Genomic DNA, 71,347 nt, shown 5'->3' on the forward strand with positions numbered 1-71,347 from the left:
GCCAGCTGCTCTCAGTCAGCTGGAGCCATCCGTTTCTGTCACTTGTGACCTCAGAGTGTCTGAAAGGTTTGGGGGGGGGGCACTGGGGAAGTGGGAATGAGGTTGGCAGTCAAGAGACCATGAGTAGATCCTGTGGCAGGGGCACCTGCACCCATCCAGGGATGCGGAGGATGAAGGCTGGAGGCAGAGGCACGGCACGCAGGTGCTCAGAGGGCAGCTGTGGGATGCTCGGCGCGAGGGGAGGGGACATGTGGGAGACAGAGGGTGCTATGCTTTGGGGGAACAGGGCCTCAGACAGGCTTCCCACTGGCCCATCTGGGAGCAGAATAAAACGACCATGTCCTCTCCCCACCATGCCCCTGCCTGGTCCCACACATCCTAATGCTGACACTGGTGGTGAGGCAGCAGGGGAGTGTGCGTCCTGCCCCACAGACAGGCCTGAGTGGGAGCCCCCCACGCCCACATACCACACTCCTCTTGGCTGTGTCCTCCAACGACTGGATCACTTTCAGCCTCTGTTTAAACCGCATCTGTTCAGTGTCGCTGGCCCGCAGGCTGCTGAATTTCTGCAGGCAGGTGGGGATGATTAGGTGAGACAATGCACAGCCACAGGGTGCAGGGCTGTCACCCCCCACACCTCCCCACGGAGTGCTGACCTCATAGGAGGCTTTGAGGAGGTCAAAGATGTCTGTCTGTGTGGGAGGCTCGTCTCCACTGGTCAGCAAGGCATGGAGGTGTGGCACTGGTGGGGAAGTCTCTGCTCATTGACCACATTGTCCAGACATCTGTGGGGGGAAGGGGTCAGACATTGAGACCACTCATAGTTATGGCAGACCCTCCAGGAGGATAGAGTGTGCCCCAGCAGGTACCCTGGCAAGTCAGGGAGCTCCCCTCAGGCCTCAGGCCCTCCCTCGCATTAGGCTCTGCACATGGAAGGTGCCGGGCTATCTTTTGGGGCTCCATGGGCAAGGAGCTTGTTTAAGGCTACATGTTGGGACCTAGTCTGGCCAGGACCCCCTGACCCCTGCTGTGACTCCTGAGCAAGGTCACACTGTCTTGGGTAGGAAATGCATGGCAGGCAAGCTGTCCGGAGCTCAGGGTGGACACACAGCTACCCAGCCCAGCTCTCTGGAGGCACCGTGGCTGTCCCTGCTGTGTGGGAGCATCCCAGGACAGGGGCATGCATGTGGGGAAGCTGTCAGGACTGGGCAGAACTCAGGACAGGTCAGAAAGAGCCAGGAGGGGGCTGAGCATGGCTGACAGGCTTGACGGCCAGGAAGGCAGATGTCCACTGCTCCTCTGAATGAAAGATAAACAAGTGGCATGGGTGTACAGGCTCAGCCCTGGTCAGGGTCCTGCAGGATGCTCTCAGGAGACTGGAGCAGAGGAAACCATGTCCATAAAGTTTATTGGAACATGACTGTGCTCATTTGCTTCCTTGTTCCTGGCACTTAAGGAGCAGTGAGCCTGTAGGGTCTGCCAGGTCAGCCTGGGATGCTCTCTGCATCTTCAGGGGCAGCTTTCTGAGGATCCCTGCAGGTTAGGGGTGTCTGGAGCTGTTGGCACTGGGTACTTGCTGGGTAAACGCCAAGGTGCTGCTGGGTCTTGGGTCAGCCCCACCCATGGGCCTGTTTACATTCTCTCATGTCTCCTGTTACGGTTTTGGGCAGAGGCTGAGCCCCGGCTGATCGAGACTTTGTCTCAGATGCTGTCTGTGGGCTTCTCTGACAAAGGTGGTTGGTTCCTCAGGCTCCCGCAGACCAAGAACTACGACATCGGGGCTACCCTGGACACCATCCAGTATTCGAAGCACCCGCCACCACTGTGACAATGTCTGCTGCCCGGCTCGCTTCAAATCTCCTTCTCTGTCACATAATCACATTGAGCTAGTCAGAATAGCAGGGGCTCCGTAAGGGCTAGATTTTCTGCATTCTTCTCCAGAATCTGGGGGGCGGGCACGCATGAGGCCTCTTAGGGCAGCAGCACAGTGTCACCGGTGAGTTCCATGTGTATATGCTTGATGCCAAACAGCCATCTACTCTGAGAGCTGTTGTGGCCCAGGAAGGACTTGCTGTTGCCCAGCAGGGTGCAGGTGATACACAGCGCACTGGGCTCCCCTGCCAGCCTCATGCCAGCAGTCCAGAATACACTCTGCCTAATGGCCTCTGCTTTCTCATTTCTAAACAGCTAGTTGATTTACTGCTAGAAACCTGCTAGATTGAGGGAGGGCTGTCCTACAGCAAGCCAGAAGGTCTCACACTTGGAGGGAGAGTGGCTCCCAAGGGCAAGTGCGAGGTGCAAGTGTCCTCTGGCGGCTGCCTCCAGCTCATCACTACGATGCCTCTCATGTGTAGCGCCCCTGCTGTTATATTTGTAAGCAATCTGTGATTAAATGCAATGAGCACTTTAGTCATCACTGTGCTCTGGTGTGTTTGTCAGTTTCCAGGGTTTTCATACATTAACACCAGGGGGAGCTGCAGAGGCACTCCTGCACCACACACATCTGCATCAGTGACAAGCTGGCCTCTGCTCACAGGTCATCACTGAAGTCCTCTCCTGTTGCAAAGAGGTCAGAGAGCCGCAGGGCTGCAGGCTTCTATGTCCCTGGCACCTGGGGAGGCCCCGTGCCCCTCTGCTGCTCAGGGATCCTCCTGCAGGTTCCCTCAGAACCAGGCCTGGGAGGCTGTGTGATCTGAGGAAGCTGGACAGTGGCTGCTTCCCAGCTCTCCCTCGGGGTGGGGGCCCATGGGGTCCCTTGCTCAGCCTGTGCTGGACCTGCTGGTTTGGGTCCCCTCTGCTCTGTGTCCACCTGGGAGCTGTTCACGGGAGATGGGAGAAATCTTACCCATTTAGAAGATGTGGCCTCAGCCTTACAGGCTGGACTCGGCAGTTCCCCATGAGCAACACGGAGCCCCTGGGGTCATGGGTCCTCATGGTTCCAGAGGCAGTGATTGCCATCTTCCTTCACCTTCATGTTCAGGCCAGGAGAGTCCTGAAACCAATCAGAGGAGACAGCTGTGTCCTGTTGCCTGCTGGGGCTCGTTTCCCAGATGAGACTTTTCCACAGTGCTGCTTGCCAGTCCACAGGCTGGGCAGTGAAGTCGACAAAGCACAGTGAGTAAATGCCATTTCATCCCAGTCCTCTGTTTCCATGACCAGGCTCCAGGTGGCCCAGCTCCTGAGGGTCAGCTCAGGGTGTCTGCACAGAGGTGGGAGTAGACAGGCCCTAGAGACCACTGGGGAATGGACTGAGGCCGACTCCCCTCACCTGCTCCCTCCCTGGCAAACAGCACCTCAGACCTGGACTTTGCAAGTGGCTGTGCCAGGCTCCCCGTGCTGCTGGGGACCGGCTTCTGCTTAGCAACCAAAGATGTCCTGACAGTTAGGCTTACCACTTCACAGGACCTCAGAGTGGGTCGCTGCAACTCTGCACCCCAGACAATGGGAAAGAGGGCAAGACAAAACAGACTTGACAAGAGCATCACACACAGGAACTGCAAGGCTCTGCTGTCACTGGGAGATTCAGAGCTACGAGTTGACTTAGGTCTCAAAGCTACTCCTGACAACACCAGAATCTGAACTTGACCTCCTGGCTTCCAGCTGGAGGCCTGCATGAGGTGAAGTTGGCCGTGGCAGACCTATGCTAAGGTGACCCCTGTTAGTAGGCCTCTGGCAGGGCTCTTTACACGCTGATGACAGCATAAAGCACGATCTGAGTTTTGTAGCACTAAATGTGCAGTGGGGCCTGTTGGGTTCCTGGGAGCAGGAACACACCCCAAGTGACTGAATGCCTTCAGCAAGGGAGCATGAGCCTGGAGAGGGCAAGGGTGGCAGGGTGTGCAGAGAGGCCAGGCCAACCTCAATGGACCCCAGGGTGTCACGATGCCCTTTTGGCTGAGAGTTAATTTCATGAGATGAGCAGGGAGCGAAGGGAGCAGGCAGAGGAAGGTGTTGGCTCCACACAGGCAAGAACAGGAAGCTGAGCTTTGGGGGGTAAAAAGCTCATACTTCAACAGTTCTGTGTGTGCTTGGTGATCACTGGGACCAAAGTGGAAGCAATATTCCCTATCACCAACCTTCTGGGGTGGCCAGGTGCCCCTGGGAGTGCCCAAGTCTGGGATGTCACGTTTGTGCAACAGCTGGGCCGACTCGGGCTCCATTTCCTGGTGGGAGGAAAGTGCTGTCAATAGTCCAGTCCTGCCAGCACAGTGCCCCGCAGCCTCCCTGGCAACCTGGCTGGCCACAGGAGGTAGGGAGCCTCCATGCAGCCACTCAGCTGCAGCCCAATGGCAGATGGGCTGTCCTGTGCTTGCCAGACAGCTCTGCCCCACGGCTGGTCCACCTACCTCCCATGGCACCTCAGGCACTGTCTGCAGAGCTGAGCTCCTGTGCAGTCTGCAGTATCTGCTTCACCAGTGTAAACCTCCTGCCCCGGTCAACACCCCTAAGCCCCTACCCCTTGAGGTCACCGTGTGAGCTGCTCACAGAGTTCAGCAAGCATCCCTGTGTCAGCAAGCAGTGCCTGTCTCATCAGTCCCCACCTGAGCCTCCTGCAGGGCACTGGGTACAGCCTGGCACCTTTTTCTGGGCAGCTCCTGACTGAAGGGAGGGTCTGACTCCTCCATGTCAGATGAGGACTGTCCATGGAAACACATTCCTCCTCCCAGCTCCAGTTCCGGGGAGTCCTTGTGCAGACACTTCAGCCAGCGGCTCTCAGAGGGCTGTGTTGGGAAGAACAGGAAAGCAAGCCCTTTGACTGCAGCTCTCACACCCAGGGCTCAGGGATGGTGCCTGCTGGCGAGGCCTTGGAGAGGCAGCAGAACCCCCGAACGTCCATGCTCCCTGACCCAGTGACCCCACACAGACAACAAAGGCACAGAGATACTCGTGGCGCTGTAGACGCCATTGTTTAGAAAGTGTGCAGACAGCCTCAGGCCCTCAAAAAAGGGAACAGTGCCAGCAGCCCGCTTTCCACCATATTCTGTTTTAAAAAATGAAAATACCTGGAAACTGCAATAATACAGAAGCCTTTTGTTAGTGAAAACTTAAGCAAACAAGTCTTTTCTTGACACAAAAATGATGTAACATTAAGCATTCGAGTGGCTGACCCGGACGCTCAGGTGCTGAGAGCTGCTCGTTTTATTTGCGGGTGTGTGTGCGTGGGGGTGGGGGGGATTGATTCAAGGTCACAGTTTGGAAGACCCTGGCCCAGGGCAGTAGGGGTAAGAGAGGGACTAAGACTTGGTTGGGGGTTGAGGGAGGAGGCCCCACTGAGGTGGAGTACACCAGCTCACAGGCAGGATTGGCATGGGGGAGGTTGTTAAAGCCGTTGTTGAAACAGCCATGCTATCCATAGTGCCAGGAAGCCCGCTGAAGCCAGAATCTTCGGAATTTAAAAGGAAACGAGTGACAACCAGAGTAGAGCATGGAAGCTCTCCCCAGGCTGGCTTGGCTCCCTGGGACTGCTGTGTGTGCCATGAGGAGCTCTCCATGCCTTCGCGCCTTGACACTCAGGTCCCAGATCCTGGCCTCGTTGAAGGCAGAGGCCCCAGGAATTCTGGGCCAGCAGGTGAGCAGGGCTGCCTGGGTCTGCGATGCACCACTCAGCTGGTCCCCACACTTTGCTTCCTCCACAGGCTGAGCTGTCTAGAACCCGAGACTCACCCAGGTGGTGGCTGGTGGCGTCTGCCTCCTGGATGAGCAGGTGCCTGGCTCCCGCAGGGATCTCAAACATCTTGATGTAGCCTTGGTGCAAGTGCAGGAGGACAAGGCCCAGTGAGAAGATGGCAAGCCCCACCCACCCACTGTGGGCTCTGACCACCCACCAGGAGACGGGCCAAAGGAAGAGTGGCTCCGGCCCCTCTTCTTGTCTTCAGACCCAGATACCCCACTGGCCTCTTCCACTGGAAACACAGTGGGGAGTCCAGGCTGCATTCCTCCAGGCAGGGATTCAGAGCTGCCACGTTTAGGAGGGAGGCTCTGGGTACTCCACTTGACCTGTGTAATTCTCAGCCACTTGCTCTGCACGTGTCATCAGACATCCCACCTCTGGTAGGGCTGTACTAAGGCCAGCCCACAGCCCCTGTCTTTAGGACCTGGACCAGCACCGGGTACAGGATGAGGTCCACGTGGTCACTCTATCACTTTATTCTCAAAGAGGTCAACTAAAGTGGCTTCTCCCCATTTCAGAGGTGGGCTGACGGAGGCCCAGAGGGATGCAGTTGGTAGCTGCTGGCCTGTGCAAAGAGCTGAGGCCTGGTGGAGGCACAGCCCCAGGCATGAGTGTGGTTTGAGCACATCTGGAAGGGCCCTGTGTGCTGCTGCTGGTGGTGGTGGTAGTTAGGAAGTAGTGGGACCTACAGGGACCTGGTGGGAGTCAGTCAGGTCAGGGCCTGGGGGCCCTCTACCACTCAGTACCACCCTCTCCACCTCATGTGGTCTAGGCCCTGTGGGAACCCAGGTCACATCCAAATAAACCTCTTCACTCACATGGTGCCCAAGTCTGGACAGTGGTGACAACAATGCAAGAGGCAAAGACAGAAACCCACCCCAGAGCCTGTCTCCCCTGGCAAGGGACCCGTAGCACCTAGCCCTACCCAAGGCGCCAGAGAAGTCAGACCTTCCATGCTTCCAGGTCACCTAGCAGCCCAGGGAAGTGCTGCTGAAAGCCAGCTGGGGAGGAGCCTGCTGCAAGGCAGAACTCCAGTAGAGCTTCCTAAGGTCTGTTCTCTGCCCTGTCACCTGGGGCCCTCTCCCTCTGCTCCCCAATCCCCAACCTCTGCCAGGACAGGACTGACCCAGGGGCGGGACTCACCGTGCCTCTTGGGGGAGCGTGTGAACGTGCCCTTAACCACCTTGCACCGGGTGTTGTCTCCTCTGCACACACCACACTTGTCCTCCTGCTTGCTGGAGCCGATCACCCCATCACAGCCCACCTTCTGCAGGGGAAGCAGGCTGTGAGTAACCTGCACACCCTCTCCTCGCCCTGGCACCTGCCTGTGACCTGGCACCAGTTACCCCTTTGCCCACTATCAGGGGGGGAAAATCAGGCTCTGGTTTCAGGAGGAAGACAAAGCCTGCTAGCCGTCTTCCGGGAGTGTGACCTGAATGATGCCCCCTTGCAGGCCCAGAGGTCCAAGGGTTAGGACACAGCAGGCCTTCAGGGGACACCCTTGCTCTGGCACTGTACAGCAGAGGCCTGGCTTCAGAGGCTCCTACCCTAAGGTCCACTCCATGGCCAGTCCACTCAACACCGCCACACCTGCACTAGAATTATTCTGTCCAGAGGAAAGGCGATGCTCTGCTCCAGGCCACCTGGGGAAAGCAACAGCATACTGAAGTGATTTGATTTTCCATGGTCCTAGCAGTGTCCACTGCGAGGCTCAACAAGGAAAATCCCTCTTTGGGGCTAGTCTGTGCCCACTGACCACCCTCAGAGTGCTTGATGGCATCACAGATTCCCCCCTTCCTCTTGGCTGCCAGGAAGCTCGGTGCTAATTCTCCCTTAGCAATCTTCCTGCACCAATTAGGAGAAACTCTTCCTCCTGGCACTGTGTGTTCTGGTGCTGGTCTTACCAGGACCACGGTGGGCAGGGGGCTCTAGACCCTGACAAAGCTAAGAGCAGCTCCTCTGTAGGGGCTCAAGTTCGCAATCTTTGGTTTTCAGCTTTTTCATTCACTTTTGGAAGTGAGCAGGGTAAAAGCATTCCGTACAAGCAGCACGCTTGTGTTCACATGGATGGTTCTAGAGAAAAACCCATCTACCAAAAGGAGGCAGCATGGTGGGCCCAGCCTGGGAGCACAGGCATCACCCCTGCCTGTGCACCCCCACAGTGTGCTCCCTAAACACTGTAACAGCAATGGACCTGATGTTGCTCTCTAAGCACAGGGTAGCTGGCTGGCTAGGACCTGGCCCCAGACATTACCCTGCAGATCTTGGGAACTCGTGTTTGGGTAGAATTCTTGGCAGCTGTCAAGATGGTGCATCCTGGTGTGCACACAGAGTCTGGCTTATGAATTATGCCTGGAATTGTGAGCTCTTTCTAACAAGGGTCCTACCAGGCAACTGGACAGGCTGCAAGAAGATGGGGAAGAGGAGGGAAGGGAAGTACAGCATGCTATGAGAAGCCACAGTGGTTCTGGGGTTTCCTGCTGAGAGGCACAGAGTGGGTCACAAGGGACAGAGAACAGCCAAGCTGTGCGTCCAGCAGAGCTGGCAAGCTGCAGCAGCAGTCTGGCATCCATTTTTCTGGAAGTTTGGAGGGATATTGTCTGGCAACAGATAAGGAAATTACTGGCGTTGCTCTTGCCAGGCAATGCAGCCCTCTCAGGGTTCTCAGGGACAACATCTCATCCTTGGAAAAGCCCCTGATGATGCAGGTGCCATTCAACACTCAGCATCATGCAGCTGGCCTCACTCAGGTAGGCAGGAACACCAGGCAGATGAGGCTGTGAAGGGTAAATGATGCTGCTAGCCTACCAGCTCTTCCCTTTAATTCTGAAAGGGCTGATGGTGCAGAGAATAACTGGGGTGGAAGATGTTGCAGTGCTAGTGGGTGACTATCCCCTGGGGGTAGGGTTGGGGGCAGTGGGGAGCTAACGAGGTCTGGCTTTTCTGTCTGTGATACAGTCCTGTCCATCAGCCCCTCCCTACTGTACAGAGCTTTTACAACCTGCATGTGTTGATGCATTCTGAATTCACCAAAGCATGGACCCTGTCGGCCTCGCTCATGCCTGCTTTACCAAGCCACTGCCGTGTGTGCCACACCTGGGGCAGGTCGGCACACCTCTTCTCTCTCCATCTTTCTGTGACCTGCCGGGGATCATGGTAACCTTCCCACACGGGAAGCATTCTGCTTCCTGTATTATGACTTTCATGGTACATCTTTGTGGGGGACAGCACAGAAATATAATCCGCAGATGCCACAGGCCCTGTTTAAAGCCATTGGGTTTAGATGATCCCCCAACAGCTACCTGGTGTTCACCCGTGTTAGGTTCCCAAGAGGGTATTAGGACATTTGACCTCCTCTGCTTCTGTTGTCCGGATCAGAGGTGAGGTTGCAGTCATGCCCATGAGATGGTGAATTAGCACACCCAGGTTCAGAACCATGGACAGCTGCTTCTACTGCTAATGGCGCCTCCTACTGAGGGCCTGCACTGAGTGAGTGAGTGTGTGTGTGTGTGTCTCTTGGCCTGCACTTTGCTGTTTAGACAGCTTAACATTCTTCTCATGAACACACTTTCCACATGCAAAGCAACCCCTCTTAAGTATATAGCCCAACACTGTCTTTATCTGACTCACCTGACCCACGTACATCCAGCCAGTTTCCCCAGCCCTCAGCCAGGCCGGGGCTTGGCATCCCACAATACAGCTTCCTACCTTTTCTAAAGTATTATTTAAAGGATCCCAAAAGGGTGCCTGCTTAGTTTTGCAGTTTTTTGAGGGCTGGGGGTAGAGACTGTGGCCCAGGTTTTCTAGACACAGAACCTGGCCCAGGCTCTTCCTTACCCCTGTATCTGGCCAACCCCACTGCCTCCCACTGTGCTCCTGTACACAGCCCTGCCCTGGTGCAGGTTGAGCCTGGCTGGACACCCGGGTGCTCAGGCAAATGCACACTCCCAGTCATGGCCTTGAGCTCAACTCCCTGTGGCCAGCCCACCCTGACCGCAGGGTACTCACCCTGCAGTCCCCGCGCACACAAAGGCTGAAGGCGTCCTTGTAGGAGCAGCGTGTGCCGTCGTGCACCATGCGCTTCATGGACACCACCTCCCCGGTCTCCTTGGACTCGCAGTAGAGGTGACAACGTTCCTTGGCTGGAGGGAGATGGCATGGCATTAGCCGGGAGCTGGGAAGGAGGGTTCCTGTGCCTGCTGGCTTACAGCACTCACACTAAGGGGACCCTGTCAGGAACCCTGGCAGCAAGATCTGCATCTCTGTTCACAGCTAAGCTGCAGCCCCAGTGCTCCCTGTGAGCTTGGTGCCTTCCTGAGCTGCCAGCCTGGCTGCCTGGCCCGTCAGGTTCACATGCTCCATCAAGCTGTGACCTTGCTCTCCGTGGTCTGAGTGGCTGCTCTCACTCCCTCCCTCTCTCCCTGTCTGCCTCTCAGATCCACCCTGAGCAGGGCCCACCAGTGCTGACGGATGTCCTACCCCACTACACCTCACTACTTCTGCCTCACGTCTGACTTCTCTCTTACAGGAAGACAAGAACCTCTGTTCCAGTGGTGCCTGCTAGCAGCAGAAGGCACACAGGGTGTGCAAATGCAGTGCCTCTGTCCCCAATGGGTCTCTGCACTGGTGCAGCCCTGCAACCGAGTGATGGCTGCATAAGACATGTCACGGCTCCAGCTCCCAGGCTTTTCTGTCCTGTGAAGCCACAGACGCCTTAGGGTGTGTTTTCCTAAGCAACACCTGTGTCCCATCCCAGGGATCCCTGCTGAACCAGCTCTTCATTCCCGGCTGGCTCAGTCCTGCACCTCCAGTCCTGCCCACCAGGTGGCGACGGCGGACTTCAGTCCTGCTTGGCCTCTCTGGCCTTGCTCTGGCTTGCCTGGGATTGCTACCTTGTTTGGAACCTAAGTCCCACCCACCCACCCCCAGCAGCAGGCCCCATGGGTCCTGAAGTATAGAAGGGTGCAGGCCCCAGCTGGACTTGCACCAGCCCAGATGCTGAGCCCCTGCTGTCCCTGGTCTCACCATCCCGGTGCTCGTGGGGTAGCCACTGGTGCTGGCCATCACCATGCTCAAAGTACAGGTCCCACTGTCGGCATTGTTCCTCGCGGAAGTCGGCCAGGGTGTCTGGGCAGTCCTGAGGGTTGTAGAGCTGGAAGTCGTAGGCAAGGCCTGAGCAGGTGCGGCCACCATTGGCTGGGCTGCAGGGGAAAAAAATATAAGACCTGCCGCTGGGGGCCACCGGATAGCCAGCACTTGGGGTGCCATTTGTGGAACAGGGAAGTCCTAGATGGTGGTTCCAGCCTATGCCTGCAGCCTGGCCCAGCCTTGGCTATTGTGGGCATCTGGGGAGTGAACCAGCAGATGGGAGATCTCTCCCTCTTCATCTCTTATAAATAAATAATAACTAAATTTTAAAATGTCCTTAAGAGTTTGTGAGAATGCAAGGGCCTCCTTCCTGCCTCAGCTCCTATCCAGGGTAGTAGCTTGGGGCCTCCAGACAGGAAGGAGTGAGCATGGGCAGAGAGGGTTCCGTGGACAAGCTTGGGAGCTGGCCCCACGTAAGGTACTCTGGGGGAAAGCTGACCACTGCTGAGCTCTGGCCTTCAGATCCTGTAAGGCTAAGATGAACTTGACTTCTGCTGTGGTCTGGATATGATTTGGTCCCCAGACTCAGATAGGAATTCAAATCTGAGGTTGTAGATTCAGAAGGTGGAAACCACCTTTTAGGAGCAGGGCTCAGTGGAAAGGATTCCCATCCTTGAGGCCAAGCCTCTGGTTCTCACAGAGACCAGCCTCTGCTTCCTCCCACCTATACTGCCACCTGCTGCCTGCGCCAGAGGCCAAACCAATGGGGTAGTGCCATCTTGGACTTGAACCCTGCAAGCCATATGCTATGTGGACTTTTTCTCTTCCTAAAGTGAGTTGGCTCCAGAATTCTGGCATTGTGATGAAGAGCTCGCTGGTTGAACCTCTGATCCAGGAACCCTGAAGGCTGATGCCTCAGGCTCCCCATGGCCAGCACAGAGCCTGATCACAGATGGTCAAATGGCCCAAGTGGGTGGACAGGGCGATCTGCTGCAGGGGGTGTAGCTTGGCTGAACATGCATGCCCTCTAGAGCTGAGTCTAGAGCTGCATTGATGGCGCTCAGCTTGGAAGTCACAACTCTATTTTATGCTATTTCCTATGAAATTCCAGAATTTTAGTATTTTCAGATAAACTGAAGTCTTGAAAACACTAGACAAGTGAAATAAAATCAAAGAGAGAGAGAAAAAAAAGAAGGGAAAAAGAAAGCAGGAACAGAATAAGAGAAAGCAACCCTCCTGTGTTCACACAGCCATAACCACAGAGCCTCCAGCATGAGGCCCATGAGCAGGTGGAAGTGCTGGTGTAATAGAGATTTAGCCATGATGCTGGCTGGCACCCACAGTCCACTCTCTAAGGGCACACACTACACTGGCTGGGCCAAGGGAAGGGATTAGGTAGGGGATGCTCTCAGGCAATCAGGGCAGGGTAGGAATGAAGAGCTGGCTGTGGGTGGGGGAAGGACATGGATTGGATGAAGGGCCTGCCTACGGGGGTGAGGCTGGTTAAGGGTAGCCCCACAAGCTCTCTCCCTGTCAGGCAACTCTGGGGTAGCAGGTCCCAACCCTGTCTCCCAGGCACTGAGAGAGCCTCCTCTCCATCCCTGTGTCCTCCACAGCTGTGCACCTGCTCCCCTCCATGCCCTAGGACACGGTGGGTTGATGGTTGACAGGTCAGGAACGCAGGTTTCCAGGCTGTGTGGGTGGCAGGATCTGACCTGCCCTTCTGCTCTGGCCTGCAGGGTAAATCTGGCCTGCGAGGATTTGTGGGGGACCGCAGCTATCGTTGAGGAGACACTGGGGCCAACTTACGGTGGGTTGTCACACTGGCGGGTCCTGAACTTCACACCTGTGCCGCAGGTGCGTGAGCAAGAGCCGAATGGGGTCCAGGCGCCCCAGTTGCCATCCTGTTTGAGGATGTCAGGTGTCAGCCAGATGCAGTGTCCCTTAAAGCAATGCTGCAGAACAGACAAAAAGCCATGCCCTTGACCTGAATCACACAAACAAGGCTACTCGCACAGCCCACCCCACTGTGAGGCCTGGGCCACCTGCCCTGTGCCAAAGCACCAGGGACACATGAGGAAAGGTATTCCCACACTCAAGGTCAGGTCTGGCTACTGGCTGGGCACTCACGTCCCTCCGTCTCCCAAGGCCAAGGGGAAGGGCTCAGGCAGGAGGTGCCTCGTGCTGGCCTCCCTCCAGCTCTGGCTCTGCCCTCCTGATCACAGCATGCCCCCACAGTGTCTGTAAGAACAAGGTTACCCACATGCCCATTTTGGGAGTGACAACAGCACATCCAGCTCATGATTCCAGAGACATTGCTTAACCCATTTACAAAGTCCCACCAAAGGAGGGTCTCTGCTTTTTATTGGTTAAATTTGTCTGGTAAAGTATTATGCCTTTTTGCTGTAATGTTATTCTCAAAAACAAAACAAACCAAACAAGGGAGAGAGAGGAAGAAAGGGAATGTTACATTGTTAGAATTAGATCTACAAACTATATTGAATCTGCTAAAAAGAAAAAAACTACTTAAAACTAAAAGAAAGCATTAAAAACAAAGGGCACTTACAACTCTAACTTACAACTTAGTAGTAAAATACAACCCTAACTTACAACTCACTGATAACACAGTAAATAAACAAAGCAGGGGCAGGTGTGAGGGCTCAATTGACTAATTCTCCTCTTGCAAGCTCCAGCCCTCCATGGGCACAAGTTCGTGTCCCAGCTGCTCCACTTCCTATGAAGTTCCCTACCTCTGGTCTCAGGATGGCCCAAAGCCTTGGGACCCTGCACCCACGTGGGAGATCCGGAGGAAGCCCCTCACTCCTGGCTTTGAATTGATTCCACTCTGGCCATTGCAGCCATTTGGGGAATGAATCAATGGACGGAGGATCTTCCTCTCTTTCTCTCTTTTTCTCTGTGGATCTGCATTTCCAATAAAAATAAGTAAACCTTAAAAAAAAAAAGTTAAGCAAAGCAGGGCTGGCATCATGGTGTAGTAGGCAATGCTGTCTCCTCTAACACTTGCTTCCTTTATGGGCACCAGTTCAAGATCTGGCTGCTCCACTAATGATCCAGCTTCCTTGTAATATGCTTGAAAAACATCAGACGATGTCCCAAGTGTTTGAATGCCTCCCACCCACATGGGAGACCCAAATAAAGCTCCTGGCTCCCAGCTCCAGTGATTTGGGAAATGAACTAGTGGATGGAAGGTCTGTGTGTGTGTGTTTAACTTTGACTTTCAAATAAACAAAAAATTTTTTTTCAACATCAGAGTAGGAAAATCTATAGAGAAAGGAAATCTGCAGAGGAAGCAGATAAGTGGCCATCTGGGCATGATGGCTGGAGTGACCGCTGATGGGTCCCTGGCTTCTCTTTGGTGTGATAAACGTATTTGCTCTGAGAGTCGGTAGAGCTCCGTGAATATCCCGAGAATCACTGAGTGTTCTTTGTCTGTGGCTGCCTTCGCATGAGGTCACTTCTGGTGAGATGGAAGTGGCCTTCGCACAGCAGCTTGCCAGCCCTGTGTAACATGTTGAAGGCAGCTCTTTTTCTCTTCCTTAGAACCAATCATTTAAATAAGCCATTGGTCCTGTCACCTAAAGGGTGGACACAGGCCACCTTTCCCTGACAGGGTTCATAGGGTGTGTCCTGTCTTCTTGGTCAGAGCTCAGCTTTCAAAGGCTCTTACAATGAGCGACACTTCACAAGCTGAAGCTGTCAACATTCTTACTTTAGGAGTTTCACGTTGTCTCAGATGCTGTCAACATTTCACGTCAACTTAGAAGGAAGGTGAAATGCCTGGCCAATTCGCTCATCTGCCCCTTTACCCATTGGCTGTTCCAAATCTTGCCTGTCACCTTCATGAAGTACAACGATTGCTCTTGGTTTGATCCAAAATGAGATTTGTTGTTAAACGTCAAATTTTGAAGACAGTCTTATTTTTCCTTTTTCAAAACAGATGTGTTTTATTTATTTGAAAGGCACAATGACAGAGTTATGGGGAAGGGAGAAAAGAGACATAGAGATGAGAAACCCATCCACTGCTTGACTTCCCAACACCTGGAGCTGACCCAGGCCAAAGTCAGGAGCCAGGAGCCCCATCCAGGTCTCCCACATATATGGATGGCAGAGGTTGGCCAGCCCAGCTCCAGAGCTCCAATGGAACTGGCTGAGCCCTCAAAGGGAGCCATGTCCCTGTCCAATGCATCATCATGCCTACCTGGAAAGCTCCTGCCATCAGGGCTGCTTGTGAGAGGATGTGTCCCATCTCCCTCCTGACCCACCAGCAGGTCCTTCTTTACCTGCCCATCTGTGCACAGGTCTCTGCCATGACCCCTCACCCCTCACCCCTACAGCCTGCTGAACTGCTCTCAGGCCTGTCCTGAACCCAAACAGAGCCCACTGCACAGGCTGTTCCTCTCTGGATTTTCCCCTGGCCTCCACTATTGCCCAGCTGGAATAACAAGCCCAGTGGGCCTGGTAGGGGTTCTTCAGAGTTGCCTGACTAGGTCACAGTACCTGCTGGTATACACAAGAGCCAGGGCTGAGACAGCACAGGTCAGGTTAGGGCTATAGCATCTATGCATGTACACAAAAGTCAGAGCTTGGAGTGGGGGTTCTTAAGGGTCTCCTCAGCTAGGCTGCAACACCCAATGGCACATGAGAGAGCCAGGGCTCGGGGCTGAGCCTGCTGGGGGGGGGTCCCTTGGAATTATACCAGCTATGCTATAGCACCTACCTGTGAACATGAGAGCCGGGACTGGGGGCAGGCATGGTGGTGGTTCTTAAGAATCTCCTTGGGCCTGGCATGGTGGCCTAGCAGCTAAAGTCCTCGCCTTGAATGTGCCAGGATCCCATATGGACACCGGTTCTAATCCCAGCAGCCCTGCTTCCTATCCAGCTCCCTGCTTGTGGCCTGGGAAAGCAGTTGAGGACAGCCCAAAGCCTTGGGATCCTGAACCCGTGTGGGAGACCTAAAAGAAGCTCCTGGCTTCAGATCAGGTCAGCTCTGGCGATTATGGCCACTTGGGGAGTGAATCATCAGATGAAAGATCTTCCTCTCTTTCTCTCTTCCTCTTTGTATATCTGAATTGGCAAAAAAAAAAAAAAACAAAAAAACAAAATATCTTAAAAACAAACAAACAAACAAACAAATGAAAACAGAGAGAGAGAGAATCTCCTTACTAGACCACCACACTCACCAAGTCATTGTGAAGAGTTGGGCTGAGACCAGGACTGGCCACCTGCTAGCATGTGTATGGGTTAACACAGGGGGCATGCTGGGCCCCCTGCACCAGCCAGAGCTCATGGGCTCTAGCTTAGAACCTCTTAAGTGGGGACTCTTAAGGGGTTTCCCAACTAGACCATTGTGCTTGATCAATCCCTGACCTCAGGGAAAATCATGTGATCTGACCGTGCAGCCCATGTTATAGGACTGAGCCTCCTCAGTGCTGACTCTCATGCAAGGATAGAGAACATACCTAGATGTATTCAAGAGACAAGACAGTTTGCTCGTCTAAGCAAAAGACTAGGATACCCCACCAAAGGGTGGAAAGAAGGGCAAGCTGAACAACACACCATGCCAGGTCTTACAGCAAGCATACTGAGACGCTCAGGGACAGCCAACAGTCCTTAGAATTTCTCACCTCTGGTGTATCAAATCTGACATCTTTTCAGAACAATCAAGACCACTCGAGTAACACTCTTGGAACATTTTTTCCTTCACTGGGACTCTTAAGCTGACTGAGATGGTCTGACAGCAAGGAGCTATCATATCCCACACCCCCATGGAAACATTTGTCGCACTCACCTTCCTACTCCCACCCTACCCAACTCCACAATCCTCTCCATCTTAATCAGAGGCCCACATGGATCTGCAACCGCCTCAACTTCATAATAAATACTACAATAAAGTAACAATTAAAAAAAATAAGAAAACCAAAGAGGTCCAGCAGGCCTGGCTCCAGGCCACCAGGAATCCTGGTCATGTCTGTGCTGGACCACTGTCATCCCCTCTCTTCTCACTAAAGCTATTCCCATTCGGCCAGGAAGGACAGAGGAAGCACACACAGAAATGCTGGCTGCTGTCCCCTCTAGTGGGGGCACTTAGTGGGGCTGAAAGGCCAGGGGGCTGGCACAGGGGAGGGAGTGCTGTGTTCCTGTGCAGGAAGGGAAGTCTGGTTCCTGCCGTGATGGTAACAGGAGCAGAGGCCCTCACCAACAGAATGGGTGGGTCCTCCCAGCAATAGATCTGGGGCACAGTCCCCAGGCCCTGAGGATCCCAAGAATAAGGGGAGATCACACTGTGACCACCCCCAGTTCCAGCAGGCACAGAGAGCCTAGTATAGCCACACAGGACACCCATGAGGCTCAGCAGACCTTCAGCCACCTGCAAAGAGGCATTGCGTGTCTGCTGCAGGAAGAAGGCAAACAAAGCAGACAGGAAGTCGCCCCCTCCCCACCCAGCATGCTTCGGGTGCTGGGTGACTGAGCATTTGTGGAGTGTTGCCTTAAACCAGCAGCTTCATGTCTGGCTCTCTCACGTGGTTAGGTGTTAAAATGCTTCAAATACTCAGGGTTTAAATGCCTACAGACTCACTATTCACCAGATAGGCTTCCACCGGGGTGCTGCAAAGTCAGGTGGCCCCAGTGCACATGGAGCCCACATGAGGAATAGGGACTAACAGAACGAGGAGCCGCCTGGGGCTGGCTCCCTAGGCTACTTCCCTCCTGCTGCAGGGCACCAGGCAGTCCACAGGAGTCTCCCTCTCTGGCTGAGCACCCAGCCCTTGCCTTTCATTCACTCTGAACCCCTCTTGCTGCATCCCACCAGAGTCCATGGCTCTGAACCTCAAGGGCATGGATGACACCCCACTCCCACCCCCCACCCCAGCCCTGCCATCCTCCCAGCCCCTTGCTGCAGCAGAGCAGACAGGAGCAAGCTGCCCCAGTTAAGGGCGGGGGAGGGAGACAGCTCATTTGTGGATGTTTTTCACTTCTCTCCAGGTTGCCTGTGTGCATGCAGACTTTTGCTCCAGTGGAGAATTAAAAACAAAACAAAATGTTGAGTAGGCACAAGTGGAATGGAACACCAGAGACCAAGACAGGGAGGCATACTCATGACCCCTTGGCTGGGAGAAGGCAGCCCAGTGGTGTCCAAGGTCTGAGCTCTGTGCTGCTGGCTGCTGCTGAGAGTCCCAGGGACCCTGAGGCCCTGCTGGGCGGGGTGCAGCCCAGGTCCTTGCTCTTCTCTCAGCCCGGCCCGACCTTCCCTGTGCCTTCTTTCCTTGCCTTTTCTTGTTAGGCAAGCAGGTGCAGGCAGGAAAGCCTCTTGCTTGCTCTGGTTTGAATGTGTTCCACTGTTGGAATCTGACTGTCCCCCATGCCCCAGCATGCCCACACTGACAGGTGGGAGCCTGACAAGATATTTGGGCCATGAGGCTCTGCCTCCATCCGGGGGTTCCTGGTCCTTTCAGGGGTGTCACTTTGTTACCAAAGGACAGTTACCAAAGGACAAGTTTGACCACTTTATCCCCACCTCCAGAGCCGGAAGCCTGTTTGTTAAAAATGAGCCTGTTTAAGCCCAGTGTGGTAGCTCAGTGGCTTAAGGTCTCACCTTGCACATGCTGGGATCCCATATGGGTGCCAGTTCTAATCCTGGCAGCCCTGCTTCCTATCTAGCTCCCTGCTTGTGGCCTGGGAAAACAATTGAGGACAGCCCAAAGCCTTGGGATCTTGCACCTGTGTTGGAGACCTAAAAGAAGCTCCTGGTTTCTGGTTTCAGACTGACTCAGTTCTGGCCATTGTGGCCACTTGGGGAGTGAACCAGTGGATAGAAGATCTCCCCCCTCTGTCTCTGTTCCTCCATGTATGCATGACTTTCTGTAGAAGGACATTATGACCCTGGAAGGTCAGCGAGCACAGGATTACAATTGATTGGATAATATTTGTATGATAACAACCGAATGGATACCTTTTGTATAACTGATTGGATATCATTTATATGAGTTGAGTGGACAGATGTGAATGAGAACCCTTGGTGGAATATACAAAACAAAAGGAGTTCCAAACAAAAGCATAGAAACGGTTGATGGGTTTGTTGATAAGCTCAATACTCCCTCCCTTATCCCATATGACCCTCAGTGTATAAAGTCTGATGCCACTAATAAACTTTTGACCATCAGTCAGAGTCCACGCATGTTCAATTTTCAAGGGTTGGAAACGTATTCAAATCTGTTTTCCTGAAATCTCCAAATACACATGAAGAAAGCCAATCTGGTCTTGGATGCTTGGCCCAGTCCCTTCCCATTTCACCACCCCTGGGGTGTGGTGGGATTGCCAACATTGGCCTAGAGGCCCTCACTGGACACTCCTTCCTGGGATGGGCCAAGTGCACAGGTGCATCTGGCAAAGCCAATGGCTCCTCCACCACGCTCCTCCCACTACACTTGCCCCCCGATTCCCCACCTGAGGGCAGCTCACCTTGCATGCCTGACAGCCCGAAGTCCTGCCGAGTGAGGAAAATTGCATGATCGTGATACTCGTCGTGGTCTGTGTCTGGCTTCTGCTGCAGGTAGGCCCAGTGGCAGACATTCTCCAGGCTCTGGGAAGGGTTCCCGATCTCAATGAGGCTCATGGACTGCAGGGAAAGGGGAAGGAGAGAGGAGGGAATGGTGTGGCCACTGGGGTTGGAGAGACAAGGCTCTCTGTCCTGGCTCTAGCAGCTCAGGACAGGCCTCCCGCTGGGCTGCACTCTCCTGAATAAGGACGGGTTTCCCAGCACCTTCACACGAAGTCCCTGCTGGGTTCTCAGGGAAGACACTGAGGCCAAACTCCTAAGCTGTCTCATACAGTCCTTCACCTTCCTCCAGGTGCAGGAGGGCCTGAGTTGTAACAGACCCCTGTACTGAGTGGGCTCTAGGTAGGATATAGGTGCAGGGAACCGGAAGGCCCAGTAAGACCTGCAAGCCTGGAGGAAGGGGGCAAAGGCCTTGCCTCACCCCCATTTAAAGGCATTTACAAGGCACAAAACAAACATGGTAAAAGGAGCTACACGTGACACAACCACGGGCCGGCCGTGTACTGGTGATTCCCACAGGGACCACAAATAGGAAGCCCCTGAGACGGTCCCACCCCAGGTGGCTGAGGCTGGCCATGGACTCCTCCCCCATTCCCAGGCCTGTGCACCTGCCCTGCACAGTGGAGCACTGGCCCACACTCTCATTCAGCTCCCACTCACGTGAGAGACAGGCAGCCGAGGCTCAGACAAGTAGCTTGTTTCAGGGCATACAGACAGGGAGAAACTGAACTAAGAACCAGGATGCCAGAAACCCACTCTTCCTCTGTCCACTGTCTGAAACACTCTCTAGAGCACATGCCAGGCTGTCTCAGAAGGGAGGAGGTGCTTCTCCATCCCAGGTATTTTGATTTCTGCTCTTATCGCCTGTCCTCAATCAGCTGGTTCACTCCCGAAATGGCAGCAACAGGGGTGCCAGCTGGGTCTCCCACATGGATGACAGGGTCCCAAGCAGGGGAGCTTTGCTGTGCTAATTCCCCGGGTCCTCAATGGGAGGAAGCTGTAGCTGGGAGCCAGACGCAGCAAACCAACCTAGGTGTCCTGATATGGGATGTAGGTATCTACACCAGATATCTGCCCCAGCCAATCTTTTAACTCCATTTGCTCACCTATTTTTCTTTTTTAAGATTTACTTATTTTTATTGCAAAGTCAAATATACAGAGAGGAGGAGAGACAGAAGAGAAGATCTTCCATCCGATGATTCACTCCCCAAGTGACCATAAGAGCTAGAGCTATGCTGACCCAAAGCCAGGAGCCTGGAGCTCCTTCTGGGTCTCTCACGTGGGTGCAGGGTCCCAAGGCTTTGGCCTATCTTGACTGCTTTCCCAGGCCACAAGTAGGGAGCTGGATAGGAAGTGGGGCTGCCAGGATTAGAAATGGCACCCATATGGGATTCTGGCACGTTCAAGGTGATAACTTTAGCCGCTAGGCCACCACACTGGGCCCTCACCCATTTTTTTTTTTTAAAGTCTGCTCTTATATCACCACAAAGCAAAGCCTACCCTCACATCTGCAGATTCAGCCAGGTACAAACTGAAAATAGTTTCATCTATATGTGATGGGGGCTGGGAGGGGGAGCGAGGTATGTAAGTCACATCTTGAAACAGACTCCAGAGCAAGGGAGGGCCAGGCCTGCCCTATTTCTAACACCCCTCTGGCCTCTTGTGAGAACTGGCAGCAACCATGACAATCTACTGAATCTCTCCTGTGGACCATCGCCAAGAACCTTGCCACAAGGGCCATCACCACCTCCTGAGACTCCCAACACCCAAAGTCTCGGGCAATAACCACATCTGAGCCACAGCAGCATCCAGGCCACACTGGCAGTGCCCAGGTCAGAGGGAAATTCATTCCCTGAATCCTCACCCAAGTACCTGCATGCAGCCAAGCCTGAAGCCTGCCCAGCATGTGGCTGCTGCAGGCCACAGGTCAGCATCCAGACTTAAACACATGGCCATGAGCAGGACCCAGGGCTCCTCGCCAGGTCACCCAAGTGGGACTATACCATGCGGCCATCTGTTTCCCAACACAATGGACCAGGGAGACAATAAGAGGTCACACATTCAAGACAAAAGCCTCTGTCTGTGTAACCTAATCTCAACTGGTTCAAATCCAGGGATGGGGAGTCTTTCAGGCCACAAGTCTCAAAAGTAGGGTTACCAAGACTGTCTTAGAGACTGCCTGCTTCTAGCAGGTCTCATTCAAGAAGTTCCTGTGACTGGCACGGGGGTACAATGTGTTAATGCATGACTTATAAATGTTGGCATCTATAGTGGAGCTCAAGACCCAACTGCTCTACTTCTGATCCAGCTCCCTGCTAATGTGTAGGGAAAAGCAGTGGAAGATGGCCTAAGTACTTGGGCCCCTGGCAATCACCCACATTGGAAACCCAGATGAAATTCCAGGCCTGCGTTTGGTTTGGCCCAGCCTCAGTCATTGCAACCATTTGCAGAGGTAGCCAGAAAACTGAGGATTCCTCTCTCTCTCTCTCTCTCTCTGTAACTCTACCTTTCAAATCAATATACTAAATATTTTTAGAAATCTCTCTTGTGACAAGAGGTGGTTGTGAGTTCTGTTGTTATTCCTTGTAGATATGAGAGCAGAGCCATGTACTTCCTCCTTTGTGGGGACCAGGGTTCCCCAGCCAAGGGACCAGCTGTGATGTCCCACTCCAAGAGAGGACAGCTCTGGCTACACACTCCAACATCAGGCCCAACAGGCAGGGGACGCAGCCAAAGGCAGAGCCAGGCACAAGGGGAGGATGCCAGCAGGCTAGGGCCAAGTAGAAGCTTCACCCACTGTGGCTGGGCTTCCTGTGGACCTGGGAAGAAGTTGCAGGCTGGATGTGAGGAAGGAAGCCCTATATCTGCCCAGGTGTGCTGGCAGGGCCCTGAGGAGTCCTCCCCGTGGGATAAGGAGGGGCAGCACCAGACAGCAGTGAGGGCTGTAGCAAACCATGGACGCTGTCAGTGTCTACCATCATTCTGTACAGTGGTAAGTCTGTTCTGCATAGCTCAGATGAGGCTCCCTGCCTCCTACATATCTCCCAGCACCTCCTCCCTGGGGACCAAGGTCACCTCACAGGAAACTGGAGAACAAGGCCAGCAACACCCCATCAGCAACCACAGAAGGAAGATCAAGCCAGCCGTTAACTCTGGATCTATAATAACAATCCTACTCAACAGCAAATGTTGGCTCTGACCAAAATTTACTCTGTGGACAGAACAAAATCCACAGCTGGCCCTGACCCCTGGCTGTATCCTCCATCCTCCTTGAAGCTGTGTTTAAGCTGTTTGGCCCAGCCTCACAGTGCAACAGGGTACAGGTTCCAGAAACCCCTGCAGATACAACAATCTACAATGTTCAAGTCCCTCATTAGAAATGTTGCTTTTGCTGCCAGTGTCATGGCAAAGTGGGTAAAATTACCTCCTCTGCTGTGGGATCCATATGGAAGGCTATAAATGTCCCAGCTGCTCCACTTATGATCTAGCTTCCTGGTGATGGCACCAGGAGAACCAACAGAGGATGACCCAAGTGCCTAGGCCCCAGCACCCATGGGGGGAAGACCCAGAGAAAGCTCTTGGTTTCAGCCTGACCCAGAGCTGTCTCTTGGGGCCATTTGAAGAATCAACCAGTGAAGAAAGAGCTCTCTCTTTCTCTTTCTGTAACTCTGGCTTTCAAGCAGAGTTGAGTGGGGCCAGAATTGAGAGTTGTTCTGATAGAGCAGTGATGGCGTGGCAGCATTACTGAGGAGAAGGTGCAGGACGAGGGTGGGTGATCAGTAAGGATGGTGCTGGAGCCACAGCACCTAGGGGCCACTGTCATGGGGTCGTCTTTGCTATAGAGATCCCTAGATTGGTAAGAGGCTGGCAGCTTTGCTTTGGGCAGCTCTGCCGCTTTTTAGGGCACAACCCTCAGAGGTCATCAGTCCAGCTTCACTGTCCCAAGGCCTAGGGCGGCCTGGTTCCTAAGACCTGACACTGGATGATCTTTTTCTGCCTCTTGCGTTGGGCCTGCCCTGCATCCCGTTGCCCCTCCCGATTCTGGGGAGCTGCTGATGCTGGCTGTGTGCTTGCTCGGGATACCAAAGTCCTCCCAGGGACAGCAGTCCAGGGCGAGCCACCTCGGCACAGCTGGGGCATATAATAGAGGTCTGGCTGGCTGTGGACAGGAGAAGAAAAAACCTTAATTCCATTTTCTATTTCTTTAGAATTTCACTTAGAGAGGTAAGAGTTTATGCAAAAAGAGCACCCCATCTGCTGGTTCATTCCCCAAATGTTGGCTACTGCTGGGGCTGGGCTGGCCTGGAGCCTGGAGCACAGTCCAGGTCTCCATGTGGGTGGCAGGGCCTAGCCACATGAGGTGCCACCTGCTGCCTTCTGGCATGTGCATCAGCAGGAACTGGAGCCAGAACTTGCACCCCGGCACTCTGATATAAGCTGTGGGAGTCTTCATTGGCAATCTTCTCACCAGTCAAAGGTTGGTCCCTCACCAGTGTTCTGCAGTACCCTCACAATACGTTTTCCTCTCCCTATGTGTCTGTGATGACTTCCCCTTTTCATGTAGAGCTTGTCGGCTTCTCTCTGCCACCTCTGAGCTATCTCTTTGTCGCTCTCGTGCTCTTGCTCTTTAGGGCCACTGTTAAGTAAGACAGTGATAAACGGAGGGTAAGCACAGGGGTATGACAACATCTGAGCTGGTGCAGGCAGCTCCTGAGGGGCTAAGGGTGGCTAGCACTCAGCCGGGACACGCTGTCAGAAGGCTGCTTTGTGACCTGGGAGAGGCAACACACAGCTACTGTGAGATGCCACCACCCGGCAGAGCGGCGCAGAGTTTGTTTGCAATTTCCCATCTCCTGTTTCCAGCCTTCAGTTGACCACGCATGATTGCATCCTTGGAAAGCAAATCCAGCACGTGAGAGAAGTGTCGCCTTGCTCTCATCACGCCTGCCTTCTGAAGTGGCAGCCTGTGAGAGGTGCCTGCTGGGCTGGCGCATCGGGCCAGCAGCCATCCCTGCCCCAAGGGCATCTGACTCCAGGCTGCCCACTTGACTTCAGCAGTGTGTGCCTCTGGATTCCACCTGCTCTCAGCTTCACTGACTTGGGGCAGAGGGGGTGATCAGGGGTGAGCCCCAAGCCACTCCAGGTGTTCACAGTCCAGCAGCCCTTTCCCGGAGGGAGCCTTGGGCACCCACCATGCAGTAAACAGTGGGAGGTAGGCAGCTCCACACTCTGGGATCCGTTTCCTGAGTGCCTGAGGATCTCTAAGTCCTGGGGTTGGGGTGGGGCAGACATGAACACAGCAGAAGCTCCCAGAACCCAGCCCTAGCATGGCGACCCCAGAGGGCCCAGCAGTCTGCAGTGCAGGAGCATCCCTGTGGACTGACCCTCCCCCCACCGCCTTCTCCGCCACAGCCACTGTGTCTGGGGTCACAAGAACAGCCAGCTTCCCAGCAGGCTTTGTGGGGCCCTCCAAGGGGGGCCCAGGGACACAGGTTTGTTCCCTCTCCCTGCTCTGCACCAATGTGGACTTCGCTGGTACCCCAGTGACTCTGCCACCCAAAACTCTTGTCTAGAAGTCACATCTCTCATTTCCTGGCTTTACTGCCAGGCTAGCTAGGTGCCCAGGATCCTGCCAGGTGCAGGAGGGCCTCCCTCAGGGGGTCCTTGTTAACCGCACCAGGGGCCTGGCTGGCGGGCACTGCTCAATACCTGCTCAGCCCAAGACTGGCTACAAGGCTGTTTGGGGCTCCCAATCCACTCCCCTTAGAGTCACTGACCCCTTGCTTTTGGGTCGGGAGAGACTCCAAAGAACTCTCTGCAGAGCTGCAGGAATCAGGGCTAGAGTGACTCCAGTGGGCCCAGGTGGCAAAGTGGTTCCTGTCTAGCTTTAAGGCCCCAGTGGTCCTGGCCATGACTTGCACCCTCACTCCCATATTCTGGGTGAGGTCCCCTGGCCACACGGTGCACCAAGGTCGACAGGGCTTTCCTCCTTGCTGGCTTCTCTCAATTGGCTGAACTATTACCTCCTGAAGAGTAAAGGGCCAATTTGGGCCTGGGTCTGTCTCTCAGGCCTGCTCCACCCTTGCATTCATTTTAGCCCCTCTTCATCCATCCATCCCACAAATAGTGAGCAATCCCTCAGGGCACAGAGGCTGCAGTAGCGAATGAAGCCACCACTGTCTGTGCCTGCTCACAGAAGAAATGAATGAATGAAGAAATAAATAGATGCACATTCTGCAGCCAGGCAGGGAAAAAGATGTACAAGGTTTAGGGCCCAGCAGGTAGCAGGGGGATGGAGGAGCGGGTCTCTAGGGAAAGGAACTAACTCCAGGAGTGGCAGTCGCTAACTCCATGTGCCATCCATGGGCTCTGGTGTTGCGAGTGCATGCCTTCTTTCAACTCTACAGTCACCAGAGGCTCCAGGGGCTGCAAGCATCCAACTTTTGAGAAGAAGATTTGTGACTACTGAGGCCACTGCAATAACTCACCCAGAGCCGCACAGCTGGGCAGAGGAATCCCCTGGAACTACACAGCATCCGGGGTGGACGGAGCTCCACAAGGCCACCAGGTGGTGCTGTCTGCACAAAAATGACACCACTGGCAGCTTGACTTGGCCAGGGGCACTTCCCATTGCTGGGGCTGGATTTGCAGCTGCCATGGGACACCTGTGCTCCAGGACCTTGTTCTTCACGAGCCAGTTCCAATGGGCAGCCCGAGGCAAGGAATCCCCAGAATGGCAGCCAGCCCTGGTTGGCTGGATGTCCGTGAGTCCCCCACACCACACTCCTGCTGCACCAGGGTCATGGCAGGTGACAGATGAGGCTCACCTGGGCAGTAACAGGGCCCTGTCATTGGAGGTCTGGTCCAAGGTGTTCATCTGCTCTGTATTCCTGCAAATGTGAGCTCTATATCCTGCACAACTCATCTGAAAAATGGGCACAGCCCAGTGCTGAGCCTAGAGCATGTGGCTGTCCCTTGCATGCCATGTGATGGTGATGAAGACACAGATGACCCTGATCCCACCGACAGCTCTCGGGATGTCCCTGGCTCAGAATGTGGCTCCCATGTCAGGCCAGCCTTCACTCAGGCAGGAACAGAACGGCACCTGATTACCACAGAGAGCCTCCTCTCGGGCTCAGCACTGCTGACATGGGGGCAGGCCATTCTCTGGGCTGGGGAGCAACCTCCTTGGTCTCCAGGTGCTGGCAGCCAGCCAGCAGGACCCCTGAGAGGTCAAATGTGCCCTAGGAGGGCTTGGGGTGGGAGGCACATCGGGGCAGGGCAGGAGGAGGTGAGGGGTGGGGAGGCAGGTGCAACAAAGCAGCTCCTCCATCGTGCCATCTTGGGCAGGCGGCTGCCTCTGGAGCCTATATTCTTGCTGCCCGGGGAGGAGGGATGAGAGTTATGACCCAGAAGCTTCTCCTTCCAAGACCCCTGCAGGAGACCCCCGAAACCCAGCAGAGCATCAGACCCAGGAGAAGTCAGGGCACTTCCAAAGGTTCTTTCACAGGAGTGGAATGTAAGGTCAATTTGTTGCAGAACACATTGAAATCCATGCACAGAGGAATCTTCAAGGAGGTCATGGGAAGTGTGTATCACATGGAAACTATGTGTGGATTTCAACATGTTCTGCCCCCAACCAGACTCCTCTCTCTTCTTGTTGAGATTTATTTATTTAAAAGGCAGAATAACAGGAAGAGGGAGAAGAGACAGAGAGTTGTCTTCTACTGGTTCACTCCCCAAATGGCCAGGCTGGACCAGGCTAAGCGCAGTCCCTGCTGGCCACTGCCCAGGCCTGCCCTTCTCAGCATCCCAAGCCATTGTCCCCCTGGGTCCAGACCCAAAGCCACATACAGCTGGGAAAAAGGTCTCTAAGTCAAATGGCAGGAGGTAAGAGCTGGGGCAAGGCATGGCATATATACCCAACTCTTGGAAATATATTCAAATTAAGTGAAACCTACATATGAAAAAAGGATATGCAACTTATATTTACAGCAGCATAATCCACAATAGTGAAAACATGGAAACAACCCAAATGCCCATTGAAACAGGAATGGCTAAAGAAATTGTGGGTACAGCTACTCCGTGGAATATTACTTGGTTATTAAAAAGAAATTCTACCATTTGCAACAAAATGTCCCAGTTGAAGACCATTAGGCTCATTGAAATAAGCCAATCCCAAAACAACAGATACCATATGTTCTCTCTGAGATAACACAGGATTCATGCAAAATGCAAAACAAATAGATATTTAGGTGAACAAGTATATATGTGCATGTGTGTGTGTGTGTGTGTGCACGCGTGTGTGTATTCTCACGGCTGAATTGAATAATGGAGACTAGAATGCTGAGAAGTGAAGACAGCCTGCAGGAGGCATCTCTACTCCTGAGTAAAACGAGAACTCCCAGGTAAACAGCTAAATGTATATTGACAAATATACTTCAATACTACCTTTGCCTACACCCAAGCCCTGATACACATAAATAGCAAAATGCTAAGCATATAACTGTTACTAAAGGACTATACTACTGTAAATACAATGGGGAACAAGTGAGAAGGTAAAATAGGGAGGAAGAAAGGGGAGCGAAAGAGGGGACTCCCTATACTTACAAAACGCAATCATGGCAAATGATTTCACTGACCCTGGAGGGACAGCCTCTCTCAGGGCCAGCCAATGCCTAGACACAGCAAACAGTTTCAGCAAACTGGCCCATGCCAATCCAGATCCCCAGCCAGTCCTCAGGGGGACTCACATGCTGGGCCACTGTCCATCAGCAGCACTCAGGGGCACAGCCCTTCCTCCAACGCCCACTGAAATCCTGCAGGTGGGCCGCTGAGGCCTCAGGCCCCAAGGACTTTCCACAGCAGGTTCTTGTCCACCAGGCCGCCTCACCCAGGCCACCAGCTGTGCTGTGGCCCCTCAGGACACAGCACAGCCCTTCCTCCAGGGCCCACCAACAGCCTGCAGGTGGGCTACTGAAGCCTGGGGTACCCAGGACTTTGCACAGTAGGCGGTTCCTATCTGCTAGCCCGCCATGCTCTGGTGTCCTGGTGAGCACCAGCTTCAACATGGCCCCTCATGACACTGCATGCACATCCTTCCTCCAGCATTCATGTCCCCTAAGGGCGGTCGTGTCCGGACATGGCCTCAGCATCCCGAGAGGCAGAGGCTGTGGCATTCATGCTCCGGGTATTCACTCACCTTCCCATGGCTCAACAGGATGATCCGCACCAGCACCATGTTGATGTGGGCCCCCAAAGACTCATCGTGGTAGATTTCATTGACCTGAAAGACAAGCAGCTTGTGGTCAGCAGTACCCCCCGAGCACTGCCCTTCTGGGACCACCCCTTATATCTCCTTCCATACACCCCTCTCCTGCTTGCTGCCCTCGATGTCCCCAGAGTCACTCTCAGGCCCAGCCCCTGGAATTCTTCACCCGGAGCAAAAGCCTAGACAAGGAATCAATCCCTGTATTGGCTGTCTGAATTGCATCTTTCCTTCAAAACCTGGCAGCCCAGGTGGTGTGGCCCTACCCCCAGCAGACAACACTGCAATGCTACTATGGTGTCCCCACTTGGGTGGGGACAGAGCCTCTGCCAGGTCTCAGGGTCTCCTGAGTTACTAAGGACAGACATCCCAGGCAACACCATCACCCCTGGGTGTCTACGGTTGAGAGGGCTCCCAGAATCCAAATCCACCAACACTCACATTGCATATAAAATGTATGTGTTCTTTGCATGAAACCCACATACTTCATCTATTTTCTTTTTAAAGATTTATTTTTTTTTATTGGAAAGTCAGATATACAGACAGGAGGAGAGACAGAGAGGAAGATCTTCTGTCTGATGATTCACTCCCCAAGTGAGCGCAAAGGCCGATGCTATGCCAATCCGAAGCCAGGAGCCAGGAACTTCTTCCGGGTATCCCAAACAGGTGCAGTGTCCCAAGGCTTTGGGCCATCCTTGACTGCCTTCCCAGGACACAAGCAGAGAGCTGGATGGGAAGTGGAGCTGCCGGGATTAGAACTGGTGCCCATATGGGATCCCAGCTCATTCAAGGCTAGGACTTTAGCTGCTAGGCCACGCCGCCGGGACCCATCTATTTGTTTTAAAGATTTATTTATTTTTCTATGTGAGGCAGACTTAGAGAGAAGGAAAGACAGGGATCTCTCAACTGATGGTTGACTCCCTAAATGGCTGTAATGGCTGGAGCTGGGCTGGTCCACGCTGGCAGTCAGTAGCCCCTTATGGGTCTCCCAGGCAGGTGCAGGGGCAAAGGACTTGAACCATCCTCTGTTGCTTTCCCAGGTGCATTAACAGGAAGCTGGGTCAGAAGTGGAACAGCTAAACTGGAGTCCATACGGGATGCTGGCACTGCAGGCAGAGGCTTAACCTGACTTGCCATGGCACCAGTCCCCTCCTAAACTTTAAATCCAGTTCCAGAATGACTAGCAATACCTGCTACAATGGCCTGGGCAACCTGTAGGTAACTGCTGTGCTGTATTGTATCATCAAGGGAATGAGGACAAAGCAAAGGTCTGTACAAAATGTGCAGTTCAGAGGCAACTGTTCTGAACTCATTTTTTTTAGGGGCCAGTGCTGTGGCATAGTAAACCAAGCCTCTGCCTGTGGCACCGGCATCCTGTATTGACACCAGCTCCGCTTCCAATGCAGCTACCTGCTTATGGCCTGGGAAAGCAATAAAGGATGACCCAAGTCCGTGGGCCCCTGCATCCATATGGGAGACCCAGAAGACGCTCCTGCCTCCTAATCAGCTCAGCTCAGCTCTGGCCATTGCAGTCATGTAAAGAGTAAACCAGCAAATGGAATACCTCTCTCTGTCTGTCCTTCTTTCTATGTAATTCTGCTTTCCAAATAAAAATAAACTTTTAAAGAACTAAAATAAACTCATATTTCAAAAAGGATTCATTTTATCTATTTGAATGACAGAGTGACAGAGAGGAAAAAAAGAAAAAAAAAAAAGACGTCTCCATATACTGGTTTACACCCTAAATGGCCAAAGCCAGAAGCCTGGAACTTTTTTGGAACTCCCTATTGGGTGGCAGGAGTCCAGGCACTCAGGCTCTAAATGTCCCAGCTGCTCCACTTATGATCTAGCTTCCTGCTAATGGCTCCAGGAGAACCAACAGAGGATGACCCAAGTGCCTAGGCCCCAGCACCCATGGGGGTGGGTAGACCCAAAGAAAGCTCTTGGCTTCAGGCTAGCCCTGAGCTGGGTCTTGGGGACACTTGCGGGATAAACAGTGAAGAAAGAACAATCTCTCTCGCTCTCTCTCTCTCAGTTTGGAACTCTGGTTTTCCATCTTTGCTGAGTGGAACCCAAGCTGTGAGTGGTTCCAATGGAGCAGTGATGGCGTGGCAGCATTACTGAGGAGAAGGTGCAGGATGAGGGTGGGTGATTGGTAAGGATGGTGCTCGAGCCACAGCACCTAGGGGCCACTGTCATGGGGTCGTCTTTGCTATAGAGACCCCTAGATTTGCAAGAGGCTGGCAGCTTTGCTTTGGGCAGCTCTCCCAACGCGGGTCAGGTCTTGGGTCAGGCCAGGCTGGGCCAGTTCATAGCACCCACTAGGAGATGTGAGAACCACGATGGGGTACAGGACAGAATGAGTTGGGTCACAACACAAGCCAGTGCACATTCGTACCAGAACTAGGGGCAGGCCAGGTCAAGCCAGGCTACATGACAGGCCATGCCAGGGTGGCTGTAGCACCCACCACCATATGTAAGACCTCGGGTAGTGGAGGAATATCCCAGGAGGGGTACTGTAGGGGCTCCCCTGCTACACCAGTTTACAAAACTGCTGAGCAGGAGACCTAGGACATGGGGCTGACCAGACTTGGCGGGGTACAACACTTGTTGGCCTGCATTGAGCTGGGTTAGCAGGAGTCAGACTGGGTCAACTGGCTATATCCACTGGGGCATGCATGAACTAGAGTAAGTGCAGGCTGCTCAGGCTTTGCTGCAGCATCAGTTGGCATGCTGGGAATGGGAACAAATCCTGTGACTACACTACAGAACCACCTGGAAAGTATAAGATCTGGGACTGGAAGCAGGCCTAATTGGGACACTTGGATACCCTTCTATTGGGGTACACCTCGCACCAGTGAACATAAGAACCAGGGCTGAGGCAGGCCTTGCTGGACAGGTGGTTACACCCATCAGCATAAGTATGGGTGGGATATGGTACCGGTCAAGTGAACTAGGCTGCAGCTCGCACTCATGTATACAAAAGTCAAATGGGATGCGGGATAGACTAGACAGTCTGCTGCACATGCTGGCAAGCACAGGAACTAGGTTTGGGTGTGGGCCTGCTGGGCATTATTGGGGGTTGCTCTGACTAGGCTACAGTTCCCATTGATTTACATGAAGCACAAGCGTGTGGTGCACAGGGATGGGCTGGGCCACAGCATCCATTGATTTTTGTAAGAGATGGGGTGTGGACATAACTGACTCAGAAACTGCAACCACGGAGGGGTGGGAGGGAAGCGGTGCTGAGGTGGATGAACAACTGAGCCAGACTCCACACTGGCTGACACACAAGACTCGGGTCTGGGCTTACCACAGATAAGGTTTCTTTGGGGACTTCCTCCCCATACTCCCAGACTGGACCACTGGACTCAAAATACCAAGCACATGGAAGACCACAGCATCTGTGGTCTGACCGTGGAATGCATGTGTTAGAACTGGGGCCCCACACTTGCTAATGGCAGTGCAGTGGATGACATGCCTAGAAGCACACGATAGACATGACAGCTAACTGAAATCCTCAGAGGGACGTCAGGTACCATGGCAGAGGATGGAAGACAGAATAAATTGGACAACTAACCTGGCCAAGCTTTGACAGCAAGTATCCAGGCAAATTGAGTCTCTAAGGTGAACTATTTCAGCCAGTGGGCCCTGGAAGGATTTCCTCAACCTTGGCGCAATGAAGTCAACAACATGTCAGAAGTGTCAAAATCACGAGCAGTACCCTTGGAACATGCTCCAAATCAGGGACCCTGGGATGACATCAAGTGGCCGTCCTGCATTCCCAGGGTGCTGATGCAGTTGGGCTACTGGAAGTGGCCCTCCTCCCTTCCTTCCCATTTGACCCAGGTACAGGAAGAAAACAAAACAAGAAAAGAACAAAAGAAAGTGTGTGAGAGAGACAGTGAGAGAGAAAATGAGGGAAAGAAAGAAAGAAAAAAGTGTGAAAAAAAGAAACAAACAAGTATTTGGAAAAAATGGTCTCATCCACTTTCCCCTGTTCCTTTGTCCACACCACAATCAGCAGTCCACAGGTGTATACATCCTTCTCAACTATGTAAACATCAGCAAAATAAAATTAAAAAGGAAAGAACACACAGATCTAATGCATTGCTGGTGTTTCGAATGGATGAGTAAGGATTGGCAAGGATGTTGGAGGCTTAGGTTGGAGATGCATTCTCCAAAAGGTGGAAGATAATTAAGAAAGTATTAATAAGACTGGCATGGTAGCCTATTGGCTAAAGTCCTCGCCTTCAATGCACCAGGATCCTATATGGATGCCACTTCATATCCTTGCTGCTCCACTTCCCTTAAGCTCCCTGCAGTTGAAGATAGACAATTGTGGCCACCTGGGGAATGAACCAACAGATGGAAGATCTTTGTCCCTTCTTCTCTTTGTAAACTTGACTTTCCAATAAAAAGCAAACAGAAAATTTCTTTTTAAATTTGCTCTTTTTATTGTAATGTCAGATATACAGAGAAGAGAAGAGAAAGAGAAGATTTTCCATCCAATGATTCACTCCCCAGGTGACCACAACAACCGCCAGTGCTGTGCAAATCCAAAGCCAGGAACCAAGAACTTTCTCCAGGTCTCTTATGAGGGTGCAGGGTCCCAATGCTCTGGGCTGTACTCAACTGTTTTCCCAGGCCACCAGCAGGAAGCTGGATGAGAAGTGAGGCTGCTGGGATCAGAACCAGTGCCAATATGGGATCCCAGCATGTCCAAGGCAAGGACTTAACTGCCTTACCACTTCCTCTGGCCTAAAAATAAATAAATTAAAAAAAAAAAAAAGGCAAAAAATATACTCCAGGTAAATAGAAATTGAAAATGAGCAGGGATTAACCATGCTTATCATAAACAAAGTAAACTTTAAGACAAAAATGGTTAACGAGACCATGATCCTACACAATGATAATGAAATCAATTTCAAGGACAATATAACCACTGCAAACACATATACCCCTAATGCTAGAGCACCATTTGATAAATAGAAATTTAGTCGATCTAAAAGAAGACTTAAGATGTAATAATACCAGGTTAATTCAAACTCCACTTTCATCTATGAACAAATCAACAAGACAAAAAAGTCAACCAAAAAATAACAAACTCAATACACACAAGGACCAAGTGGAGCCTGCTCCTGTCAGCAGAGCCAGTAATTTGGACAGGGAGAGGGTCTGAGGATGAAGCACCAAGAGACCAGTCATGGTGGAAGTCTCTCCAAAGCCTCCCTTTTTCCTCCTTTCAGTATTCTTTCCCCCAAGTCCTTTAGCCAGACAACAGCATGCCAATGAGTCCCATTAGTCCAGGTGCTTTTAGCCACAAGCCCATTTCCTGTTACTGCTCAGCTTAACCAGTGCTAATTAACTCCTTCCCCACAACAGACCCAACACACTTGTACACTATTCCACCTCACACTTGTAGAATGCACATGCTTTTCATCAGCACATAGAACACTAAGACTGATTATACAGTAGGCCACAAAACAACTCTCAAAAACAATTTAAAAAGACTGGCTCCTATTTTGGGTCTGGCCAGGCTCAGCTTCTGCAGCAATTTGGAGAGTTAACAAGTAGATGGCATGGAAGATCTCTTCATCTTGGCCACACTCTCTGTCACTCTTTCTTTGAAATACATACAATTAATCATTTTTTAAAAAGTCACTTGAGGGCCCGGCGTGGTGGCGCAAGTGGTTAAGTCCTCACCTTGCACGCCCTGGATCCCATATGGGCGCCAGTTCTAATCCCGGCAGCCCCGCTTCCCTTCCAGCTCCCTGCCTGTGGCCTGGGAAAGCAGTCGAGGACGGCCCAAAGCTTTGGGACCCTGCACCCGCGTGGGAGACCCGGAAGAGGCTCCTGGCTTCGGCCGTTGCAGTCACTTGGGGAGTGAATCATCGGACGGAAGATCTTCCTCTCTGTCTCTCCTCTCTGTATATCCGCCTTTCCAATAAAAAATAATAAAAATAAATCTTAAAAAAAAAAGTCACTTGAATGAGACACAAAAGAGAAAACAACGGTTGCTACAGCAATAGAATCAGTCGGAACTATTTTGAACATATACCCACAAATCAGGAAATTTGAAAGAAACTGATAAATCTACAGGAACATGTAATTTACCAAAATTGAGTCACAAACACAAAACACTTGAACAAATAACTGGTAATGCAATAGCTCAGGACCAAATGCCTTCACTAATGACTTCTCCCAAACCTCCAAGAAACAGCTAATACCAGTTCTTGTCAAACTGTTTTGAATTACTCCAGTAGTATTTTGATAGGCCAACAGGCTCTTTCTTGGCTGAGAAAGAACTTGATGAGAACAATCCCAGTCACAGTAGCTGCAGAAATACACACAGGGGCAGGAGCAGTGAAGCAGGCTGATCCTCTGCTGCAGCACTGGCATCCCATATGGGCACTGGCTCATGTCCTGGCTGCTTCACTTCCCAACCCAGAGACTGGGAAAGCAGTGGAGAATGGCCCAAGTCCTTGGGAACCTGCACCCATGTGGGAGACGAGGAAGTTCCTAGCTCCCAGCTTCACAATGGCCCAGCTCTGCCCACTGCAGCCATTTGGAATGGAAATTCTATGTAACTCTGCGTTTCCAAGTAAAAATAATTTCTTTCAAAAATACATGCAAAAAATACATACATAGCATACACACCCCGGCACAAATTTAAGGAGGAAAAGAGATTTGCAATGAAAAGTAAGAAAACAGTGAAGAAAAACCTGAAGATACCCAACAACAAAATGAAAACAATGCGAAAGGAAGGAAGGAAGGAAGGAAGGAAGGGAGGGAGGGAGGGAGGGAGGGAGGGAGGGAGGGAGGGAGGGAAGGAAGGAAGGAAGGAAGGAAGGAAGGAAGAAAGAAAAAGAGAAAGAAAGAAGAAAACGCATGTATCATCACTCTGTCCCAGGGTCTGCACTGGCAGCAAGTCTGACTCAAGAGATGAAGCCAGCAAGCAAACAGTCACTCTGATGTTGGAAGGAGGTCACTATGTTAGTCACCATCTTAAGCCCTAGCTCCCTAAATCACATTTTTTTTAAAATGATGAAGTTACACAGTTGATTGGGGTGGGAAGGATTGAGGGTTAGGGGAAAGTGGGTGAGATCATTGTTTGCAAGTTTCCTTTTCTTCCTCTTGTCTCTGGGGGCAAGGGAGGAGATGAGAAGAGAAGCTGCACTCAGCCTTCCAACTGCCTCAGTACCTGGGGTGGGGAATGGCCACCCAATATCATACCAGGCTCCCAATGGGAAGCATGCTCTGCTGGTTCTGCTCAAGTGGTTTCAATAGTTTTGAAATGCTGTCAGTTTTGTTGCTTCAAGGATGAGGAAATCCATCCAAGGACCACTGGCTGACACAGTCCACCTGAGAGTTTCCATTCGCCCAGATATATGCTGTCAACACTTGGCTGGGCTAGTTGTCCAGTTTGCTTTACCCTCCTTCCTCTGCTGTGATAGCAGATGTCCACTGCACTTCCCAGTGGACTGTCATATCCTCCATGTGTATCTGGGTATGCCATCCACTACGCTGCCTTAGCTATTGTGGAGGCCCACTTCTGATACTTGCACTCCACAGTCAGTCCACTGGTCCTAGGATTCAACACACGGTTGGAATTCTGAGTGCAGTGGTTCAGTTGGGTGAATCCCACAGAGACTTCATCTCTGCCGAACCCAGACCTGACTCTGTGTGTGCTTGCCAGTACAGGGTCTGGCTTAGTCTGACAACACATCAGGCTGTGCTAGGTCAGTTCTGTGTCAAGCCCACCTCTTACACAAACGAATGGATGCTTCATCCAGCCCAACACAGCCCACTACACATTTGGTCCTCAAACATACCAGCAGGAACTGTAGCATAGTCACAGTGACCCCACAAAATCACCATCAATGTACTTCTCACTATGTGCAACAGACTGCTCCTGTCTGACACACATCCCATTCAACTCTTGTATACATCAATGGCGTTTTAGCCTAGTTCAACCCAACAAACACCGTTATCAGCCCACACTCATCCCAGTAGATGCCACTGCTTGGCCAGACAGTCCCACCCGCAGCCCTGCTTCTCATGCTTACCTGTGGGAGTTGCAGCCCATTAGAGAGGAGCCCACAGTTTCCCCACTGGGAGATCTTGCACTCTCCTGGTGGTTCTGCAGTCTAGCTTGACAGGAGTTGCCCCTAGTCCCAGCATTTGCCAGCCCTGACGCTGTGGCAAAGCCCGGGCAGCCTGCACTTCTTCTGGCTCATGCATGCACAGTGTTTATAGTCACCCGGCCTTGCTGCCTTTCCCAGCTCACATGCAGCCCTATGGGTATTGGTCTGGCCTGGTCTGCCCTCAGTCCCAGTTCTCACTCCCACTAGTAGGAACTCCTGCTGCCACCCTATCACGCTAACCCACCTCTCCCTGGTCTCACATGTACTGGCGGGTGCTGCAGCCTGGTATGGCATGGTCTGCCTCACCTTGGCATGTGTCAGCTGATGCTGCAGCCTGGCCTGGCATGTTGTGTGCCTAATTCCAGCTCATGCTGGTGGGAACTGCAGCCTAGCCTAGCCTAGCCAGCCCTCAGTCACAACCCTAAATGTGAACTGGCTGCTGTTACAGCCCGACTAGGCCTGTCCTGCACCCTGTCCTGGTTCTCAGGACAGATCTGCCAGTGGCTGCCAAGAACTGGTCCAGCCTGGCCTGCCCCCATATCTGAGCCACAGGTATACTGGTGGGTACTGTAATCGGGCCTGGGCTGGGCTGCTCCCTGCCCTGGTTCTTGTGCTTACCTGCAGGGACTGTGTCCTGACGGAGATGTTCCCCAAGCTCCTCTATCAGGTCTCCTCCGAGTTCTTTCAGAAAAGCAGAAATTGCACCATCACACGTGTGTTCTCAAGTAGTCGGAGGTGTCCTGGCTTGAAGAAAAGATGAGACTTGCAGTTAGATGATGATACATTAGGAGACCTTAAACCAACCTGAAACAGGAAAAAGTTGACATAGTGGCAGACTACCCATACTTCATGTATGATTAGATGAGAGCGTAATAGGAAATAGAGAAGTTAGGATAAGTTGACTTGAATTTGAAAAAGAAAATCTCAAGGAGTTACTTTGGGATGAAACCATCATCCTCACTGCTAACACCCTCCTTAGGGATCCACACAAATGAATCATTGCAACCAAGGAAATACAAATGCATGGAGTATCTCAATGCAGCAATGAACAACATCCTCAGTTAAGATGAATTTAAACAAACAAATAAAAAAATCTTTCCAAAGCAGCTGGAAGATGGCCCCAGTGCTTGGGCCCTACCACCCTCAAGGCATACCCTGATGAAGTTCCTGACTTGGGTCTGGTCCAGCCCTGATCTTTGAGCCATTCGGGAACCACAGGGCAGCTGGGACTGAACCCCCTGCACAAACCTGGGATGCTGGTGTCCTAGGGGAGCTGCACCAAAAGCCAGGCCACTTCACCCCGCCCCTTTCTTGTGTGTCTGCATTCTCTAGGCGAAGTTGCTAGTTGCCTGCCTGCTGTTTGTGGTCCTTAATGGCTGATAAAAGGGTAAGCTTTCCCAGGCCTCAAGCACGGAGCTGGATGGGAAGTGGAGCAGCCGGGATCTGAACCAGTCCTCATGTGGGATGCTGGCACTTGAAGGCAGTTTGAACTTGTTGAACTGCCAAGCCAGTCTCACTATTTTTTCTTCTTACTAAAAAATCAAAAAACAAAACAAAACAGAACAAACAAAAGAAACAGACAAACGAGTGTTAGCGCCAGCCTTAACCTACTGCTCAGTCCAAAGGGAGCTTCCACCTAGAGTGGACACAAACCCCACCCACAGCAAGGACACAGTCCGAGCCTAAGCAGCCTGCCATAGGATTCTGCTTTAATGCGGTTGAACTTCCAAAGATTTCTCAAAAACTATCAACGGAGTATATAACAAGTGACTGGAAGGAACAATTGTTTAAAGTTAATGCTGTCAATGATCTTATACAAATCTTACTAGAATGACACTATGTAAGTCTACAAAACCAAAAACCAAAACTGGAATGCATGCAAGCATCTGTTTTCTGCATTTCAGAATTTTAAGGCTGTTTTCCCTGTGAAAATTCAAAAAGCACCTTGCAAGTCTAGATCTTACACAATTTGCATTAGATCAGGACATAAAGTTCGTTCATTGAAATGGATGTATGCATGTCAGTCTTTAAATTCATACATTCTTTGTAAAAATTAAGGATTAACTGATAATATTTATTACTATCACTGACTTGAAAATGAGAAAGGTAACTCCTGCTTGCTGATTAATTCCCCAGAGTGGGCATAACCAAAGCCAGGAGCCTGGACGTCCCTCTGAATTTCCCACAGGGGTTACAGGGGTCCAAGCACCTGAACCATCATCCATTGCCTCCCACGATGCCTTAGCAAGAAGCTGGATCAAAAGGAGTGTGCCCAGGGCCCAGTGCAGTAGCCTAATGGCTAAAGTCCTTACTTTGCACCAGCATCCCATGTGTGTACCCGTTTGCATCCTGGCTGCTCCACTTCCCTTCCAGCTTCCTGCTTGGAGGACAGACCCTGCAGCCTTGGGACCCTGCAGCCACATGGGAGACCTGGAAGATGCTCCTGGCTCCTGCCTTTGAATCAGCACAGTTCCAGCTGTTGTGGCCTCTTGGGGAGTGACCCATCAGGTAGGTGATCTTTCTGTCTCCTCTTCTCTCTGTAATTCTGTCTTTCCAATCAAAATAAATAAATACTTTTTAAAAAATGTAGAGCACCGAGGACTCCAATTGCACTCTTGAGATGGGATGCAGATATCTCAAATGGTAACTAACCTTGCTGCACCAAAATAAGCCTTTGCTTGGTAGTGACTTAAGGACAACGTCTTTAAAAAGCATAAGATTTGTCAATGTATATAGGAAACATTATTTCAACTAAAATGTTATTAGATTCCTTTAGGTGTAAATCAATTCGACACAAAATGAAAACACATTTGTAGTATCAAGTTAGTGTGAAAATAGAAAAACAACTTAGACAAGTTGAATGAGACAGTTTGTTAAGAAGGAAAAAGCCCCAGCTCAGAAACCTCAGCACACTGTTGAAGGAAAACAAAGAGAAGGGAGGAACAAAAACAGCTTCACTGGCTACAAAAGTTGCCTGTCTTCCTGGAAACTTTTAGCTGTCTGCCATGCAGAGTGTCTGGGCTGATGTCATTGGCTGAGGCCCACCTGCTTGTTACAAAGTTTCCAAGCACAGGGATATTGCAGTCCACCCTCCCCCAGGCCACATTTCCCCTTCCCAATAACAGAAAGATAGAGAAAGAGTAGGAGTGGAGGCCCCCCCCCACCTGGCCAGTTAGGAGAACCAAGACATTTTAGGAGACCTAATTAATGACGACCTTCCTGCCCCCCAATTCAAGCTTCTCTGTTTCCATGCAATTCTAAGTAACGAGTCAGGGTCTTCTCTCAAAAAACCTACACCTCGAGGTTCTGCAACAATATGGGCCAATCCAGTGCTGTGGCTGAGGTGCTGAGCCATGCAACAGCTGGCAGAGCAAAAAAGACAAGCATGGCCTGTCCTTGAAAACTGGGTTTATGAGAGGTTTTATAAGAAGCTCCCCTATCAGACGGAAGATCTTCCTCTCTGTCTTTCCTCCTCTCTGTATATCTGCCTTTTCAATAAAAACAAATAAATCATTTAAAAAATACATTGGGATCTTTCTCCCTCCCTTAGGCAACAACCTCAACATTAAACACATAAACAAAAATCTCCCCTTGGTGCATCTTCAAACCTTAAAGCGATACTCTCTTCTAGGGAGGCAGAGGAGCAGATCCGTGCTGCCCACATTCACAGGCTAAGAAACTCAGCTGCGAGCTGCCAGAGGCTGGGAACTTAGGGAGTTCCCAGGTGCATTTGAGGCGTCTGCCCAGTCTGCACGTGTGTGAGGTCCACATGGAAACTGAACTGCTGGCACTGAGGTCTCACTCCCTCTTTCCGATCTTTGTTGGGAAGAGGCTCATTGCAGACACACCCTGACTTGAGGCAGAGGGCCCCTCCCTGCAATCAGTTACCAAGGGTCCAGGGAGGAGCCCCAACTCTTTGCCTTACTTGGCTCTGCTTCCACTTAGGCTGGCTGGAGTCCACCTTCTGCAGCCCTGGACCTTCCTGACCCGCCCCGCAATGCCCTGCCCTGGGTGCATCTCTGGTCCTCGCCCTAGAGTTCAGACGGTTCCATATCCTGCTGTGGTCCCCAGCCCTTGGTTCCAGTAGGCACGGTTCACTTGCGGCAGCATGAACAGCAGCCATGTTGTGTACAGGGGCTGGCTGAGGAAATCGCCCCCTGTGAAGAAGTTGGTGTGCTGTGTGAGTGACAGCAGGGAGGTGGGATGGGGTGGTGGTGGGTGCTCTGGTAGAAGACACCCAGGCATCTGCGGAAACAAGAGGCGGCAGGTGGGCACCTGGCAGCCTGCCCCCAGCCTGCTCTCGGGTTAGGGGAAGTTAGTCTGTGGAGACTATAGAAGGCACCTCCTGGGTTGGGGACAGAGGGAACCCTGTAGGGCTTGCTGTCCTCTGCTGCCTCTAGGCCTCAGCACCAGAGTTCCCCATGGGTTTCCCTACAAGGAAAGGAAAGGGTTTGGAAAAGGGAGCCCCACGTTCATCTCAAGAAGTTTGAGTCTGGGGCCCGGTGCATTGGCGCAGTGGTGAAGGTCCTCACCTTGCACGCCCGGGATCCCATATGGGCGCCGGTTCTAATCCTGGCGGCCGCACTTACCATCCAGCTCCCTGCCTGTGGCCTGGGAAAGCAGTCAAGGATGGCCCAAAGCTTTGGGACCCTGCACCCACATGGGAGACCTGGAAGAGACTCCTGGCATGGGATCGGCATAGCATCATCGGCCGCTGCGTCGGATGGAAGATCTTCCTCTCTGTCTCTCCTCTCTGTATATCTGGCTTTCCAATAAAAATAAAATAAATCTTTAAAAAAAAAAAAAAAGAAGCTTGAGTCTGAACCCGGAAGCTGTCCATCTTACTGACTGTGGTCCAGTCCCAGACCTCACGGGGGCTGGAGCCCTCAGTCCAGGCGGGAGCTGCACCTTTGCCTCCTTCCCAGAGCCCAGGGAAGCCTGGCTGCTGTCCTGAGCCTGCCATTGGTGGGCTCTCTCTACCTGCACCCTTCTCGTCCTTCCTGTTGGGAAGCCTGCTCTTATGGTCCATTCATGTTCCATCCCACCTTATTCCTGCTGTAAATGTGTTTATGGTCCCAGGGAACCATCCACTGCCCTTGCAGTCCGGGACATGTCCCTGGGACAGCAGATGGCATCAGTGCTGTCACCTGTGGCTGGACCCTTCCTTCTCCCACTCGCATCGCTCCTACATGTGACCTGAATAGCTGGCCACTCCCCTTAGTCCTTTGCTGCTTATTGTAATCCTCTATGAGAGGCAAAGTTGCTTGCCTGGGATTATTATTTAATGGTTTTAGACAATTTTAGAGGAATACCTGGTTATAATAAACAGTAATGGGACATCTGTGTTCCCTTTAGCACCCAGTTTTCACTGGGTGGGTCTCTCCTGCACAGCTAACACAGTATCACAAGTGGGATGCTGAGCGTGATGCAGGCGAGGGAGAGATGTCCACCAGCAGTGAATTTCTTCTTTTGTGCTCCAGTCACACCCACTACCATTTTTTAAAAAGTTTATTTTATTTTTATTGGAATGTCAGATATACTGAGAGGAGGAGAGACAGAGAAAAAATCTACCATCTGCTGGTTCACTCCCCAAGTAGACTCAATGGCTGGAGTGGAGCTGATCCAAAGCCAGGAGCCAGGAGCTTCTTTTGGATCTCCCATGTGGGTGCAGGGTTCCAAGGCTTTGGCCATTCTTGACTGCTTTCTCACGCCACAAGCAGGGAGCCGGGTGGGAAGAGAGGTCGCTGGGACGCAAACCAGCACTCCTTCAGGATCCCAGCTCATGCAAGGCAAGCACTTGAGCCATTAGGCTACTGCTTCGGGCCCACCACTACCATTTTCAATATGTATATATATACACATAAATACACACACACACACACATATATATATACGTATATACAGCTAGATAGATAGATTTTACTTAGAAAAATTACAGAGAGAGATGGGGAGAGCTGAGAAAGAGATCTTCCATTTGCTGGTGCATTATCCAAGTGGCCACTTAAGTCACTCCAAAACCAGGAGCCAGGAGCTTCTTCTGGGTCTCCCATGTGGATACAGGGTCCCAAGGCTATGGGCTGCTGCTTTCCCAAGGCACAAGCAGGGGGCTGGATCAGAAGTAGAGTGGCCAAGACCACTCAGGGCCCATGGGGATGCTGGTGCCATTGTGCCACCTCAGCTGATCATATTTGAAAATGATGATTTCCAGGCCCAGCATGGTAGCCTAGTCACTAAAAGATCTCGCCTTGCAAAAGCCGGGATCCCATACAGGTGTCGGTTTGCATCTCCACAGCCCTGCTTTCCATCCAGCTCCATGCTTGTGGCCTGAGAAAACAGATGAGGATGGCCCAAAGCCTTGGGACCCTGCACCTGCATGGAGACCTGGAATAAGTTCCTGGCTCCTGGCTTTGGATCAGCTCGGCTCCTGCTGTTGTACCCACTTGGGGAATGAATCATCAGATGGAACATCATCCTCTCTGTCGCTCCTCCTCTCTATATAACTGACTTTCCAACAAAAAGATAAATCTTTTAAAAAGAGAGAGAAATGATTTCCAAGCGTGTGTCCTCTTTGCTCAGAAGTCTCCTGTTCATTTTTGTTGTTCAATATGTGATTAGAAGTATTTTCTCCCAGTCTTCATCCAAGTAACTGGTTCTCTCATGGAGCAAACGTGTTTCATTTTCATGAGATCTACTTGTTTGCTTCATAGATTGTACACTCCTGAGGCAACCTAAGAGGATGCTTTGCAGACCAAAGTCTCAAGCTTTTCTCCTGGCTTCTCCCAAACCGTATCTGTGTATTTGTCTCTGAGTATATGATTTCTTTGCACCGTTTCATTTTATTTTTCTTTTTAAAGCTTTATTTATTTTGTTAGAAAGGCAGATTTATAGAGAGAGGGAGAGAGAAAGATGTTCTGTCTGCTGGTTCACTCTCCCAGTGGCTCAACAGCCAGAGCTGAGCCAATCTGAGGCCAGGAGCCAGGATCTTCCTCCGGGTCTCCCATACAGGTGCAGGGTTCCAAGGCCTTGAGCCATCCTCCACTGCTTACTCAGGCCACAAACAGCGAGCTGACTTTAACATGGAGCAGCCAGGATAAGAACCAGCACCCATATGGCATGTCAGCACTTGCAGGCAGAGGATCATCCAGTTGAGCCGTTGCACTGGCCACTACATTAGTTTTAATGTAAGATAGAATTATACTGGGTTCTTTGTTTCCTTTTTATTTTCCCCAATGGGTGCTCAGTTTGTACAGCACCAATATTGCACAAAATAATCATATGGCCATATTTGTGTGGAGGAACTAATGAGTTTTGTGTTTCAGTCCACTGTTGCATGTTTCCCTGTCTCTGCCCATGTCACATTGCCTTGACAGCTGCAGCTATGGGATTAGAAATATGGTCGGCTCCCTCCTCCCCTTTCTCCATCTTTATTTCAAGGGACTTAGCTGTTCTACTTCCTCTTCTTTGCAGGACACATTTCAGAGTAACAGTAGGTCTAGACAAAATCGTCTGGGTATTTTCGCAGGAAATGCATACATGTGCTCGTGTGCTTTGATTTGGAAAGAAATGACATCTTTCCTTTGTTGGGTCTTCCAGGCCATGAATGTAGGCTTCAACAGTTTGCTAGCACAGCTCACAGACCCTGGGGGAACATTTACACACGGTGCCCGGAGTGAGGTGGAGCGTGTAATTCTCCCCCACCTCTCTGGCTGCCTCACCCTCACCTGGAGGTTTCTAGTTTGCCCATCCCTGTGGCAGAAGGCAGCTAGTTGATCAGTGTGGTGTACATTCCTTTTTGCTTGCATATATTTTCTTACAAAATACTGTGCCAAGGAGTGATGGCAGTGGAGGTTTGGAGAGAGAGAAGTTTGGAGATTGTTGTTTTAAGGGAGAGAGCAGGAAGAGATCCCAGACCAGGGGAGCTGGAGGAGGCAGCTGAGCAGTAGATTTAGCTGGGACTGTGGTTCCTCCCTGTGAGTAAAGAAATGGAAAAGAGGAGCAGGGGAAGCGATAATGATGTCATGCAGAGGCAAGGTGGAGGAAGGTGGGAAATGAGATGTGTGATAAAGAGAAAGTGAAAGGGGTTAGCACTGACAGAGGATAGGTCCTTGGAACATACAGACTTGTGCTAATAATCAACTGTTTGTAGCCAGTGCCTTGGCACAGTAGGCTAAGTCTCTGCCTGTGTGCCACATGCCATGTGGGTGTTGGTTCATGTCCCAGGGCCTCACTCTCTGTGGTGCCTGCTTAGGGGTTACACAGTCTCGTTGAAGAGATTAAATGTGGAAGCCAACCCGAAGGACTATGCACTGTGTGTCACATGCTGTCATGTAGAACATCATATGGCGTTTATTGCTTCAGTTCAAACTGTGGCACATGTGTGCACACAGGTCGACTCCTGTAAGCAGCAGGCATATGGAAGGGAACCAGTTGGCTTTCTGATATTGTCTGTAAGGCAGTGCTGCTTCCACTCACTATGTTGTAGTGGGAGGTGGGGCTTCCCCAACTCTAAACAAAGATACTGTGGCTTGCAAGTTCTACTTTACCTGACAGTATAGTCTGAGCATTCCTAATCTAAAAATTCACAATCCCAGTGTTCCAAAACCAACATATTTTGAGCACCGACATGACATTCACAAGTTGTGTATTTTGGATTATGGATGCTCAGCCATGATGGGCTTGGCACATATTCTAGAATCTGAAGCTTTCATCAGCTGACTCATTTCTGGCTCTGAGCATACCCCATTTGGAGCCCTCTGCTGTGTGGTGCACATTTCTCCTCTGTCCCAATGCTGTGGTCCCTCTGAAGGACTTGGGGCCCATCTAACTCCCTGACCTGCTGTGTGGGAATGCTGCCACTTCCTGTCATACGAGACCCTGTGCTGCACTGGCACGGATTCTAGGAATTCTCTGATGGGACGGATTGGAGGGGTAGGATTGCTGCTCTGAAAACAGCTCTGCAGTGACTCGTGCCTGCTGCCTGTCTCCCTACCTCTGCTGCGGGACACGGGCCTGGAGGAAGTACTGGTTTGTCTTGCAGAGCAGCCAGGAGAGCAGCGACCCAGGGTTTCTGGAATACTCCAAGAAGCCACTGCGCATCATCAGCCTGTGCCACTGTGAGCAGGTGGATGCGGGCGTGAGCTTCAACAGGAAGATCTGCCAAAGAATTTTGTGTCCGACATCAGGATCAGGGAGCGCACCTTTTACCTGGTGGCTGAGACGAAGGAGGACATGTGTCTGTGGGTGTGGAACATCTGCCATGTCTGTGGCTTCAGGCGTGCTGTGGAGAACACAGGTAGGAGACACACATGGCCCTTTCCAGAAGGTCTGAGCCGGAACCCTAGGAGTCCCTGTGTGAGATCAGGCTCTCACAAGCCGTCCTCCTGGGCAGAGGAGGAATCAGCTGATGGTGGGAGGCAGGCAGGTGTGGGAGGAACACCTGGTGCTCCATAAGCTTGGGAGGCCAAGAAGCTGGAGGTGGTGAAGGGACTGATGTGCTTCCAATATGTTCTCCAAGCATCTTGGCACCAACAGCTCGCACCCTGAACCTGTCACCTGCCTCCCACCCCCCAGGAAGCTCCCATCTGCCACTTCCTCCTCTGGTCCCCCTCTGTGTGGCCCATCTTGCCCAGGTAAACTTGACCATGTCTTTGTGGTTGCATGTTTGGCCGTGGATTTAGAACCCAGTGTGCCTTAATGTTCACTTGGGAGAGAAGGGCAGGGGAGGACTTATTGATGGACACATGGGTTTTGATAACTTGCAGACAGGAGAGCTGGGCTGTGTTGGGGCTCATCCCCAACTCTCTGAGTTGGCTGAGCAGAGCATTCTCTCAGGACAGTGATTGGGAGCCTGCCTGGTCTCACACCAGAATGTAGGAGGAGCATTTAAACCACAGTGGTTCCAAAGATTCACCCTGGGTCAGCAAATGAGTCTCAATGTGTGGGACTCCAGGCCACGGTCTGCTTAGAGCTCTGCTGTGGGCAGCAGGGGTGCATGCACAGGTAAAGTTTTCTGTAAAGACTTTAGACCCTGAACACTCACAATTTCCCATTCCTGTTTAAAAACAATTTTTTTTTTCAATCCTGGGCCCTGCATGGTAGACTAGCAGCTAAATCCTTGCCTTGAAAGTGCTGAGATTCCACATGGGCGCTGGTTCTAATCCTAACGCCTCTGCTTCCCATCCAGCTCTGTGTTTGTGGCCTGGGAAAGCTGCTGAGGACGGCCAAAACCCTGGGACCCAGCACCCGTATGGGACGCTTGGAGGCGGTTCCGGGCTCCTGGCTTCGGATCAGTTCTGCTTCAGCCATTTCAGCCACTGGGAGTGAGTAGATGGAATATCTTCCCCTCTGTTTCTCCTCCTCTATATACATCTGCCTTTGCAATAAAAATAAATAAATCTTTAAAAACAATTTTACAATCCTTTAGAAATATAAAACCTATTCGTAGCTGATAAGGAGCAGAATCTTAACCTGGAACTTGCTAGAATGGGATTCTTTGACCCCGCCCCGGGTGTACTAGGTGAGAAGCCCCTGTGGAAGACTCATCCATAGAAGCAGCAAGGTCAAACAGGTGCACTGCTGCATGGGAGAAACAAGGGATGAGACTTGATGCTCCGAGTGGGATTTCAAAGCGTGGAGAGCAGCTTATGGCTGGAAAACAGGCTTTCCAAAACATCCCTTTAACAATGGCCACAAAAATAAAATAGGAGATTTTACCAAAAGCTGTGTCCTAGGTCATTCACAGGCACTGGGAACACGTGGCTGAGGAGATGAAAGCCTAGCCCTTCAATGGGGAGACACAGGGTACAGGCCAGGTTGTTGTGTGTGGTCATTGTGTCAGTCCTCCCCATGATGGCCCCGATTTGGGCCTATATGTCATCACCTCACAGGCTGGGTGGTTGAGAACCAGACAAATGCATGCAATGCATCATGCCTTAAGACTCCACTCCCAGAGGGTGTGGGGAAAACTGTGTAGATAAGGATGGGCTGGGGAGGGGAAGCATTGGGGAGGTGGGTGTGTCAGAGAGGCGGGTGGTCTTTGGGAACAGCTGCAGACCCCTGGATGCTGCCAACATTCCTGCAGAAGGCACAGTCCTGGCCTCATGATGCACCCAGGACCCCATGTCACAAAGGCAGTGTGGCCTTGAAGGCAGCGCTGATGACAACCAGTGCCACCAGGGAGGATGTAGACACAGCTCCCAAGGCTGCAGACAACAAGCTGGTCTTGACAATGCAGGGAGCCTCCCTGTGCTGAGGGCTCAGAGAATGCAGAGAAGGATGGCGAGCACCTCCTCTCTAGCCTTGTGCACAGCCAGGACTACCCCCCTACTCAGAGAGACCCAATGGGAGGATGTCACCTCCACATGCAGTGTTTGCTTCCTGGGACGCCTGCCACAGGGGAGCGACAGTGGCCTCCTGCTCCATCCATAGAGCCCTCCCTCTCACCCACAGGTGCCCTACACAGTCACAGCCCCTGCCCTTCTTCCCCAGAGCAGCTAAGCAGCACAAGTCCAGGTCCCCAGGTCCTGGGGATTACAGCCGGGCCCCTGTGTCCCCTCCCCAGCCCACCTGGTTCCAACAGTACCTCAGGAGCACCTCACTGCACACCTGTGTGGAGTCAGAGCCAGAAGTGCATGGAGGGGACTGCAGAGGCTGCTGGTGGGTGAGTGGCCTCTCACAGGCCTGCTGGCCAGGCTCTGGTTTCTAATTTTTAAACCCAAGGGAGTAAATTTAATCCTATTTATTTATGTTTATGAAACCTTGCAATTCTCAGTGTTGACACAAAATAACAGCTAGGCTCTGCATAAACTGTTGATCGTGAAAAACTGTGCTTTATATCGATTGTAAGGGACTTAGCATGAGAAGTGTCAGATGCTAAAATTGCAGAATTACATGAATGATTTCATTGTCCTTGCTGGCTTAAAAATTTCAAAAGGAACACAATGCTTGAACTTGAAGATGTCTTGTCAAGTACCCAAATCAGCAACAACAACAAAAAAATCAATAGACAGAAATAAAATCAGGTGAAGAAAGCATTAAGCCCTTGGGACATTCTGAAGTGAGAGAATTCCCAACTTTGGAATTCCCAAGGGGGAAGAAAGGACCAATGGCCACAGTAAAGTAATAACACAATTGCTGAACATCCCCCCAATCTCGAGAGAGAGATAGATCCCCATGGAACAGAGACACTAGGAACCCAAGCAGACAGCATCAACAAAGACGTTCACCTTGCAACACCCTAACAAAAGTCTCAAGGTACAGAAGAAAGAAGATGCCAAATTTGCAAGAGACAAGTGTCCTGGCACCTCTAAGTGAGCTCACATTAGGTTACCACAGGGTTTTCAATAGGAACCTTAGGGCCAGTGGGGAATAGAACAGCATCTCATGTTCTGAAACAGCTAACCAAGAAGCTTTCTTTAATCAGTAATAGAGAAATATGTTTCCAAAAGCTGAAGAAATGCTTTATCACCAGCCTGACTTTATAAAGATACTTCAGGAGGTCTGACAGAAGGAAACAAAAAGAGAAAAACATGTACAATTCCCACCTGCGCTGGCAGAACAATAAAATGCATTGAGTAGAAACAATGTTTTTGATGATGTGATCAGTCATTACCTACCAATAATATCCTCAATTTCATGCTCTAGGTTCACCAGGTGAAAGAAATGATTGTCTTACTTTTGAATTTAAAAAAAGCCGAAATAGACCCAACAATGCGGGTTTCTTATAAGAAACACAGTTCGGGGCATGGTGCGGTGGCCTAGTGGCTAAAGTACTAGCCCTGAACGCACCGGGATCCCATATGGATATTGGTTTTCATCCCGGCAGCTCCACTTCCCATCCAGCTCCCTGCATGTGGCCTGGGAGAGTGGTCGAGGACGGCCCAAAGCCTTGGAACCTGCACCCATGTGGGAGACCTGGAGGAGGTTCCTGGCTCCTGGCTTCAGATTGGCACAGCATCGGGTGTTGCAGTCACTTGGGGAGTGAATCATAGGATGGAAGATCTTCCTCTTTGTCTCTCCTCATCTCTGTATATCTGACTTTCCAATAAAAATAAATAAATCTTAAAAAAAAAAAACTACAAGAACACAGTTGTGTACAAAGAGTCCATGCAGATGGGAACCAAAAGCAGACAGAAGAAGATGCACATTTATCAGACCAACACTGTAACAAAGGCCATAGAAGACCACTACACAGTGATAAAGGGATCCAGGCACTTGAAGGCAGCTATTTAGCATGCAGAACTGCCATGCTGGCCTCACATTTTCATTTCCTTATGAAAAACAAACAACAACAACAACAACAAAACACAGACAAATGGGTATTGCTGTCAGCCTTATTCTACTGACTAGTACAAAGTGAGCTTCCACCTAGAGTGGACACAAACCCCACCCACAGCAAGGACACAGTTGTAGCCGAAGCAGCCTGCCATGAGATTTTTCTTTACCAAAGTCTAACTTCCACAGATTTCTTAGAAACTACCAAGGGTGCATAAAACAAGTGTCTGAAAAGAACAACCTTTTCTTAATTTTTTTTTTAAATGGACAGTCAGATAATACAGAGAGGAACAGAGACACACAGAAAGATCTTCCATCACTGACTCACTCTCCAAGCAGCTGCAACAGCCAGAGCTGAGCAGATCCAAAGCCAGGAACCCAGAGCCTCGTCTGGGTCTCCCTGGCAGACACAGGGTCCCAAGGCTTTGGGTGGTCCTCAACTGCCTTCCCAGGCTGCAAGCAGGGAACTGGCTTGGAAGTGGGCCTGCTGGGATGTAAACTGGCACTCGTATGTGATCCTGGCACAGGCAAGGCAAGGACTTTACCTGCTAGACCGCAGCACTGCCCCCGGAAAGAACGACTTTTTAAAATTGATGCAGCAGGTCTTCCCGCGTGGACGGCGGGTGTGGTGTGGGGTCACCTCCTCTGGCGTCGTCCCTGCCTCCCTGTTGCAGGTTTTAGAGTGGTAGTGGTAGTGGCTTCTGCAGAGGCGGGCTCCTGTGATTTCTAGCAGGCATTTGGGGGACCCAGGCGGGGGTGGGGTGGCATCCCAGGGCCCCCCTACAGTGGCTCGCAGGCTTCCCCCAGGAGAAGCACCCCTTATAGCCTTTGGTGCCTTGTCAGCACTCCCTGGGGCTCTGCCTCCACCTGTGCCCTAACCCTGTCTCACAGCTTGTCCTCTCCTGCCACTTGGATGTCCCTGTCCCCTTCTAAAGGACTCCCCTTCTTGGTCCTGTGCTGGTCGGTCTGTCCTGGTATCCGACTTCTGTAAGATGTGTGTATAAAAGGCAGTGGGCTTTTGGGGGTAAAAAGTACATTTTGTATGAAATCTCTCTGCAAGATTCCAGCTGCTACAGATAAACAGCTCTTACCCGGCCCCCCAAATGGAGCTATTGAGTGGGCATCTGTTAGCATTAAACGCTAGGCATTTTAGGTAAGGACTACTTTAGGGCCTCAAGGATTTTTTTTTTCTTTTATCCTTAAAGTTTTATTTATGGGTCTGGCACACAGTGGCAAAAGCCCTGGTCTTACACTTGCAAAGGTTCCCACATGGGTGTTGATTCTAGTCCTGGACTCTCTACTTCCCGTCCAGCACCCTGCCTGTGGCCTGGGAAAGTAGTAGAAGACTGCCAAAGCCTTGGGACCCTGCATCTGTGTGGGAGACCTGGAAGAAGTTTGTTGTATAAATGCTACATTAACTTGTGGAGATTGTGTTAGTTTTGTTTGCACCCACTGTATTAGATTTCCTTACTGTTTTGAGTCATTTCCCATTTGCTTTCCTGTTTTCAGGTTAAAAATATCTATAAATGCTACTAACCATAAATAATGGTCAGCAATGTATACATAATCATGATTTTCATGCCTCTTAGTTTGTTCTCTTTTCTGTTTCACTGGCTGATACAACCAAAACAAAACAAAACAAAACCAACATAGTGACTGAATAGCAGTATCCTCATTGCAGTCTTGGCTTTCATGGAATGCCAGCAGTGGCTCTAGCTTTCAGCTGGGATTCAGGTGGCTTATGTTCAGAGATAATTAATAATTTTTTATCAAGAGTAGAGGGTAAATAAAACAAAAGCTTTGGAGATGAGGGAGAGAGAACCATAGGTGGTAGAGGTCTAACTTGATTTAATTCTACATGAATAGGCAGTTTTCTGAGCACCACGTATTGAACAGTCTGTTCTTTTTTTAAAAAAGATCTGTTTGAAAGTCAAAGAGAGGAAGAGAGGAAGAGAAAAGAGAGGATCCCTCCATTCATTGGTTTGCCCCCTGGATGGCTGCAGTGGCCAGCTCTGGGCCAACCCAGGGCCAACCCAGAGCCAGGAGCTTCATCCAGGTCCCCCATATCCGTGGCAGGGACCCAAACACTTGCGCCATCTTCCACCCCTTTTTCCAGGCCATTAGCAGAAAGCTGGATTGGAAATAAAGCAGCCAGGACACTAACCAGTGCCGACTTGAGATACCAGTGTTGCAGGTGGCAACTTTATCTGCTTTACCACACATTGTCCCAATGTCCTCATTTTTTAAAAAAGATTTATTTATACAGGCTGGCACTGTGTCTGAATAGGTTAATCCTCCACTTTGTGGTGGAGCATCGCATATGGGCCCCAGTTGATGTCCCGGTTGCTCCACTTCCAATCTGGCTCTCTGCTTGTGAGGGAAAAGCAGTGGAGGATGGCCCAAGTTTTTGGGACCCTGCACCTGCAAGAGAGACCAGAAGAAGCTACTAGTTCCTGGCTTCAGAACAGCTCAGCTCTGGTCTTTGCAGCCACGTGGGTAGTGAAGCAGCAGATGGAAGACCTTCTTCCTCTTGCCTCTTTTTCTCTATAAATCTGCCTTTTCAATAAAAATAAATAAATCTTAAGAAAAGAAGAAAGTGCCTGTCACGGTGGCCTAGCATCTAAAATCCTCGTATTGAACGCATTGGACTCCCACATGGCACCTGTTCTAATCCTTGCAGCCCTGCTTCCCACCCAGCTCTCTGCTTGTCGAGGACAACCCAAAGTTTGGGATCCTGTACGCGGGTGGAGAACCGGGAAGAAGTTCCTGGCTCCTGCCTTCAGACTGGTGCAACTCTAGGCACAGAGGTCACTTGGGGAGTGAATCATCGGACAGAAGATCACCTTTTCTGTCTCGTCTCTGTTCTGTATATCTTGCAATAAAAATAAGACAAAAAAATAAGACTTAGAAAGAAAGAAAAAGGAAGGAAGGAAGAAGAAAAAAAAAGTGGGTTCCCTAACACCCTTCTGAATGGGCTCAGTACAAATGGTCCCACTTTTGTGAGTTACACACACACACACACACACACACACACACACACACACACACACACACAGAGAGAAAATCCCCTTCTCCATGGGTTCACTCACCATGTGGCCACCATGACCAGAGCTGAGCTTCTCTGAAGCTGGAGCCAGAAGAACCCTCCAGTTCTCTCATGTGGGTGCAGTGGCACAGGGGCCATCCTCACTGTTTTCTCAGGCCACTAGCAGAAAGCTTGATCAGAAGTGGAGCATCTGGGGAACACAGCAGACAGTTAGAGCCAGCAGGGTGGGGAGGATGGACGGAATCCTCTCCTGTAGCTGCCCTTACTCTGATGAGGTGCACAGTTCTCATGTGTGTCCATGTTGATCTCAACTGCCTCATGCCTTCGGTCTGTTGAACACCTGTTCCCACTCACTTTGCCTGCCAGAGCCCAGTGCTGCCACTCCCGCCTCATCTCATCATTCATCTCGTGTTTTTCTGACACTGAACACGGGCCAAGTCCCCTCCCTCTTAGAGACTCCGCTCCCGTTTTGGCGGTCCTGATCAGGAGGGAGGTATCAGTGCCCTGGCACGAGTGCTGCCCGTCTCAGAGTGAGTTGCGGGAGGCTCTGCCCACGTCTCCCTAGCACTCTGCACAGTACCCAACACTGCTGCACACGCTTTGCTTAGAACAGAAACCACAGAAGTGAAATTAAGAGTATATTTTGATCAGGTTTCCATTTGTTCCAAATAATAGACAAAACGTTTAAACATGGCTTCAGTGGAAAATGATTTTAAATGTGCTGTCACTAGTGGGGTGTCTTGGGGAAGGAACCCAAGGACAGAACTTCATCCCTGGGCCTCCAGCCAGCTTTCCTCCCTTCTCCCCTTTGTCCAGCTTCTCCCAATGCCTTCCTCTTACTTCCCTTTTCTCCTGTCTTTCCTTCCAGTAATGTCCTCCACTCAGGGAATGCAGAATGTCCTGTGAGCCATCTGCAATAGCTGAGATTCATGCACAAAGCCAGCCCCTGGGACCAGGTACATTCACCCATGGGCCCACCTCGTGTCAGGGCCAGGAACCGGCAGATCAGCCAGCCAGACACCCACTCAAGTAACTACTGCTTGTCTGTGGGTTTCTGGTTTCTCTGTGAGGAAGGTTGGCCGTCCTCTCAGAGCCTCCCAGCCTGTGCAGTGATCACAATAGCAGTCACACACTGACACACACACAATGGATGTTGCTGTGTGTGTTCACTCTGGAAGCCAGTCTCCTGCAGTGTCCTGCAGCCACAGAAGGAGCCCAGGGGAACTACCCAGGAGGCCTTTAAGGACCAGGCCTGTTGTGGCTGACATTACACAGTAGATTGGTCTCCTGGCTGGACTTGGCCGCCAGGTACCCTGGAGTCAAGAGAGGGGAGGCAAGACCTTGGAAACCTGCACCCCCATGAGAGACCCAAAAAAAGCCTCTGGCTCCTGGCTGTGGATAGGCCCAGCTCTAACTGTTGCAGCCATTTGGGGAGTGAATTCACAGATGACAGAACTCTTTTCTCTCAGAAGCCCTGCTTTTCAAATAAAAATGAAAAAATTTTAAAAGAAGCCTATGAAAGATGTGTGGGGAAAATGTCAACAAAAGCTAATGCATGGCGCCCGGCACGGTGGCGCAGTGGTTAATGTCCTCGCCTTGCACGCCCGGGATCCCATATGGGCGCTGGTTCTAAAGCCAGTGGCCCCGCTTCCCATCCAGCTCCCTGCCTGTGGCCCTGGAAAGCAGTCGAGGACGGCCCAAAGATTTGGGACCTTGCACCCGCGTGGGAGACCCTGAAGAGACTCCTGGCTTCAGATCGGAATAGCATCGGCCGTTGTGCTCACTTGGGGAGTGAATCATCGGACGGAAGATCTTCCTCTCTGTCTCTCCTCTCTGTATATCTGCCTTTCCAATTAAAAAAAAAAATCTTAAAAAAAAAGATAATGCACATCCGAGCTCGACTTTGGCAGCTTGGATGACAGCAGCCCTCGAAGCGTGGTGACTTGCTTGCAGAAAACCCAAGCCAGGTCAGACCCAATGCCTGGGACCCAGCCTATGAACACCATCACCATGCAGTGAGCCAGTCCTGGCTGTTGGGAGGCCAGTGAGCCTTTGTGCGCCAGGCTCTGCCTGCTGGCCGCCTGATGGCAAGCTCTAGTGTTTTTTTGGGTATGTAATTGCTGCCTAAAGGCAGGAACGGATAAAGCCAATGTGTGTGTAGGGGAGGGACGAATCCTGTGTGACTCCCAACAACGGGGCCACCAATCTTGCTGGCAAGTGTGAGGAACTGAGACCTGGCTGTTCAAAGGGGAGAGTCAGTATGATCCATTTGGATCAGACTGATTCATCAGCCCCATGGGAGTCCTGAGATGGGTTGTTAGCATACAGCATTGCTGACTGCCACATGCCAGTCCACATGGCTGAGGGCCTGTCTGGCAGGGTTGGATCCCAGGACATGACTAAATGTCGGAATACGGGTGAGTCACATTAGGAATGGTCATGACAACAATCAGCACATGAGAGAACCAGGTCCGGGAATAGATTCTGTGGGGCATAAATGGGCCCAACCCTGTGGAACTACAATCCCATTGGTTAGCTTAAGAGTTGGGGTGGATATGAGCTGCGCTAGGAAATACTATGGAACTCACCAACATTCATGGGTGCTGGGGATGGTGACAGCATGGGCAGGTCCAGGCTGCAGCACCCGCACATGCATCCTACCATAGGGTATTATGTGTGAGGTGGACTGGGCCGCAATATCCTCCAACTCATACAAAGGCTAAGACAGAGTGGCAGGCTATGCTGGGCAAGGACCTAGCATCTGCTGGAGCATGTGAGCTCTGCGTCATGGAGAGGACCAAGTGGAGAACCTGGGAAACTGGAGAACCTATTGGGGGTCACAGCTCCTGCTGGTGAGCACGTGTTTCATGCCTGGGAATTGGGCAGCCTGAGCAGGGTAACTCCAACTGTTAGCTAATGTGTGGGTTGGCTTTGGAGAGACACGACAGGGCAGGGCCAAGCCAACCTTACCTCACCGGCAAGGGCAGAAACCAGGCTGGAACACAGGTCAAGTTCAGCTAGGTTGTCACACATACCAGACTGTATGAGACTGGTAAGGAAGCAGACAGAGCAGGGCCAGGTTCTAGCACCCACCAGTGAGTGGCAAGACTTGGTTTAGGCTAGGTCAGGATAGGCTACAGCATCCAAATACAAAGGTCATGACAGGTGAGCGATTAGGCCAAGCTGGGTTAGAGCAACCACAACCATGTGCAAAATCTATAGCTGGGAATAGACCTAGTGGGGAACTAAGGGGACACCCTGGCTGGGTTGTGGTTCCCACTGGTCAGCACAGGGCTAGAATGGGAGCCATGTTCTGGTCTAGATAAGGCTACAGCATACCTTGGCACACGTGTAGGCTGGGGCTGGGTGTACCAGACTGGGCTAGACCCCAGCAAACACTGGTGCTTGTGAGGACCAGGGTAGGTGTAGGATGGGCCAGGCTATTTTTTTTGTTCCTGATGAGGCGGGTATGAGCTGTGTCTGCGTATGGACCAGGCTAGACTGTGCTGCAATCCAACAATAATAATGGGAATGGGTTGAAGGCTGATCAGGAAAGGCCACTGTTCCTGCTAGATCAGGATGTGGACTGAGTAGGGCTGGTCCATGGACCCACCCATGTGTGCGAGATCTGGCAATGGGAGAGGTTCTGATGGAGGAGCCAAGGAAACTCTTCTGTCAAGACAGTGCATACAGGTGAGCGCAAGAACTACGATAGGGTGCAGCCCAGACCAGGGCAGGGAACAGCACCCAGCGGCATAGATTGGCGCACGTCGGGGACAAACCAGGCAGGGCAAATCCAAGCACCAGAAATGGAGTGTGGGTCGGGTCAGTTCCGGTTGCAACGCACACCATGTACATTATGTCTTGGACTGGGTGCCGGCTGGGCTGGGTTAGGCTTTAGTCCCCACTAACCTGACTAGAATTGGGGGTGGGCTGGGTAGTGCCAGGCTACAATACCCACTGGCAAACCTGAGGTGAGGCACGCCATGTCAGACTAGCACACGGTGCCCAACCAGCACACGGTGCCCAACCAGCTCATGCCAGACCCAGGGGGGCAAGGATAAAACAGGTTGGAGAAATGTGGAGAGCTCCCCTGCTGGAACACTACTCCCATTGGAGAGCGTGAGTTGGGATGGGGGTAGACCAGACCAGGCAGAGCTACAACACCTGTGGGCCTCATGTGAGCTATATCAGGGAAGAGCCAGGCTGGATTGAGGGCTCCTACTGGTGCAAGCATAAATCAGAGTGGATGAGGGTTGGCTGGGTTTGCCGGAATATCAGCTGGCAGATGCTGGCACAAGGGGCTACTTCTGTCAAGCTAAACTGCAGTACCACCTGGAAAGCACATGATCCGCGAGTGGGAGTGTCCCAGTAGGGAAATAGTGGGCACCTCCCTCTTGGGTCACCACTCCCACAGGAGAGCAGGAAAACCAGGACTGGGACAGGGGTGGCTAGACAGAATGGCACCCGCCAGCATGTGTGCGGGCCGGAGAGTGGAGCTGGTTGGGTTGAAGTAGGCTTCAATGCCCACGGACACGTAGGAGAATTTAATAGGATGTGGGACAAACTGGACCAGTGTACCATGCATACTGGCAAGCACGGGAATCAGGGCAGGAGGTGGCCTGGCAGGGGTTATTGGGAGTCGCCTTGACTAGGCTGCAGCTCCCAATAGTTTGTGTGAGGGCCGAGTTTGTGGTGGGCAGAATCAGGCTGGACCGCAATACCCACTGATTCATGTGGAAGGGATGGAAAAAGAACTGACCCAGCACAATTGCAACCATCAGCATGTGCACAATTGATTGGGGTGATAGACTTTGCTGGACCCAGTACTGGCATGCAGACACAAGAATCAGGTCTGGGATCTCTTCAGACGAAATTTCTGTGGGGATTCCTCCAACTGAACTGCTGATCTCAGAACCCCAATCATGAAGACAAGTGCAGGTCCCATGACCTGACCGCGGAGTAGGTATGTCAAAGCTGGGCCTCCTCAGAAGCTCAGACCAAGCAGTGGACAGCATTTCCAGGTGTGCATGGAGGATATAGTAGTCTATTGGAACCTGCAGAAGACACTGGTACCTCAGCAGGATGGAGGACAGAGCAAATCATTATCTACCCCCAGCCATGTATGTGTTGAAGTGAAAATCTGGACTAACGGAGACTCTGGGGTGGACCATATCAGCCAGTGGATTCTGGAGAGATTTTGTCGTGTTTGGAATGGCAAGACTGACAGCAATTCAGATGCACATGGCTGGTCCCTAGTCCTCACACTAGTCAGTGTGTACTGCAGCCTAGCCCAGCCTGCCCTACACTCATTCTGGCTCTTGCAAGTGCCAGCAGTTGCTGGAGCCTAGCCCAAGCTAGCCAAACCCAGCCCACATGTATACCAATGGTTGTTGCAGCCTTACCCAGCCTGGTCTACCACTAGCCCTAGCTCTTGCATTCACCAGTGGAAGCTGCAGCCTAGCAGGGGAGTCCTCAAAGTTCCCCTACCAGGCCCATTCTAAGCTCCTGGACTTGTAATATCCTGTAGGTGCTTCAAACCAACCTGGTACAGTCCAACTGCACTCTCAGCTCTTGCTGCCAGGTGTTGCAACGTAGCCCAACTGGATACAGTCCACACCATGTCTTGGCCCTCGTGCGTGCCTGTGGGTGCTGAGGCCTGCCTCGGTCCAGCCTGCCCACAACTCTGGGCCACTCAAATGTTGATGAGTGTTGCAGCCAGCCCCAGTGATCATGCTTCCTAGGAGAAGCTGCAGCCTAGTGCAGGAGTCCCCTTACCTGTCTTCCTCCGAGCCCCAGATCACATGCATGCATACTAGTGGATTCCATGATCCTGTTTGGCATGGTGTGCCCTCAGTTCTGGTATTTTCATGTGCCAGCAGGTACTGTAACCTGGCCCATCCTGACATCCTCCCAGCCCTGGCTCCAGAAAGTGTCAGTTGAGTTCCACAGTCCAGCCTTTCTTCATCCATCATCAAACCCAGCTCTCCATGTCAACCAGTGGTTGCTACAATCTCATAGACACGAGCTCAAGGCCCTGCAGATTCTGCTCCCAGAGCCAGTCCTCTAGCACTCTGGTGAGTGCTATGGCTCACCTCCAGCCCTAACACTCATGGGTAAATACTTCAGCCTAGCAGAGACAGGCATGACTTGCAGCTTCAGCTTTTCCATCTGCCAGCAGACGACAGGTGATACAGTTTAGCACAGCTCATGTCTCCCACGTGGGCAGGTGCCTTGCTCCTGATCCAATCATGTCCTCCAAACTTCCCCTCTCCAAACCACCTAGTCTTGGCTCCCTCGTCTATCTGTAAGTACAGCGACCTATCTGTGGCAGATCCCTCAAGTCATTCCTTCCCTGTCAAACATGACTTCAGGTCCTCCCAATCCAGCGTGCTCCTAGGTGCTTCCTTCAGCAGCACATGTACGAGTATGACCAGACCCAATTCCCTGGGCAATCTGCAGTTCTCCCCCAACCCCCATTCTGAGGGCCGGGATTGTGTATCCCAGCCTGGTCTTCCCCACATCCACACATATCTTTAAAAAGTATAAATAGGTAACTGCTGGCATGCTGGTATAGTTAATACAGATTTGACATTATCCAGCACCAGAGTGCCCACCCGCTGCTGGCTCTTTTGCTCCCGGCAGTAGAACACTTGCCTAGGTGCAATGCAAGCTAGCCAGTTGCCTACAATTTAGAGTTAGGATACTTTTAAAAGGTGTGTATACATCATATGTGAAATAGTATGTCATTAACTTATGGAAGACTGGGACTATTAAGAAAAATAAGCTAAAAGACAATAGAGGAGATAAAATAGAATACTAAAATGTGACCCCATGGAAGTCAGAAAAGGAGAACTCATTGAGTCAGAGAGAAAACAAGGAGTCTACTAAGACTGATACTCGGCTGCATCAGTAACTGTGTGCAGATGTGGATCAAACATCACCATATTAAAGACAAAACACAAGCATTTCATGATGGCCAAATAGAGGGGTTCAGCACTTACCTCCACCAAGAAGACACAATCAGCTACATGTCAAGGTTGAGTGCCCAAGGGCCAGCACCTGAAAGCAGTAACAGGACAGTGGGTGGAGGGCAGGACACCAAGACACAGCAGCACAGAAGAGGGGAATAAAATCCAGGTAGGAGCCCCAGAGCCAGTGGGATTCCCTCCTACAGGGGAAAGGCTGAGCAAGGGAGCACCCTAGAGCCCACCAGTTTGAACCCCCAAAGTTCAAACTGCCCGACAGCAATCCAGTCAGCACAGACCAGAAGCTTGGTAAGGAGGGCTCCCTTGGAAACACAGCAGCTTTGCCCCAGAGAAGTGAGGAACATGTCCTCTCCTGGCACTCAGAGCATGCAGGCTGAGGCAGGGAGGTGCCATTTACAGGAAGGAGGCACTGGTAGAAGCCATGCTATGCTAAGACAGAAGCCTCGGTGTATCTTTCTCTCATAAACCCTGCAAACAGTCCTGCATGAAGAAGACTGAGGCTCACGGGTCCAACAGAGCAGGGGTCACCCTAACATCACAGCTCACACAGCTGCTGCAAATCTCAGTCTAAGGAGGAACCTAGAAGTAGGGGTGCCTGCCCTTTTCTACTCTGGGATCATCCCCTGCCCCCTTTGCCACTTCCACTGACCACTCAAAGCATCACTCATTGCTGCTGAAACAGGTACATACTGACACTCAGGGGTCCTTTGTGTTGCACAATTTTCCCCTCTAAGACCCAAAGCTGTTTCTGAGTAGGGACACCAAGGGACAGTTTTTAGAGTAGGGTCTGAGCGCACATTAGAGTGTGTCCATGTTCTGGTCAATGCACATTTGGGAGGGGACATTGGCAGTCACGCTTGATACTGCACCTAGCTTACTCCCAACCACAGAACAGCAAAGGGCCAGCATGGACTGGAGGTGTGGTGCAGCCGTTTAAGCCACCACCTGTGATGTTTGCACCCCATGTGAGCAGGTGTTTGTGTCCTGGCTGCTCCACTTGCCATCTGGCTCCCTGCTCATGTGCCTGGGAAAGCAGCAGAGCACAGCCCAAGATTTGGGATCTTGCAGCCATGGAGGAATCCTGCCTGGAGTTCCAAGCTGCTAGCTCTGTCCCAGCTCATTCATTTGTGGAGTATACCTTCAAACAAGTAATTTTTTTAATGTTTATTTATTTGCATACATCTCCCATGTTTTTTTAACAATCATTTTGATAAATTATAGTTACGCAAATCAAATTCCCTACAGTTCAACAGAGTCTGAGTAAAAATTCCTTAAACAGGACCCAGATCTCATTGCTGTGTTGCTGCAAACCAAACAGAGCAAGCTGAAATGTAAACAGCAGGCTTGTTGTTTGGCTCTGTGCAGTGCCACCTTCCCTAACCAACCAGAACCTCTGATTCTCTGCTTGCAACACCAGGAATAAAAGAAATGGCTATGCTCAGAACTGTTCCAGGCCACTGAGGCAAGGCTGTCATTTGCAGACGATGGCCACTTTCCATTGGAGAGAACTGTGATTCTGTACATGAGAATTTGTCATTTCCTGTTCAGAGTCCCTCTTCCTTCCCACTTGTCAATCGTCTGCAGACTCTATGGGACATTCCCCCGTAGCTGATCCTTCCTACTCTCCCCAGGATGGCTTCTTTCATTCTTAGGTTCATCCTCACAGTCTTGGAGATGGCTACCTCTCAAAAGTAGATCTGATTAGATTGAGCACTTGCTTTTGCGAAGACTATTACTTACTGGGATGCAGCCAGAACTCTTTTATCTTCATGAACTGAGAGCCATCACCCTTGAAGAGTATATTAATCATGCCATCTTATTTTCTGTATATTTGAGGGCTGGCATTGGGGTTTTGCTGACCCTGGAAGGAGTGTCCCTCTTGGATGAACCAGTTCCTCAGATAGTCACTAATCCACCTGCCTTTCATAGCAAACTACCCAACCCAGAACCCACAATGCCACCATTTGCTCCATCTTGTTCCTGGTTGTAGAGTGATTAGGGGACAGAAAAATCAAACAAGTAATCTTAAAACACAAACAAACAAACAAACAAACAAACAAAAAAAGACAGAGTTCTAGTCCAAGTCTCCCTGCTCTCACTAGCCCTGAATTTGGACTAGCTAGAAATTCTTTTTTTTTTTTTTTTCTTAACAATCTTTACATTGTTAATTAGGGTAAAAATGGACTAGCTAGGGATTGTAAGTTATGGTCTGTGCCTCACTTAAGTCCAGCTTTGGTCCTAAGAGATCCAGACTTTCCAACAGAACTTGGTACGTTTTTTGTTTGTTTTAATTGGAAAGGCATATATAGAGAGGAGATACAGAGAACCATCTTTCACCTGCTAGCTTACTCCCCAAGTGGCTGAAGCTGACCTGATCCAAAGCCAGTAGCTTCTTTTGTGTCTCCCATACGGGCACAGGATCCCAAGGCTTTGAGCCATCCTCTACTTTTTTTCCCATGCCACAAGCAGGGAGCCAGATGGGAAGCAGAGCAGCCAGCATACAAACCAGCACCCATAGACAATCCTAGTGGATGCAAGATGAGGATTTAACCTCTAGGGTTTTGCACCAGGCCCAGAAGTTGGCAAGTTTCTATGCCCCTGCAAGGATTCCTCTTGCCTGTAGCTCCAGGCAGGGGATTCAGTACCCACAGACTGTCTCTGTCCCCCTGCTCCTATCTCACCACATGGCCCATGCAGAGTGCCTGGGAATACTTCCTGTTCTGTTGCAGCACCACATCTTTCTCTCAGATCCATCTACTCAAGAAAGCATCTGGGGAACCTGCCTCTCCCAATCAGCATTAATGACTTTGGGCGTCTATGAGCTCACCCTAGTCCTGGAGTCAGTGCTGATCTCAGCTGTGTTTGCTGGAAGCCTCTATGCCAGGGCCACCTGCTATACCAGCAGGAACTGTTCACAATACCTGAGAAGCTCCTCACTCCAAAACTTCCCTCAGGAAATCACTGGAGACCTGTATGTATCACAGGGTTCCCAGCAACTACACTGGCCCACAGCATCACCCCAGATGAGCATAATAACACTTGAGGAAATCAAAACGTGAGGAGAAACAGATGAAATGCAGAATTCAAAGGGGAGGCTGATGCTGTGATACAATGGGCTAAGCCACTGTGTGTGACACTGGCATTGGTGGGTGGGGGTCTGGAGGAAGATCCTGACTGTGCAGGCTCAGCCCTGACTGCCATGGCCATCTGGGGAATCAATCAGTGAGTGGAAGGTCTCAATATTCTTTCTCTTTGTCTCACTCTCTTTCAAATAAATTAATGACTCCTCAGAAAAAAGTCAAAGCAATCATTATAAGGTTATTCCAACAGACAAAAGAGAATACCGATACACAGTTAAACAAAATTAGGAATCAGTATATGGTTTGAATAAGAAATTCAGCAAAGAGAATGAGACTGAAAAGGAATGAGTAGAAATATTAGGAATGGAAGAACTCAATAAGTCAAAGTTAAAAATACAACTGTTGGGGCTGGTATTCTAGCACCAAGGATCAGGCTGCCATGCAGGCATCTCATACGGGCACCAGGTCAAGTCTTGGCTACCTAGCCTATGTACTTGGCAAAGCAACAGAAGATGACCTGGGAAATCCAAAGGAAACTCCTTGCTCTTGACTCTGGCCTAGCCGAGCTCTGCCATTGTGGCCATTTGGAGAATGAATCAACATATAGGAGACATCTCTCTTTCGACCTCACTCTCTCTTGATGTGTAACTTTTTCAAGTACAATAAACAAATTTTAAAGAAAAATAAGTGAGAGGGGGCGGCACAGTGTGAAAAAGTCTTCAGATCAAGCAGAAGAAAGAACAGCTGAACTTGAAGGTATCTTTTGAAATATTGGTAAAAAAGAATGCAACAGTGCGTGATATCTCTTAACTATTCTACACAAGTCAATATTTAAATTTTGGAAGTCTCCCCCAAACAGAAAAAAAAAGAGTGGCTCAGAAAACCTAGTCGGGTGCTGGTGTGCTACATGTGACACATCCAATACAGGAGCTGATTCAACTCCTAACTACTCCACTTTTAGTTCCGTTCCACTTATGTGGAAAATCTAGATGGAGTTCTGGGTTCTGGCTTTTATTGTGGCAATTTGGGGAGCAAACCAGTTTGTGGAAGCTCTCTCTGTCTCTTCCTTTCAAACCAACAAATAAAATCTTTAAAAATGAAAGAACCCATTCAATGACACAACAAAGGAAAGCTTCAATTTGGAATATATGGAAACCCACATATATGAAGCTGACAGAATCTCGAATGAACATGAACAGAAAAAAACACTTATTATGATATAGTGAAACTTTCAAAGGCACAGCACATGGAATTATAAACTGTGTGATTTTTAAATGAACTCATTAAACTGACAGCAGAGTTCTCAACAGAAAACTTAAAAGACCAGAAAAGAATGGAGAGAAAATCTGTTTTGAAATTAAAAAAATTAAAACCTATCAACCAAAAATACGTTTCCAGTGAAGTTTTATTTCATGAATGAAGTGAAATACTTTATAAAACAAACACAATATAAAGATTTTTTATCACTATCCCAATCAGAACTACAAAGGATAATTAAGGAAATATTGTATACAAAAGCAAACAGACGGGCCCAGCAGTGTGGCCTAGCGGCTAAAGTCCTCACCTTGTACACGCTGGGATCCCATATGGGCGCCAGTTCTAATCCTGGCAGCTCCACTTTCCAACCAGCTCCCTGCTTGTGGCCTGGGAAAGCAACTGAGGACGGCACAAGACTTGGGACTCTGCACCCACGTGGGATACCCGGAAGAAGTTCCTGGATCCTGGCTTCGGATCAGCATAGCATTGGCCGTTGTGCTCACTTGGGGAGTGAATTACAGACAGAAGATCTTCCTCTCTGTCTCTCCTCCTCTCTGTATATCTGACTTTCCAATAAATAAATCTTAAAAAAAAAAAATAAAGCAAACAGGCTACTTTCATTGTGAAAATGTGACTTCTACAGGAAAACAACAACAAACATTTGAAAAAACAAGAAATTAAGAAAAAAAACCAGGACCAACTCATTACCAAGTAATTGTACCCTGGATGCAAATGGACTCAATTCTGAGAAACACAGATTAGATGAATGAATTTTAAAAAATAATAAAAGGACCCAGTAATATGCAAAAGGTTGCCTACAAGAAACAAACTTCATCAGTTAAAATAGAGTGCAAGTGAAAGAATGCGAAAAGTTAATAAGCCCAGCATGGTAGCCTAGTAGCTAAAGTCCTTACTTTGCATGCACCTGGATCCCACATGGGTGCTGGTTCACATCCTGGGTGTTCCACTTCCTATTAAGCGGCTTGCAGTTGAGGATGGCCAACTGTCGCCACTTGGGGAGTGAACCAACAGATGGAAGATCTTTGTCTCTCCTTCTCTTTGTAAATCTGACTTTCAATAAAAAGCAAAAATCTTTTTTGTTTTGATTTCTTCATTTGTATTCCAAAGTCATATATAGAGAGAGGAGAAGAAGCAGAGAGGAAGATCGTCTGTCCGATGATTCACTGCCCAAGTGATCACAATGGCTGTAGCTGTGCCAACTCGAAGCCAGGAGCCAGACATTTCCTCCAGGTCTCCCATGGGGGTGTAGGTTCCAGAGGCGTTGAGCCATCCTCAACTACTTTCCCAGGCCACAAGAAGGGAGCTGGTTGGGAAGTGCAGCAGCCAGGATTAGAACTGGTGCCCATGTGCGATCCATACGTGTTAAAGGTGAGGAATTTAGCTGTTTTGAAACCATGACTGGCCCAAAAGTAAATAAATCCTAAAAAAAAAAAAAAAAAAAAAAAAAGATACTCCATGTTAATGGAAATTGAAAGTGAGCAGGGATTCACCAGGCTTATAGTAGATAAAATAAACTTCCAGACAAAAATTGTCAAAAGAGACCCTGATCCTACATAATGGTAAGGAGATCAGTTTAACAGACAATATGACCATTGAAAATACATACACAACTAATGCAAGAGCACCATTGTATAAACACAAGTTTAGTAGATCCTAAAGGAGACTTAAGCAGTAATAATAATGGGCTAATTCAAACTCCACTTTCATCTATGAACAATTCAACAAGACAAAAAAGTCAACAAACAAATAACAAACACAATACACACATAGACCATGTGGACCCAATACACTTGTACACTATCCCACCTCACACTTGTAGAATGCACATCCTTTTCATCAGCACATAGAACAACAGGACTGATCATACAGTAGAAAAATAAACAAATCTCAAGACATTAAAAAAGACTGGCTCCTGTCTTAGGTCTGGCCAGGCTCAGCTTTTACAGCCACTGGGAGAGTTAACAAGTAGATGGGATGGAAAATCTCTTCATCTTGGCCACTCTCTCTGTCACTCTTCATTTCAAATATATACAATTAATCTTTTTTTAAAAAGTTACTTGAATGAGACACAAAAGAGAAAACAATGGTTGCTACAGAAATAGAATCAGTCAGAACTATTATCAACATATACCCACAAATCAGGAAATTTGAAACAAACTGATAAATCTACAGGAACATGTAATTTACCTAAATTGAGTCACAAAGACAGAGAACACTTGAACAAATAACTGGTAATGCAATAGCTCAGGACCAAATGCCTTCACTGATGACTTCTCCCAAACCTCCAAGAAACATCTAATACCAGTTCTTGTCAAACTGTTTTGAATTACTCCAGTAGTATTTTGATAGGCCAACAGGCTCTTTCTTGGCTGAGAAAGAACTTGATGAGAACAATCCCAGTCACAGTAGCTACAGAAATACACACAGGGGTGGGAGCAGTGAAGCAGGCTGATCCTCTGCTGCAGCACTGGCATCCCATATGGGCACTGGCTCATGTCCTAGCTGCTTCACTTCCCAACCCAGTGACTGGGAAAGCAGTGGAGAATGGCCCAAGTCCTTGGGAACCTGCACCCATGTGGGAGACAAGGAAGGAGTTCCTAGCTCCCAATCTCACAATGGTCCAGCTCTGCCCACTGCAGCCATTTATAACAGAAACTCTATGTAACTCTGCCTTTCCAAGTAAAATAATTTTAAAACGCACACCCACACACACACAACATACATATATAGCCTGAGATAAATGTAAGGATTAGAGGATATCTACAATGAAAATTTGAAAACACTGATGAAAATAAACTGAAGATACCCAACAACAAAATGAAAACAATTCCCATGCTCAAAGATTACAACAATGCAAATTATCAAAATGTCCATGTTACTGAGAGCATTCACAGACCCCACCAAAATGCCAGGGACATTCTAAAAGAACTAGAGAAAGAACTAGAGAAACAATGCTGAATTTCATATGGAAACAAAAAAGGCCTCAATAAGCAAAGCAATCTTGAACAATAAACACAAAGCTGGAGGCATCACAAAACTATATCTGAAGACATTCTACAAGTCTATTGTAGCTAAAATAGAGCGATAGTGGCATAAAGACAGAACAACAGAACAGAAAAGAAGCTCCAAAAGTAAATGAATGCATCTATATCCAACTCATCTTTGGCAAAGATGTTAAAAACATTACCTATAGAAAACTCAGTCTATACAATAAAGGATTTTACAAAACTTGGATTTTAAGATTTTGTTTGAAGTACCCTTTATTATATCAAAAAAGTTAAGTATTTAAGGCATAACCTGAGACTTGTGCAAGCCTACACTGACATTCAAATGCTGAAAGATGACCAAAGAGAATAATTTAATGAGGAAAATGCAATTATTTTAGCAAATTAGACTAAATAACTGGATATTCACAAAAGGAAGAAAAATGAACCTTGACCCATACTTAAACCACTATCAATATTTAATTCAAGTTGAACATTTCGAGAGTAAAACATAGGACATTTGGGGTTAGCTATCAGAATAGAAAAATAACCAATACAGAACAATGGATAAATTTGCCTGTCAAATTTCACTGTCAAATAGATGAGGTGAAACATTCTCAACACAAATACTGAGAAAAAGACAAGTAGCCAGACTACATGTAAAACTGCAACTTGATTATAGTTATTAGGTTACTGCAAATTAAAACCAAAATGCAATACGGCCATCTACACTTTATAACATTGAAGTGGAGAAAACACTGACAGGATTGATGTTTCTAATGATGGGATTGCTCACTCGTTCCTTATATTTATACACAGGCAGACACCAAAACTAGTGTGGGGAGCAGTCTAAAGACAGGAACTGTCAACACTCACAGAAACCGTCAGCACTCACAGAAACCACTATTAACCTGCCCATTATATTCCTAACTTCTAAAAAGGTGGCCACAACAGCAGGTCTTCATAAACTTTATGAAAACACACATTATGGAAAAACTAGGCAAGAATTTCACATCTTTTTTTGGCAGTAAGAGAAGCATTTGAATTTCATATTCCAAGAACTTCCTAAAGTTCTCTTCCTGTTTCACCAGTTTACTGCCTAACAATGAAGCAAAACCTTTAGCAGACTCAAAGTATTACATTTTATCAATACGTGTTTTTATGTCTAAGAGGCTTCACACTTTTTTCTGTGTTCATACTACCACCATGAGCCAAGTGGAGGGACTAGGGTTACCAGACAGACAAAACAGACAACACACAGTGGATCATTCTTGTGAACAGAAGGCCCTTTACTCAAAGTCAAACTGCTCTTTTATAGTCTGCTTGGCCCCTCCCAGCATTTTCCCAAGGCTTAAGCAACACCTAAGCTCCCCCGAGGGGATGTAAAAAGGGGAAGCAGGAAGGTAGCAACTTGCAGTCAAGCCAGGGGCTAAATATATCAGGCCAAGATTGCCCAACCTATTACACCTTAAAAAACAAGCTAAACTGTGGAGTTAACCCTTGGAAGACCAGGGCCTACAGGCTACAGGAAAGTGGATAAGACCACTGCTTCCACATTCTCTTTTTCTCCTTCCTATATCTGAGGAAAAGGGAAAGACAAAGGAAAAAGCCACACCTACCCTTCCAGTCATCCCAGGGTCCCCCAATGTGGGGCATGCTCCAAGGGTTTTGCTCAAGCGGTTTTGGTAGCTCAACAGTTTTGAATTGCTGCCAATCTCGCCATTCCAAGCACAATGAAATCTCTTCAGAATCCACTGGCTCACATAGTTCACCTTAGTGTCTCGACTTGCCCGGATTTTCACTGCCAACACTTGGCTGGGCTAGCTGATCAATTTGTTCTGTCCTCTGTTGTGGTATCAGGTGTCCTCTGCAGGTTCCCACGTACTATCATATCCTCCATGTGCACCTGGATGGATATGCTGTCCACTGCCCTGTCTGAGACACTGAGGAGCCTCAGCTTTGACACATGCACTCCACGGTCAGACCATGGAACCTGCACTTCTCTTCATGGTTGGGGTTCTGAGTCCAGCAGTTTGATAGGGGGGCATCCCCAAAGAAACTTTGTCTGAAGTGATCCCAGACCAGATTCTTGGTGTGCTTGCCAGTACACTGTCCGGTACAGTCCATCGTCCCTATCAGCCTATGCATATGCTAGTCATTGCAATTGTTGGGTCAGTTCTGCCTCCAGCACCATCTTCCACACAAACTAATGGGTGTTGCCGCCCAGCCTGATTCTGCCCACCACACACTTGGCCATGGAAACCAGTAGGAGCTGCAGCCTAGTTGGGGCAACTCCAAATAACCCTCACCAGGCCCACCTCCTGCCCTGGTTTCCAGGCTTGCCAGTACGTACAGCAGACTAGTCCAGTCTTTCCCACACCCCATTTAGCTCTCCTACTTGTCAATGGGCATCGAAGCCTAGTTCAACCCAACCAGCCCCACTATCCATCCCACATACTTGCTGACGGTGCCACTCTCTGTCTAGTCACGCCTGCCCAAGTCCTGGTTCTCATGCTCACCAGGCTTGCCCCATGTCAGAAATCGCCAACTCCTCAATTGCTTCCAGAATATGCTTCAGCCCCTCTGGCATGGCATTTAAAGTTTTCTCAATTTGATAACAAAACTGATGCCACTCCATTTTAAAGAAGTACTACCTGCTAGCTGGAAGGCAACCTCTACAGAAGCAGACAAGAAGGGATTCAGGTTCATGGTTTAGGACAGAGAAATTCCCTCCATGATCTTGTAATGGAAACAGGCTAATCCAACAGTTATGGCCCTTACTTGCTAGCATGACACAAAGGCCAAAAAAATGTTCAAAAACAGTATTTCCAGCAATATCGTTCAACTTGAGGGGAGAGGAGACTTTAACCCAGTCTCTTTGCAATCTCTCTCTCTTTTTTTAAGATTTATATATTTTTATTGGAAAGGCAGACATATAGAGTGGAGGAGAGACAGAGAGGAACATCTTCCATCCGATGATTCACTCCCCAAGTGCCCAGAACGGCTGGAGCTGAGCCAATCCGAAGCCAGGAGCCTCTTCCAGGTTCCCCATGCGGGTGCAAGGACCCAAAGATTTGAGCTGTCCTGGACTGCTTTCCTAGGCCACAAGCAGGGAGCTGGATGGGAAGTGGAGCCTCCGAGATGAGAAGTACTGCCTGTATGGCATCCCGGTATGCTATCATGCCAGGCCCTCTTTGCAGTCTGCTAACAAAGAATGTGGGTCATGATCCTAATCAGACAACCAGATGCTGACTTGTATTCATGTGACCAACCACAAGGATTCAGTTATTAAACCAGGAAGAAGTCTTCTACAGAACCACTCCTAAGCAGTAAGGGAGACAGACCCTGAAAAGGGGAAGAGTCAGGCAGTCCAGAAAGGCTGCTGAGCTCACCTGGAAAAGGGGGCACAGTTCCCATGGAAGGCTCAAAGAAGAGTTCACAACACAGTTGGGGGGAAAGGCATGGAACCCTACCTGGGCAGGTGTGGACTGAAGGAGCTGAGAACACAGCTGAGAGCCTTGCAAAGCCTGAGCAGGGCTGACCCATCTATGCTCAGCAGTGACAACTTCTACTGAATAGTACTTTTTATGCTAAGTCACACTTAGAGGGAATCATCAACTCACGTTGTCAGTTCCCAGAGAGCTGACACCTTTTCTCATTAACCTTGTCTTTTGCCAGTGTTCCAGAAGGAAATGCTTTGCATGTGAGTTCAGTGATTTTGCTAAACAAAACATCTGAAAGGATATGGAGGGTGGGAATACAGCAAGGAATCAAAGAACACATCACATCCATATAAACAATATAAACAAACATAATCAATCTCCACACACAGAGTATGCTGGAGGGGCTGGTCGAAGCAGGAGGGTATCTTAGTCAGATACTACATGAGGTGACCTGCCTTAATCCATTATGGAGAAACACAAAGATACAGCAACAATACGTATTA

At 50.2% G+C, this 71,347-nt stretch overlaps 1 protein-coding gene across 1 annotated transcript; it reads right to left on the reverse strand.

The window, feature by feature from the left end:
* Positions 1–2,949: 2,949 nt before the first annotated feature.
* Positions 2,950–32,272, reverse strand: LOC121166522 (A disintegrin and metalloproteinase with thrombospondin motifs 2-like). Its single transcript, XM_040995689.1, has 11 exons — positions 32,186–32,272; positions 28,540–28,623; positions 19,241–19,397; positions 12,569–12,714; positions 10,697–10,872; positions 9,680–9,813; positions 6,815–6,938; positions 5,665–5,745; positions 4,579–4,721; positions 4,077–4,163; positions 2,950–2,992 (listed from the first exon to the last, which is right to left on the reverse strand). The coding sequence occupies exons 3-9, from the start codon at positions 19,349–19,351 to the stop codon at positions 4,714–4,716; spliced, it is 780 nt and encodes a 259-aa protein (XP_040851623.1). The 5' UTR covers positions 19,352–19,397; positions 28,540–28,623; positions 32,186–32,272; the 3' UTR covers positions 2,950–2,992; positions 4,077–4,163; positions 4,579–4,713.
* Between the last annotated feature and the right edge of the window lie 39,075 nt (positions 32,273–71,347).

The sequence above is a fragment of the Ochotona curzoniae genome, unplaced genomic scaffold (assembly GCF_017591425.1).
Source record: "Ochotona curzoniae isolate NIBS_2020 unplaced genomic scaffold, NIBS_Ocur_1.0 patch16, whole genome shotgun sequence".
Taxonomy (NCBI): domain Eukaryota; kingdom Metazoa; phylum Chordata; class Mammalia; order Lagomorpha; family Ochotonidae; genus Ochotona; species Ochotona curzoniae.

Coding starts and splice junctions, on each gene's coding strand:
- LOC121166522 (XM_040995689.1), bottom strand. CDS start 19,351: ATGTCTGCCACTGGGCCTACCTGCAGCAGAAGCCAGACACAGACCACG. Junction 12,715..19,240: donor CGGGCTGTCAGGCATGCAAG/GTGAGCTGCCCT, acceptor TCTGTTCTGCAG/CATTGCTTTAAGGGACACTG. Junction 5,746..6,814: donor ACGCTCCCCCAAGAGGCACG/GTGAGTCCCGCC, acceptor ACTTGCACCAAG/GCTACATCAAGATGTTTGAG.